This window comes from Pristiophorus japonicus, chromosome 2, assembly GCF_044704955.1.
Source record: "Pristiophorus japonicus isolate sPriJap1 chromosome 2, sPriJap1.hap1, whole genome shotgun sequence".
Taxonomy (NCBI): Eukaryota; Metazoa; Chordata; class Chondrichthyes; family Pristiophoridae; genus Pristiophorus; species Pristiophorus japonicus.
The window spans coordinates 115,424,706-115,496,794 of NC_091978.1; the positions used below are offsets into that span (position 1 = coordinate 115,424,706).

Genomic DNA, 72,089 nt, shown 5'->3' on the forward strand with positions numbered 1-72,089 from the left:
ATGTTAGCAATCTCTGCCCATACTTCTGGCAATCACATTGAATTTACACTGCCACTACTGATGCAAATCAGTGGAAGATTTTCCATAAAGTACAAGGTGTGTAGTGTTCTATGACACTAAACATTAAATATAATTTGCAAAATCTTACCTTTCTCTTCTCTCTTAGGCTGTCCCTCGGAGACGAGGATGACTTGCTTCCACATTACTACAAGTTCTCAGAATCTTACCACCTTTTCCTATCCCTAAAACCCGTGCTGCAAGGGCCCACTGCCCGTTCCCCCATCCCCCAATCAAGACTTACCTTCCAGATCGACCTCCCTGCTGCCAAGTCCCTCCAACTGGACTCTCACTTCTCGCTCCCCACTGGCCGTCTCAGCTGCTCCAACCGATCCTCGATGATCTCAACGGCGGTAAGCCATCGACCAGCTCCAAACGCATGTTTGAGCCCTAACTTCACTCCTCATCCTCACGCGAGAGCCAGCACCCTCCGGGCCTTCACTCCACCGGTGACATTCGGGTATTTCCTCCCACTGGCGACATTCGGGCCTTCCTTCCCCCTGCGGGATTAGCGAACATCTCATGACTCTTCAACTCACCCTATCCCGGAACCAGTGCGCCACAGTTATCAGTGCATATGCCCCAATACTCGATGCAACAGATGAGGCCAAAGAGGTATTCTACTCCAGCCTCGAACAATCCCTATCCCGCATCTATACAGACGACAAACTGATCCTCCTCGGCGACTTCAACGTCAGAGTCGGTAAGGACATAGACCTCTGGGGAGGCGTGATTGGCAGTGAGGGGGGTAGGGAAAACCAACTCCAGCGGTACCCTACTCCTGACAAAATGCCTAGAACATCATCTTGTTCCGCCAGAGGGACAAGTACAAGGCATCGTGGCAAGACCCTCACTCCAAGCACGGGCATATGCACTGATAACTGTGGCGCACTGGTTCTGGGATAGGGTGAGTTGAAGAGTCATGAGATGTTCGCTAATCCCGCAGGGGGAAGGAAGGCCCGAACGTCGCCAGTGGGAGGAAATACCCGAATGTCACCGGTGGAGTGAAGGCCCGGAGGGTGCTGGCTCTTGCGTGAGGGCGAGGAGTGAAGTTAGGGCTCAAACTTGTGTTTGGAGCTGGTCGATGGCTTACCGCCATTGAGATCATCGGGGATCGGTTGGAGCAGCTGAGACGGCCAGTGGGGAGCGAGAAGTGAGAGTCCAGTTGGAGGGACTTGGCAGCAGGGAGGTCGATCTGGAAGGTAAGTCTTGATTGGGGGATGGGGGAACGGGCAGTGGGCCCTTGCAGCACGGGATTTAGGGATAGGAAAAGGTGGTAAGATTCTGAGAGTCATCGTTCGAGCGAGGGATCGCAAGGATGTGCGCATCACCCATACCATGACAGAAGCCGACGACTGCTGGACGGATCACCGCCTCATCCATTCCATCATCAACATTAATATAGCCCCAAAACGACGACAGCAACAGAAGCAACGCCGCAGAAAAATCAACGCTGTGGCACTCAAAGACCCAGCTAAGAGCTCTATACAGCCAGCACTTCACTGCCAACCTGGCAACCCTCGACGACCCCGAGACGCAGAATGCCCACAGCGCTTGGTCTGCCCTCCAGGCCACCATAAGCAGTGCCTGCGAGGAGTGGCTCGGTCACTCAACAAGGAACACCAGGACTGTTTTGATGAGACTGACGAGGAGATCCAGGAGCTAATAAATCGCAAGCGCAGGGCATCTCTGAACATAAAGCAACAACCCAACTCAGGAGCAGCAAAGCAGCTCTACAGACAGCTGAAGGCTGAGGTCCAACAAAAAACCCATGACCTAAAGAATAGATGGTGGATGGAGAAAGCACAGGAGATTCAGCAGCTGGCCGACAGCCATGACATGCGAGGATTCTTCACCACAGTCAAATCCACCTATGGCCCAAGCACCCAAGGCCACACCCCATTGCAGGCCAAGAACGGGGACACACTCTTCGAGGACATCGGGGCAGTCAGAGCTGGAAGGAGCACTTCGAAGATCTCCTTAAGCGAGCCTTTGACATGAGTGTCCTCGACTCCATCCTGCAGCATGCTACTCACCACCATCTCAGCAAAAGCCCAGCCCTGCATGAGGTAGAAAAGACCATCTGTCAGCTCAAAGAACAACAAGGCATCAGGAGCAGATAGAATCCCCGCTGAAGCACTAAAGTATGGTGGAGAGGCACTATTGGCATGAATGCATGAGCTTATCTCTCTCATCTGGAAGGAGAAGTGCATGCCTGGAGATTTGAGAGATGCCGTAATCATGACCATCTTTAAAAAAAGGGGACAAGTCCGACTGCAACAACTACAGAGGAATCTCCCTGTTGTCGGCCACTGGGAAAGTCATCACTAGAATCCTCCTCAACCATCTTCTCCCTGTGGCTGAAGAGCTCCTCCCAGAGTCACAGTGCGGATTCCGTCCACAACGGATATGATTGTCATGGCATGACAACTGCAAGAGAAATGCAGGGAACAGCACCAACCCTTGAACATGGCCTTCTTTGACCTCGCAAAGGCCTTTGACACTGTTAACCGCAAGGGACAATGGAGCGTCCTCCTCGGTTTTGGATGCCACCAAAAGTTTGCCACCATTCTCCGCCTACTCCATGACGACATGCAAGCCGTGATCCTGACCAATGGATCAACCACAAACCCAATCCACGTCCGGACTGTGGTCAAGCAGGGCTGCGTCATCGCGCCAACCCTCTTCTTGATCTTGCTTACTGCAATGCTCCAGCTTACGCTCAACAAACTCCCTGCTGGAGTGGAACTAAACTATAGAACCAGTGGGAACCTGTTCAACCTTCGTCACCTCCAGGCTAGATCCAAGACCGTCCCATCCTCTGTCGTCGAAGTACAGTACACAGACGACACTTGCGCACATTCAGAGGCTGATCTCCAAGCCATCTTCACCGAGGCATACGAAAGCATAGACCTTACACTAAACATCTGTAAGACAAAGGTCCTCCACCAACCTGGTCCCGCCACACAGTACTGCCTTCTGGTCATCAAAATCCATGGCGCAGCCTTGGACAACATGGACCACTTTCCATACCTCGGGAGCCTACCATCAGCAAGGGCAGACACCAACAACAAGGTCCAACACTACCTCCGGTGCGCCAGCGCAGCCTTCCGTCACCTGAGGAAGAGAGTGTTCGAAGACCAGGCCCTCAAATCTGGCACCAAGCTTATGGTCTATGGGCTGTAGTGATACCCGCCCTCCTGCATTGCTCAGAGACATGGACCATATACAGTAGACACCTCAAATCACTGGAGAAATACCACCAAGGATGTCTCTGCAAGATCCTGCAAATCCCCTGGGAGGATAGACGCACCGTCAGTGTTCTCGATCAGGCCAACATCCCCAGCATCAAAGCACTGACCACACTCGACCAGCTCCGTTGGGTGGGCCACAATGTTCACATGCCCAACACAAGACTCCCAAAACAAGCGCTCTACTTGGAACTCCTTCACTGCAAGCAATCCCCAGGTGGGCAGAAGAAACATTTCAAGGACACCTTCAAAGCCTCCTTGATAAAGTGCAACATCCCCACTGACTCCTGGGAATCCCTGGCCAAAGACCGCCCTAAGTGGAGGAAGAGCATCTGGGAGGGCGCTGAGCACCTCGAGTCTCATCGCCAAGAGCATGCAGAAAACAAGCGCAGGCAGCTGAAGGAGTGTGCGACAAACCAGACTCCCCACCCACGACTGTCTGTCCCACCTGTGACAGAGACTGTAATTCCCATATTGGACTGTACAGTCACCTGAGAACTCACTTACTCATTTTTAGAGTGGAAGCAAGTCTTCCTCAATTTCGAGGGACTGCCTATGATGATGATGACCACCTTTTAATCCAATCTGTTTTCAAAATTACTGGAGACACTATTTCAAGTCCACATCAGGAACATTTCTACAAGTCATGACTAAATTCTTGGTAGCTAGTTGCCAGAAAAACTATGAACAAACATGTGCCAATCCTACTCAGGCCATCAGATAGCTCACCTCAATGAGAAATTTCCACATCCTCCTCTCAATGCTAAAAAATAGATTTGCTTTAGATGAATTTGAGAATTTGAATAAAATGATCACTATGATTAATATTCATTGCCTTAGCTGGCCAAGTCTGCAAGGGCCCAAAATTAGCTACCGTAAGGATCGATTTAGCTCCATTTTTTGGAGCTAACAGTTTTTTTTGGAGCTAAATAAATTTAGGCCCATTTTGCTAGTTTCGCCAGTGGTGTAACGCCATCCCTAAAAAATAAGAGCTAATTTTTTTGTGAACCATTTTTGAGATGTTACTCGGGGTCATAAGAACATAAGAACATAAGAAATAGGAGCAGGAGTAGGCCACCTGGCCCCTCAAGCCTGCTCCACCATTCAATAAGATCATGGCTGATCTGATCATGGACTCAGCTCCACTTCCCTGCCCACTCCCCATAACCCTTTATTCCCCAATCACTCAAAAATCTGTCTATCTCCAGCTTAAATATATTCAATGACCCAGCCTCCACAGCTCTCTGGGGCAGAGAATTCCACAAATTTACAACCCTCTGAGAGAAGAAATTCTTTATCTCAGTTTTAAATGGGCGGCACCTTATTCTGAGACTATGCCCCCTAGTTTTAGTTTCCCCCATGAGTGAAAATATCCTCTCTGCATCCACCTTGTCGAGCCCCCTCTTTATATGTTTTGATAAGATCACCTGTCATTCTTCTGAACTCCAAAGAGTATAGGCCCAACCTATTCAACCTATCTTCATAAGTCAAACCAAACGATAAAGCTATTTTTTGGGAGTTTTCCCAGTAAGGATATTGTGTCTGTAAGCACTCTAGTAATGATTCCACAAGATAAGGTATTGCACTTGAACTGTTGTGACCTTAATCCATTTATTGCAGCTCCTGAATGAGGGTACAGTAAGGTGAGCTGCCTTTTATACTTGGTTACCTGTAGTGTGCAGGTAACCCCTACGTCTCCACCAGTTGCACCCTCTGGTGGTACAGGCATAGTGTGTGCAGTGTGAAGATACATTCAGTGGTCTTATGTAACTGTACATTGAGTGTACAGGGTATATTCATATATTATACATACACAACATTACTCCCCCCTAAGTCTTGTGCCACTGGCCTTTGCACTCTGTGCTCTGGCCCTCGACTTGAGTGCCCAAAGCCCTTGCACCTTGTCTGTGCTTGGGAATGGCTCTTTCCCTGTAGACCCCCAAGTCCTATTGCCACGACATTGGGAAATGGTCAACAGTGGACTGTTGGAGGTTGCAGTGGGGTTTGAGTGGGTTCTGGGTGTGATCCATGTGTGTCCATGGCTACATACATCCATTTTCCTCTCCCCCCCACATACATAGACCATGTATGTGGCTCGACATCTGCATTTGCATACATGTACAGAGAAAAGAAAAAATAGGAGTAATTGCATCACTGTTTGGGTTTAGCAGTAGTGGAACAAGTACATATTTCAGGTAAGGTACATACGTGGTATTACAGTCTTGCCCCTGGGGTGTAGGTGCAGGTGGGTAAGGACGCTATTTCCAGAGTAACCAGACTGTGTCCAGATTGTCTGATGGCGGTGCTTACACATCATTTCTTCACTTACAGTCATGATACATTGGCTCCGACCACAATCACCCGACTCGAAATTGTTAGTTGTCTTTACATATTCGCATTTGGCAATTACATCTTTTCCATGTATAATACCGGCATCGCTGTTCAAAGTTACATTTAGATACTTACATTTGTTAATTACATCTTTCACATATGTATCACCAGCATTGCTGTATAAAGAGTGGAACTGTCCCTTTAATTGTGCTGGGTTGCTGGTCTCCTTTAAGAGGGCCTTGCAATCTTTACCCCAATCCGGTTCGCTGCTCGGCATCACGTGTTGCTCCCTCAATGTTGCCTCTTGTGGTCTGGTTGTGGCCATCTTGAATTCAGGTGCTTCACCTCGTGGTGCGGGCGCCATCTTCTTTCTCTCCACGAGGTAGGCTGCGGTGATCCTTTTCTCCCCAGGTTCTGCCACGGAAACAGGGAAGTTACCTTCTGCGCCAATCTTCTTCCTCTGGAGTCCTGCCACTGGAGCCCTGAAGGTGAGGTCTGGTCGTTTGGGTTGGATCATCTCGCCGTTGGGTTGTGCAGTCTGTATCGTCGCCGTGCAGTCGAGTTGGATGGTAGGATCTTCAGGTGCTGTGATGGATCCAAATTTGGGGCCGCATAGGACGTCGATCGCTGGGGCCTGGAGGCTTTCCCAGCTCCAACAGATTTGGATTTGTTTCATCCATCTTCTTCCTAGCAGCATTGGACTATCACCAGCAATGATCCACAAAGGTAGCTTGTGCATCGCGCCGCCGTGGGACACCTGGACATCCACGCTGCCAACGACTGGGATGGTGTCATTTGTGTAGGTGAGCAGCTTCACCTGGATCGGGATCATTTTAGGTCGTTCGATTGGATTGTCGCAGAGTTTCTCAAAGGTCGCCTGATTCATCAGCGATTGGCTCACCCCTGTGTCGACCTCCATCGAGACTGGAACACCGTTGATTTCAACTTCCATTTTCAATGGAGAACTCTCGGTGGAGGAGGATAACACTCCGTACATCTCTTCCTGGGGCTGAGCTGCCTCCTGGACTCTCTCTTTCTCTTCATCAGCTCTGGAGCCCGGGTGATCAGCCAACTCTTCAGCGACTCAGTGAGTAAGATTTATTTTACACATTCGCTGGAGATGGCCTTTCGCGTTACAGCCTTTGCAAGTATAGTCTTTGTAGTGGCGCTGCTGGGCCCTGTGATTTCCTCCACAGCGCCAGCATGGGGCTGGCCGGTTGGCCCCATGTGGCAGACTCAGGGTTGCGGGACTCGGGGTAGCAGTCTTGCCTCTAAAGGGAGCCAGTCGGTTCACAGTACTTGATGGGTTAGAGTCCTGGGGGTGAGTCATCATCCTCTTGGAATCGTAGGCCAAGGCCATGAATACCTGGCTGACGTTGATTGCCTTCTGCAGGGTGACTGTGGTGTCCGCAGAGAGCAGCCTGTGGAGAAGGCCCTCGTGGCCAATTCCAATAACAAAGATGTCCCTCAGTGCTTCAGTGAGGTGGTCGCCAAAATCACACGATGCAGCCAATCGTCTCAGGTCTGCAACATATTTTGCGATTTCTTGCCCTTCGGGCCGCTGGTGTGTGTAGAACCGGTGTCTGGCTGTGAAGTTGCTCTCTTTAGGTTTGAACTGTTCCTGTATCATCGTTACGAGCTCCGCATAGTTTTGGTTGTCGTCTTCTCTGGGGCTAGCAAGTCCCTGACAAGGCCATAAACGGTGGGTCCACAACTGCTGAACAGGATGGCTCTGCGCTTATCAGCCAGCGAGGTCGGTGTGTCTCCAGTCAGGTCATTCGCGATGAAGTAGTGTTCGAGCCTTTCCACAAAAGGCATCCCAATCTTCCCCATCAGCGAATTGTTGAAAGTTGCCAAGGTTAGCCATTTTGCGCGTGGAAATTCGTAATCTCGTCGCCAGTTATTGTGTCTGTAAGCACTCTAGTAATAATTCCATGAGGTAAGGTATTGTACTTGAATTGTTGTGACCTTAGTCCATTTATTGTAGCTCCTGAATGAGGGTACATTAAGGTGAGCTGCCTTTTATACTTGGTTGCCTGCAGTGTGCAGGTGACCCCTAGGTCTCCACCAGTTGCACCCTCTGGTGGTACAGACATAGTGTATACAGTGTGAAGATACATTCAGTGGTCTTATGTAACTGTACATTGAGTGTACAGGGTATATACATATATTATATATACACAACAAAGGACAGTGCTAAATACAGGTTGAACCTTCCTTATCCGGTACCCTCAGGACCTGACCTGTCCCGAACAAGGGATTTTGCTGGATGAGGGAAGGTCACATGTTTGGCTGGACTGCGCCTTTAAGTGCTGTTGCTGGAGTAAGTGTGTGTGTGTTGACTGACTTTCGGTCCGGCCAATCAGGGTCCCCAGAAGAGCCGACCGGCCCCGAAGAGTCGGTGGGCCCCAGTGGGCCCAGAAGAGTCGGCGGGCCGAGAAGAGCCAGCCCAACACCAATCCCCCACCTTGCCCCAGAAGGAGCGCTGTTGGGAGGAGCAGCCGACCCAAGGACTGTGGCTGCAGGAGTTCCAGCAGCGCAAAGAGGCAGCTGATTGTGGGGAAAGACTGTATTAGTGAGTAGGATTTTGACGGTCGCGTTCTGCGCATGCGCCACACGGCTGCCCCGGTTGAGGGGCGGTGCCGGATAAGGGAGTCCTGGATAAGAGAGGTTCAACCTGTACCACTTTTACAAAGCTTGCCTTACCTGGCAGAGTCGGATGGAAATCGGCGATTACGGAGCCATCTTGGGAAACAGAGCTATAAGTTAAAGGTTTGGGAGGGAACAAAACCTATGTTTTATACAGAAATGATAAGTACTCTCTATTCTGTATCTTCAGCTGGTTCATTTGCTATGTCAACCAAGGCAGCATTACGATATAAACCTTTGGAAACCTATAGTGATGATTTCATCCTTTGTTGAACAAGAATGGGAAAGAATGATTCTCCATTACAGAACCATAGCCAGGATTGAAGTAAAACCTCCAATTTCTCTGTCCTGTACCTGTATTTGGGCAGGATCCTATTTCTAGTCCAAGGAACCAGCGCGCCGTCCCAACCCAACATGGGAGGCAACACTGTCATGCTTGTAACCTCTATGTAACTGTAATACTGTATACACTCAAGAGATGCACACCTTGACCACAAGGGGTGAACTTGTGGGAGACACTCCTTACCTGGTCATCCAGATATATAAGAGGAGGTCCCACGCAGGGTCATCACTTCTTGGTCTTGTGAATAAAGGTTCAGGTCATAGAGTGACCTTGTCCATAGAATGTGCCTCGTGTGGTTTTGTGTTATAGAGTAAAGACATTACATTGGCGACGAGAAACGGAAATCAAAGACCCACGAGAATGGCCACCGGTAGCACAGAGGAATGGTACTGTGTTGGTGAGGACTGGGCCGATTTCATTGAGAGGCTTCAGCAAAGCTTTGTCACAAAAGAATGGCTGGGAGATGCAGCGGCCGACAAGCGAAGGGCTCATCTTCTGACCAGCTGCGGACCTAAGACTTACGCGCTCATGAAGGACCTACTAGCACCCGAAAAGCCGCCAGACAAAACCTTTGAAGAGCTCAGCAAACTAATCGGGGAGCACCTCAAACTGGCGAGCAGCATACATATGGCCCAACACAGATTCTACACCCACCGACGTCGTGAAGGACCGAGCATACCGGGCTTCATAGCGGACCTCCGGCGTTTGGCCAGCCTTTGTAAGTTCACAGACGCCTGCAGGGGGGAGATGCTAAGGGACATCTTTATTGAGGGCCGCGGGGATTTTCCAAAAGTTAATTGAGACCAAGGATTTGACCTTGGAAGTGGCGGCGTTGATGGCTCAGACTTTCATGGCGGGGGAGGAAGAGATCAAAATAATATACGCGCGCAATTCTGCCTCTAACGCGGTGATGGATCAGGGAGTCAATATCATTAACACGACACACAGCCCTGCAAGCAGGCATGGGGCAGTCTGACACACCCCAGGCAGCAATAGACCCCAGAGTAGGTTTTCAACAGAGACAATGGCAGGCTGAACGGACATTTATGCCATCACAGTGGACAATGCGGCCCGGAATGGGGCCATTGACACCCACTAACAGGGTACTTAAGAGCAGTCAAAGGGACAGTCAGTGAGGAATGCCTGGTCATAGCCCCTTTGTTCACAACAATGGAAACTTCAGCTCATGCTGGAGGTGTGGGGAAAAACACTCAGCCACATCGTGCAGATTTCAACAGTTTGTCTGCAGGAACTGTAATCTCAGTGGCCATTTAGCTCGAATGTGCAGGAAGCCTGCAACCAGACTCATTTATGAGGCGGATGGACCAGAAGAGGGTTCTGTGAGGCAGGATGACTTTTGGGGCAAATCGATCGACGCTGAAGTTCAGCGGGTCCATGTGGCAAACATTCACAGCTCATATACCAAAACGCCACCAATAATGATGAGGGTTTTATTAAATGGCATCCATGTATGCATGGAGCTGGACATGGGGGCCAGCCAGTCACTCATGGGCATTCAACAATTTGAAAAGCTATGGCCACTCAAAGCCAGTAGATCCAAACTAGAACGTATTGAGACACAATTACGGAATTACACCAAAGAAATCATTCTGGTGCTAGGCAGTGCAATGTTGGCTGTCACACACAATGTATTAGTGAACCGACTGTCGCTCCGGATTGTCCCGGGCAATGGTCCCGCACTGTTGGGGAGGAGCTGGTTAGCTGAGATGAACTGGAAATGGGGGGGTGTTCACGCAATGTCATCTGTGGAGCGAAGTTCGTGCTCACAAGTCCTACAACAATTCGAGTCACTATTTCAACCTGGCGTCGGGACTTTCAAAGGTAACAAAGTAGTGATACGCATCACCCCGGACGCCAGACCAGTGCACCACAAAGCCAGAGTGGTGCCGTATGTGATGCGGGAAAAGATCGAGAGCAAATTGGACCGATTGTTGAGAGAGGGCATCATCTCGCCCGTTGAATTCAGTGACTGGGCGATCCCCATCGTTCCCCTCCTAAAAGCGGATGGCTCTGTCAGGATCTGTGGCAACTACAAGGCCACCATTAATCGGGTGTCCCTATAAGACCAATACCCGTTCCCGAGAGCGGAGGACCTTTTCGCCATGCTGGCAGGTGGCAAGCTGTCCACCAAGTTGGACCTCACTTCAGCCTATATGACCCAAGAACTGGCCAACGAATCTAAACTACTGACGATCATCACCACGCATAAGGGACTGTCCGTTTATAACAGGTGCCTGTTTGGCATTCGGTCAGTGGCCGCGATCTTTCAACGGAACATAGAAAGCCTGCCCAAATCCATTCCTGGAATGGTCATATTTCAGGACGACATCCTCATCACGGGTCGTGACAACGAGGAACACCTCCATAACCTGGAGGAGGTGCTACGCCGACTGGATCGCGTAGACCTGCGACTCAAGAAGCCTAAATGTGTGTTTTCGGCTCCTGAGATAGAGTTTCTGGGCAGGAGGGTTGCTGCAGATGGGATTCGGCCCACTGAATCCAAAACAGAGGCGATTCGACGAGCACCCAGGCCTTGCAACACATCAGTGTCACGGTCATTTGTGGGACTATTGAACTATTTCGGGAACTTTCTGCCGAACTTAAGCACACTGTTGGAGCCGTTACACATGCTCATGCATAAGGGTCGCAATTGGTTTTGGGGGAACTGTCAGGAACGGGCTTTCGATCGGGCGCGAAACCTACTTTGTTCAAATAAGTTGTTGACCCTGTACGATCCCCGTAAGAAATTGGTTCTGACATGTAATGCATCGTCCTATGGGGTTGGGTGCGTGTTGCAGCAGGGTAACGCTGAGGGCCAACTCCAACCTGTGGCTTATGCCTCCAGGTCGTTCTCTCAAGCAGAACGGGGATATGGGATGGTTGAGAAGGAAGCGCTCGCATGTGTCTATGGTGTAAAAAAAAAATGCATCAGTACCTCTTTGGTAGGAAGTTTGAATTAGAGACGGACCACAAGCCGTTACCATCCCTGTTGTCAGACAGCAAGGCACCGGCCCGGCACTGAAAATTGTGCCGACGCGTTCAGCAGGCTTCCACTGGCCACCACTGAGGGGGCAGCGGAGCAAAGCGCTGAGATGGTCATGGCCGTTGATGCCTTTGATAGCGCAGGCTCCCCCATCACAGCCCGCCAGATCAAAATCTGGACAAACAGAGATCTCCTCCTATCTCTGATTAAGAAATGTGTCCTGAATGGGGATTTTGCGCCCGCACATGGAGCATGCCCTGAGGAGGTCAGACCGTTTCACAGATGGATGGATGAGCTCTCCATCCGAGCCGACTGCCTACTATGGGGCAGCTGGGTAGTCATGCCCCAGAAGGGCAGGGAGGCATACATCAGGGAACTCCACAGTGAGCACCCAGGCATCGTGCTGATGAAGGCCATTGCCCGGTCACATGTTTGGTGGCTGGGAATTGATTCAGACCTGGAACAGTGTGTTCGCAGGTGCACGACATGTGCCCAGCTGGGCAATGCCCCCAGGGAGGCCCCACTCAGCCCGTGGCCCTGGCCCACCAGGCCATAGTCATGTATTCATGTAGACTACGCGGACCCGTTCATGGGAAAGATGTTTCTCATTGTTGAAGATGCGTACTCGAAATGGATTGTGTGCGTTATTCTGAATTCGTGCAGGACATCCACCACTGTGGAAAGTCTACGTGTGGTCTTTGCAACCCATGGCTTGCCAGACATCCTTGTTAGTGATAATGGCCCATGTTTCACAAGCTACGAATTCCGGAAGTTTATGTCAGGCAATGGCATCAACCATGTCAGGACAGCGCCGTTCAAGCCGGCCTCCAATGGTCAGGCAGAACGTGCGGTCCAAATCATCAAACAAGGTATGCTCAGGATTCAAGGACCCTCCCTACAATGCCGCCTATCGTGCCTCCTGCTGGCCTATAGATCCCGACCGCACTCGCTCATGGGGGTCCCTCCCGCAGAGCTACTAATGAAACAGACACTCAAAATTCGGTTGCCCCTCATTCACCCAGTCCTGATCGACATAGTTGAGGGCAAGCGCCAGTCGCAAAACGAGTACCATGACTGTAATTCGAGGGGGTGGTGTATAGAAATAAGTGACCCTGTATTCGTCCTCAATCACGCCATGGGGCCCAAATGGCTTGAGGGTACCGTAATCAACAAAGGGGGGAATAGGGTCATTGTGGTAAAACTCAACAATGGTCAAGTATGCCGTAAGCATCTGAACCAAGTTTAAAAAAAAAGGTTCAGCATGGACACTGAGAAACCTGAAGAAGACCATGAGATGGAAATCACACCACCGCCAGTGAACGAGCAACAAGAACAATCAGAAGAATGCACAGTCCTTGTGGTCAACCTGGACAGACTGGAATCACCACAGGTGACAGACACTCATGCTAAGGTCCAACAACCAGAGACCCAACTGCAATGCTCGACAAGGGAGCGTAGACCACCTGAAAGACTTAACCTATAATCCTAACAAGACTTTGGGGGGGAGGTGATGTCATGTATGTAACCTCTATGTAACACCACTGTAATACTGTATACACTCAAGAGATGCACACCTTGACCACAAGGGGTGAACTTGTGGGAGACACTCCTTACCTGGTCATCCAGGTATATAAGGGGAGGTCCCACGCAGGGTCATCACTTCTTGGTCCTGTGAATAAAGGTTCAAGTCATAGAGTGATCTTGTCCACAGAATGTGCCTTGTGTGGTATTGTGTTATAGAGTAAGGACATTACACACCACCCCTGGCAGCAGGGAGATAAAGTGCAGCAGCCCAAGGACATGAAACTACATGGAGATTTCAGTCTCATTTCCAACCAAGACAGACTTGTTAAAGGGGCTTAGGGGCTGTGGTTACAAGAGAGAGAGGAGGGAGAATAAAACGAGACGGAGAGAGAGAAAGCGAGAGAATGGAGAATGCCAGAAAGAATGAAATGAGACAGAGAGAGATTGAACTCAAAACTCTGTGGTCAGGCCGAGTTTATTTTATGGGATTGGGGGTAACATATTAGCATGGATAGAGGATTGGCTGACTAACAGAAAACAAAGTCGGGATAAATGGTTCATTCTCGCGTTGGCAATCAGTAACTAGTGGGGTGCCGCAGGGATCAGGGCTGGGACCCCAACTATTTACAATCTATATTAACGACTTGGAAGAAGGGACCGAGTATAACGTAGCCAAGTTTGCTGATAATACAAAGATGGGAGGAAAAGCAATATGTGAGGAGGATAGAAAAAATCTGTAAAAGGACATAGACAGGCTAAGTGAGTGGACAAAAATTTGACAGATGGTGTATAATGTTGGAAAGTGTGAACTTTGGCAGAAAAAATCAAAGATATTTAAATGAGAAAGATTGTAAAGTGCTGCAGTACAGCGGGGCCTGGGGGTACTTGTGCATGAAAAACAAAAGGATAGTATGCAGGGACAGCAAGTGATTAGGAAGGCCAATGAAATCTTGGCCTTTATTGCAAAGGGGATGAAGTATAAATGCAGGGAAGTCTTTCTACAGTTATACAGGGTATTGGTGAGGCCACACCTGGAATGGAGGATATTCTTGCTTTGGAGGCAATTCAGAGAAGGTTCATTAGGTTGATTCCGAAGATGAGGGGGTTGACTTATGAGGAAAGGCTGAGTAGGTTGGGCTTCTACTCATTGGAATTCAGAAGAATGAGAGGTGATCTTATCGAAACATAAAAGATTATGAGGGGACTTGACAAGGTGGATACGGATGTTTCCACTGATGGGGGAGACGAGAACTAGAGGGCACAATCCTAGAATAAGGGGCCGCCCATTTAAAACAGAGATGAGGAGAAATTTCTTCTCTCAGAGGGTTGTAAATCTGTGGAATTCACTGCCTCAGAGAGCTGTGGAAGCTGGGACATTGAATAAATTTAAGACAGAAATAGACAGTTTCTTAAACGATAAGGGGCTATGGGGAGCGGGCAGGGAAGTGGAGCTGAGTCCATGATTGGATGAGCCAGGATCGTATTAAATGGCGGAGCAGGCTCGAGGGGCCGTATGGTCTACTCCTGCTCCTATTTCTTATGTTCTTATGTTAAAGGCGCTGTATAAATGCAAGTTGTTGTTGATCAAATCTCCTCATAATTTTGAACATCTCTATCAAATTATAACAAGTTTCACTAAAAGATGCCTAAATATCCATTCACCAGCATCAAAGTAGAGAGTAAGGAATTTTTCGGTCAGAGTAATCTCCCCACCTGCATGTTAACTTTAGAGCCTCAAGTACATGCTGTGTTGGGCATGCGCAGAACAGGCATTATTTTTAAGATGAAAAAATTTAGCTCCATCCTTAAAAAGGTATTTTAAGGCTACGCCAAAATTTTAAAAACTTTTGGCGAAACTTAGCCCTTATTTTTTGAGTGCTATTTCGGCATAAAAAATTGCCCGTTAATCGGAAATAACGCCAAAAAAATATTTTTTAATGTGGAATTTTAGCTTCATTGACTGTATCTATTCTATACAATAACTATTTTTTCTACTGTAGATGGCTGTGTGGAATTCGGTAAAAGTTCATTCAAAACCTTACATGGCATCTATCCAGCTGGATAACTAGCATCTGTGTGTAGGCACTTTGATCCATTCCCAGTGGGCTTTGACAGCAGCAGGCTGTGAGCGCCCTAAGTGGAGGAAGAACATTTGGGAGGGCGCTGAGCACCTCGTGTCTCGTCGCCGAGACCATGCAAAAAACAAGTGCAGGCAGCGGAATGAGTGTGCGGCCACCCACCCACCCTTTCCTTCAGCGACTGTCTGACCCACCTGTGACAGAGACTGTAATTCTCATATTGGACCGTTGAGTCATCTAAGAACTCACTTTTAGAGTGGAAGCAAGTCTTTCTCGATTTCGAGGGACTGCCTATGATGATGATGAGCGGTTAAAAAAACATATATTTGTAATCTATTTTTGATGTACTTTCTTGGACAAATTAGAGATGGTAATGCAGTTTTCGAGATTGGAAATTATAAGAATTATCAGCTGACAAATTTATAAGTGAGAAGTAACTGGTATTTCTACAAGAAAATTTGATCACCAACTTAAATTCAATTTATGACCCACCCATCAGTCTAGAATGGAAAAGTTTATAGCAGCTAGGGATGAGAATTTAGATTTATTTAGATTCTGTGATTGCCTGAACCCATTAATGCATAACTGTGGTATATTCCATTCAATAATAACATAAGAACATAAGAATTAGGAACAAGAGTAGGCCATCTAGCCCCTCGCCATTCAAAAAGATCATGGCTGATCTGACCGTGGACTCAGCTCCACTTACCCGCCTGCTCCCTGTAACCCTTAATTCCCTTATTGGTTAAAAATCTATCTATCTGTGATTTGAATACATTCAATGAGCTAGCCTCAACTGCTTCCTTGGGAAGAGAATTCCACAGATTCACAACCCTCTGGGCAAAGAAATTTCTTCTCATCTCGGTTTTAAATTGACTCCCCCATATTTTGAGGCTGTGCTCCCTAGTTCTAGTCTCCCCGACCAGTGGAAACAATCTCTCTGCCTCTATCTTGTCTATCCCTTTCATTATTTTAAATGTTTCTATAAGATCACCCCTCATCCTTCTGAACTCCAACAAGTAAAGACCCAGTCTACTCAATCTATCATCATAAGGTAACCCCCTCATCTCCGGAATCAGCCTAGTGAATCATCTCTGTACCCCCTCCAAAGCTAGTATATCCTTCCTTAAGTAAGGTGACCAAAACTGCACGCAGTACTCTAGGTGCGGCCTCACCAATACCCTATACAGTTGCAGCAGGACCTCCCTGCTTTTGTACTCCATCCCTCTCGCAATGAAGGCCAACATTCCATTCGCCTTCCTGATTACTTGCTGCACCTGCAAACTAATTTTTTGGGATTCATGCACAAGGACCCCCAGGTCCCTCTGCACCACAACATGTTGTAATTTCTCCCCATTCAAATAATATTCCCTTTTACTGTTTTTTTTTTCCAAGGTGGATGACCTCACATTTTCCGACATTGTATTCCATCTGCCAAACCTTAGCCCAATCACTTAACCTATCTAAATCTCTTTGCAGCCTCTCTGTGTCCTCTACACAACCCGCTTTCCCACTAATCTTTGTGTCATCTGCAAATTTTGTTACACTACATTCTGTCACCTGTTCCAGGTCATCTATGTATATTGTAAACAGTTATGGTCCCAGCACCGATCCCTGTGGCACACCACTAACCACCGATTTCCAACCCGAAAAGGACCCATTTATTCTGACTCTCTGCTTTCTGTTAACCAGCCAATTCTTGATCCATGCTAATACATTTCCTCTGACTCCGCGTACCGTTATCTTCTGCAGTAACCTTTTGTGTGGCACCTTATCGAATGCCTTTTGGAAATCTAAATACGCCACATCCATCGGTACACCTCTATCCACCATGCTCGTTATATCTTCAAAGAATTCCAGTAAATTAGTTGAACATAATTTCCCCTTCATGAATCCATGTTGCATCTGCTTGATTGCACTATTCCTATCTAGATGTCCCGCTATTTCGTCCTTAATGATAGCTTCAAGCATTTTCCCCACTACAAATGTTAAACTAACCGGCCTATAGTTACCTGCCTTTTGTCTGCCCCCTTTTTTAAACATTAGCTGCTTTCCAATCTGATGGTACCTCCCCAGAGTCCAGAGAATTTTGGTAGATTATAACAAATGCATCTGCTATAACTTCCGCCATCTCTTTTAATACCCTGGGATGCATTTCATCAGGACCAGGGGACTTGTCTACCTTGAGTCCCATTATCCTGTCCAGCACTACCCCCCAAGAGATAATGATTATCTCAAGGTCCTCCCTTCCCACATTCCCGTGACCAGCAATTTTAGGCAAAGTTTTTGTGTATTCCACTGTGAAGACCGAAGCAAAATAATTGTTTAAGGTCTCAGCCATTTCCACATTTCTCATTATTAAATCCCCCTTCTCATCTTCTAAGGGACCAACATTTACTTTAGTCACTTTTTTCCGTTTTATATATCGGTAAAAACTTTTACTATCTGTTTTTATGTTTTGCGCAAGTTTACTTTCGTAATCTATCTTTCCTTTCTTTATTGCTTTCTTAGTCATTCTTTGCTGTCGTTTAAAATTTTCCCAATCTTCTAGTTTCCCACTAACCTTGGCCACCTTATACGCATTGGTTTTTAATTTGATACTCTCCTTTATTTCCTTGATTATCCACGGCTGGTTATCCCTTCTCTTACCGCCCTACTTTTTCACTGGAATATATTTTTGTGGAGCACTATGAAAGAGCTCCTTAAAAGTCCTTCACTGTTCCTCAATTGTGCCACCGTTTAGTCTGTGTTCCCAGTCTACTTTAGCCAACTCTGCCCTCATCCCACTGTAGTCCCCTTTGTTTAAGCATAGTATGCTCGTTTGAGACACTACTTCCTCACCCTCAATCTGTATTACAAATTCAACCATACTGTGATCACTTATTCCAAGAGGATTTTTTATTAGGAGATCGTTTATTTTTCCTGTCTCATTACACAGGACCAGATCTAAGATAGCTTGCTCCCTTGTAGGTTCTGTAACATACTGTTCTAAGAAACAATCCCGTATGCATTCTTTGAATTTCTCCTCAAGGCTACCCCGTGCGATTTGATTTGACCAATCGATATGTAGGTTAAAATCCCCCTTGATTACTGCCGTTCCTTTTTCACATGCCTCCATTATTCCCTTGATTATTGTCCGCCCCACCGTGAAGTTATTATTTGGGGGCCTATAAACTACGCCCACCAGTGACTTTTTCCCCTTATTATCTCTAATCTCCACCCACAATGATTCAACATTTTGTTCATTAGTGCCAATATCGTCTCTCACAACTGCCCTGATATCATCCTTTATTAACAGAGCTACCCCACCTCCCTTCCCTTCTTGTCTATTTTTCTGAATTGTCAGATATCCCTGTATGTTTAATTCCCAGTCTTGGCCACCCTGCAACCACGTTTCTGTAATGGCCACCAAATCATACCCATTTGTAATGATTTGTGCCGTCAATTTATTTACTTTATTTCGAATGCTGCGTGCGTTTATGTAGAGTGTTTTAATACTAGTTTTTAAACCATGATTTTTAGTTTTGACCCCTCCTGCAGCCCCTTTATATTCATACATATTGTCCCTTCCTATCACATTGTGGTTTACACTTACCCCAGTGCTACTCTGCTCTGTTGCCTCCTACCTTTTGCCTTCTTTCTTGGGGTCCTGTTCATCTGAGCTCTCACCCACTCTAACTAGCTCAGAGCCCTCTCCTGTGTTCCGAATACTCCTCGCATTGAGGCACAGAGCTTTCAGGCTTGCCTTTTTATTACACTTTGACCCTTTAGAATTTTGCTGTACAGTGGCCCTTTTTGTTTTTTGCCTTGGGTTTCTCTGCCCTCTGCTTTTATTCATCTCCTTTCTGTCTTTTGCTTCTGTCTCCATTTTGTTTCCCTCTTTCTCCCTTCATTGGTTCCCACCCCCCTGCCATATTAGTTTAACTCCTCCCCAACAGCACTAGCAAACACTCCCCCTTGGACATTGGTTCCGGTCCTGCCTAGGTGCAGACCGTCTAGTTTGTATTGGTCCCACCTCCCCCAGAACCGGTTCCAATGCCCCAGGAATTTGAATCCCTCCCTGCTGCACCACTGCTCAAGCCACGTATTCATCTGAGCTATCCTGCGATTCCTACTCTGACTAGCACGTGGCACTGGTAGCAATCCCGAGATTACTACTTTTGAGGTCCTACTTTTTAATTTATCTCCTAGCTCCTTAAATTCGTCTTGTAGGACCTCATCCCTTTTTTTACCTATATCGTTGGTACCAATGTGCACCACGACAACTGGCTGTTCACCCTCCCTTTTCAGAATGTCCTGCACCCGCTCCGAGACATCCTTGACCCTTGCACCAGAGAGGCAACACACCATCCTGGAGTCTCGGTTGCGGCTGCAGAAATGCCTATCTATCTCCTTACAATTGAATCCCCTATCACTATCGCTCTCGCACTCTTTTTCCTGCCCTCCTGTGCAGCAGAGCCAGCCACGGTGCCATGAACTTGGCTGCTGTTGTCCTCCCCTGATGAGTCATCCCCCTCAACAGTACTCAAAGCGGTGTATCTGTTTTGCAGGGGGATGACCGCAGGGGACCCCTGCACTTCCTTCCTTGCACTGCTCTTCCTGCTGGTCTTCCATTCCCTATCTGGCTATGGACCCTTCACCTGCGGTAAGACCAACTCGCTACACGTGCTACTCACGTCATTCTCAGCATCTTGGATGCTCCAGAGTGAATCCACCCTCAGCTCCAATTCCGCAACGCGGTCTGTCAGAAGCTGGAGGGTGGATTCAGTCAGCCCGCCTTCCACCTGATGGAAGAGGTCATTTAAATATCAACCCCTATGACTATTAGGGGTTTCCAGCAGGAAATTCAGGTTGTATGCCACAGTTTGCCATCTCCCATGTCCACTGAATACAAATTTGTGAATGGCTAACATACTATTTGTGTAAAAAAAAAATTTCATGGGTGGATCAGCAAGGATATTGCATACTAGTATCTTGATGTCAGCCAACATTAATCAACATATTGGATGACAAAAAACTAAATATAAATATAACCCCCTTTGTTGTAGGCAATATTTCTGCCTTCTTTACAGCATAGGCCTTGGACTGCAAGAACTTTGCACTTTATGGCAAATTGTGTGCTACCACCAGTTTCCAACGAGAGTGGGGGTGTAATGTTGTTTTCAGAGCTATATCATTTCTAACATTACAATTTTGATAAAACTGATAAAAAAGTATCATTTGATCAACTGATAAAAACGGTTCATCGATGTAAAGACACAAAATATCACTTCAGTCTAAAATAGGCTAAGACCACATCCTCCTCTAAATGCTGCAAGAGCTGCTCTTGAACTAAACTTCTGCATTTGGACAAAATGATCAGCATGCTTCAGGTGGCGTTCGTTGTTTCAGTACTCAGTGTCTTAGCTGACCAGGGCTGTAAGTATATGATAAACTGGGTTTGTCACTTCACTGAAATGAGTGCTCTTTGTGATAATTATGTTTTTTCCTTTTAAAGATGACTGCATGGAAATCATTGGGGGTCGTAATGTTAAACCTTATTCAAGACCTTACATGGTGTCGATCCAATCTAACAACAAGCATGTATGTGGAGGAACTTTGATCCAATCCAAATGGGTTCTGACTGCAGCAAACTGTCAAAAGTAAGATATTTTGTTCATTCTAATCTCTTTTGACGTACTTTCCTGGAAAAATGAGCAGGAATGACCCAATTTTTCAGGCTGTAAGTTAGCAGTGTAATTCCAGTGTGCCGTTAAACTGGGTTTACAAGTTTAATGGCCAAGACTAGAACTTTGCACACGTGCATAAAGATGCTTGTTCAGAGCTCTCATTTGGATCTGATAGTCCAAATCACTCCCAGGAATGTGAACAAGGTACAACCAGTTGTGAATGGATATTGGAGCTTCTAATCTGGTCATAGTATAACTGCACCTTCCGATAACATGGGTTTCTCTTTTTTATGTCAGGTCATCTTTAAGTAGCATTTCCATTCTCTTATCTGCTTATATTCAAGTTTTTCAGATCCTATGCATAAAAGGATTTCACTGTTATTGTAATTATAACCATGCCATTTATGTTTGCAATTTCTGAATATACAGTAATTCTATTTTGTTTCTAAAAAAATGTAGCCTAAAAATTGGCCTCCTTTTCGCCTCCCATTATCACCTCTGGGGAGGGTGATAATGGGGCGCTAATGACTTACCGACCAGGCACGGTGAAAGAAACGACTTCCCCTAAATTCCCTGTGAGGTTTTAACATTGAAAGACGTTTCCAGTTGGTTACTGTAAAACTGGTCTTTATAATGGGAAATGTGCAGCTGGTACTTTAAAACAGGCTGATTAAAATGAAAGCAGCAGCGAGTGGAAGAATGACAGGGCAGTCGTTTTGGAAGGTGACAATCATGGGATTTGTCGTGGGAAGTCATGGTGTGACAAATTGCTCACCCTATTAATTGTGTCGTTTAAACTAATAAAGGGGAGAAGGGCTCAGACAGAAATAGTAACAGTGAACATAGCTTAAAAGTAAGAAAAAGGGATGAGAGCAAAGTCCAGATCCTAACCAATGGTAAAGATAATATAAATTCTTCCGGTTCAGAAAACAATATAGAAAATAACAAAGAAATAACTGATAAAATTCAACAGGAGTGATGAAAAACAAGAAGTGTGATCAGTTTAAAAAGTGTGAGGGGAAAAAACAACATCAGGGCAAAAGGGTCTGTTGCCCAATTAAGAGTTCGATACACAAATGCACGTAGCATAAGGAATAAACCAAGTGAATTAAAAGCGCAAATTCAGCTTGCAGGATACAACGTAGTGGCCATCACTCAGACTTTGCTTCAAACTCTGCATGATTGAGAGATAATTATTCCATGTTATAAGGTCTTTACAAAGGACAGGGAAATTAGAAAAGGAGGAGGAGTAACAGTATTGATAAAATACATTTTACAGCATTATAAAGAAGGGATATCAGTGAGGGTGAGCAGGCTGTCGAAACTCTCTTGGTAAAATTGGGGAACAGAAAAAAGATGTTGATGGGAATTGTCTACAGACCTCCTGATAGCAATGATGAAGTAGCAGGATGTATAAATACAGAGATCAGAGATGTTTGTTGCAAAAGCAGAGTGGTAATAATGGGAGACTTTAATTTTTACACATACTGGGAGAAGCTGAACAGCTTGAGTCCCAAAGGCAGAGAATTATTTGAGTGTATTCAAGACCATTTTCATGAACATGATGGGATGGAAATTTAGTCTTCTGCTGCCCCTCTTAGCGCCCTGGAGGGGTGACAATGGTGGCGGAAAGCACTTGTTTCCGGGCGGCCAGCTTCCAGCGCCCCGCTGATACATTCAGTGCTGGTATCGACAAGGCCAGAGCATTACTGCCCGGAAGTGGCAAGCAGTATGCATCACCTGACCCTTAGCGCTCCGTAGCGCACCCTGGTGGGAACACCTGTGAAAGCCGGCGTTCCAAGCAGTAGTGGCCACTGTGAGGTAAATAATGCTGACCTCAGGTACGTGTGATGGTTTTAAAAAAAAAATGAATTTGCAATTTATGTTGTGGTGGTGCGAGCTAGGTATTGGGAATGCTTTTGGTCGTTTTTTTCAGGATTTTTTGCCCCCCAGGTCTCTGTTGTGGAGCTCCAAGACCAGCCATTTAGCTCAGGATTTTCCCTTGCTCAGCCGGCCTGGCACCCTAAAAGAGACGTGCAATGACTCCCTTAGCGACCCGCTCTAAACTCCAGGCCAAGCTGATGAATTTTGCGGTGGCAGATGCAAACCAGGACACCGCCCCAACTGAATTTCTCCCCCCTTTGTTCTTGAACAAACCAGAGGACAGACCATACTAGATTGTGTGATGAGTAATGAGCCAGAATTAGTCAACAGTCTAACGGTAAGGAAACACGTAGCTGATAGTGAGCATAACATGGTTGAATTCGTTATTAAGTTTGAGAGGGAGAAAGGTGAGTCACAAACCAAAGTAAGGCTGACTATGAAGGGATGAGGCAGAAACTGATCACAATAAACTGGGAGGAACTGTTAATGAGTAAAATTACAGATGAACAGTGGGAAATGTGCAAAGAAGTATTTGTTACAACACAAGAATACAAGAACTATGCATACATCCGAAGGACAAGTGCTCTTTTATTAATTATTCGTTCACAGGATGTGGGCAATGCCGGCAAGGCTGGCATTTATTACACATCCCTAATTGCCCTTAATAAGGTGGTGGTCAACAAAAGTGGTGAGAGATAATTTAAAACTAAAAGAAAGGGCTTGCACAAATGCAAAGAATAATGGAGATCCTGTGGACTGGGAGATATATGAATATCAGAAAAGGGATACAAAGAAAGTAGTAGGAGCTGCAAAAATGAATACAAGATAAAACTGCGAGGCATATCAAGGATAACACTAAAGGTTTTTACAATAACTGTAAAAGGTTTTCAACAAGTATAGTACCTACCACTTAAAACATCTACGTTTAAAATGGGCAATTGCTTATGTCGACCAAAAAGCAAAATCCATTAACCATACACATTAACATCAATTTCAAAGTTGCCGGTTATAGTTTCTTAGAGTTTCTGTTTATTTTGTCTAGAAATAGCTGTGTTCACTCACCAGATCACACCACAGTCAGAAGTACCTGTAAATAGCACCGCTTTGAAGTGCCTCTAGCATAGGAACAGGAGTAGGCCATTCAGCCCCTCGAGCCAATTCCACCATTCAATGAGATAATGGCAGATCTGCAATCTAACTCTGCCTTTGGCCCATATTCTTCAATACCTTTGGTTAACAAAAAGCTATCAAACTCAAATTTAAAATTAACAATTGATCTAGCATCAATTGCCGTTTGCAGAAGAGAGTTCCAAACTTCTACCACCCTTTGTGTGTAGAAGTGTTTCCTAATTTCACTCCTGAAAGATCTGGATCTAATTTTTAGATGATGCCCCCAGTCCTAAAATCCCTAACCAGCAGAAATAGATTCGCTCTATCTACCCTATCTGTTCCCCTTAATATCTTGAAAACTTTGATCAAATCACCTCGAACCTTCTAAATTCTAGGGAATACAACCCTAATTAGTGTAATCTCTCCTCGTAACTTAACCCCTGAAGTCGAGGTATCATTCTGGTAAACCTACTCTGCGCGCCCTCCAAGGCCAATATATCCTTCTTAAGATGTGCTGCCCAGAACTGCTCACAGTGCTCCAGGTGTGGACTAACCAAGGGTTTGTTTAGCTGCAGCATAACTTCTACCCCCTTGTATTTTAGACCTCTAGATATAAATGCCAGCATTCCATTAGCCTTTTTGATTAATTTCTGTACCTGTTCATGATATTTTAATGATCTATGTACCTGACCTATTAGTCAAAAATCAGTTGTGATGAAGTTACTAGAATCTGTTATTAGGTACAGAGTGACAGAGCACTTGGATAAATATGTACTGATCAGAGAGGACCAGTCATATCTAATGAACCTAGTTGAATTTTTGAGAAGGTCACTAATGTGGTAGATCAAGACTGTTAAAAGATTAAGTGAATGGGCAAAACTTTGGCAAATGGAGTTCAGTGTGGGGGGAGTGTGAGGTTTACACTTTGGACCTAAGAAAGATAGATCAGAGTATTTTCTAAATGGTGAGAAGTTAGGAACTGTGGAGGAGCAAAGAGAATTTCGGCTCCAAGTACAGAAATTAATAACTGGTGGATAGGATCAAAAAAATAATAATAACTAATGGAATGTTAGACTTTAGCTCAAGGTGGTGGGGATACAATGGGATGGAAGTTTGCTACGGTTGGATAAAGCTCTGGTCAGACTGTATTCAGTTCTGGGCACTGCTCCTCAGGAAAGATATATTAGCATTGAAAAAGCTGCAGCGCAGATTCACCAGAATTATACCAGGCTAAAAGTGTTACATTATGAGGACAGGTTGCATAGACTAGGCATATATTCCTTTGAGTATCGAAGATTAAGGGGTGATCTAATTGAGATGTTTAAGATGATTAATAAATTTGAAAGGTGAGATAGAGAGAAACTATTTCCTCTGGTAGGAGAGTCCAGAACAGGGGGGCATAACCTTAAAATTCGAGCTAGCCCGTTTAGGGGTGATGTCATGGAGGAACTTCTTCCCACAAAGGTTAGTGAAAATCTGGAATTCTCTCCCCAAAAAGCTTTTGAGGCTAGGTCAATTAAAAATTTCAAAACTGAGATTGATAGACTTTTGTTAGGCAAAGGTTTTAAGGATTATGGAACCAAGGTGGGTAGATGGAGTTGAGATACAGATCGGCCATGATTAATTGAATGGCGGAACAGATTCAAGGAGTTGAATGGCCTACTATTGTTCCTATGTTCTGGAACATGACATTTTCATTGAAATACAACCAATCAAATTATTGTTTCTAGTTTGCTCCAATCTTCTCCTGAAGGTGCTTATACTCGCTGGAGTACAGTTCCTCAGGACATTAGTACCTGGACCAAGTGTCCATTCTTCATGTATGATAGTTATTGCAGTTGAGCTATTTTACCTTGGAGGACACCTTTTAGTTCTTCCACAAGTGCATTACATCCTTTCCTTTCTTTCTCTACGACACCTCCTTGGATGTTGTTCAACATTAAAAGTGCTATTTAAATGCAAGTTGTTGTTGATTTACCAAGTGATGTTTCACTTTTCAAAATCTGCAGGTTTATCGACAAAAAGAAATCTACAGTGATTCTTGGAGATCACTCACTCCAAAAGAAGGATCAGTTAGAACAGAAAATTCTTGTTAGAAGTTTTTTTCCATACCCTGAATTCAAGAATACAGTAGAGAATGACATCATGCTTCTTGAGGTGATTATTGTTCAAGAAAATATCTGTAAATATCTTCAATGTGTGGGAACTGGTAACCTACTACACTTAAAAAGAAAGGGGTAGCATTTCTGTGGGGTTGTCCCACTGTAACTTTGGCAGACGATTGGTGGAAAATCCAAGTGAAAACAAAGGGCTGGATTTTCAGTTGCTTATAGCCTCAGTTAGTGCCCAGAGGGGGCGGTAATGCGAGCGTTAGAGCTTAATGACCGCGTGCGCAGCTTTTAGCGCCCGTCCGGAAAATTCATTAGAGGTTTAGAGGAGGTGCAATCCGCTAGCGCCTGGTTGCTGATGATCACTCCGATCATGACATCATCCTGGTGCAATGCCCACACTTGTGCCCAGCTCGCTAAATTATGTGCGGCCGCCTCATTTAGTGTCCGCCAATAACAACGTCTAGAAAAACAGTCGGTGCAGGCTTGCAGAATCGTTAACTGGTGCTAACTTAAAGGGATAAGGAAGCGCTTCCCTCGGAGGTCACAGTCAGTATAATGTTTACACAGCCTCCAAGTGTGCAGTGGCAGACAGACATAACAGTTTAGCTTGAGAAAAAGTATTTTGGAAAACTTTAATGGGGCATCATTGTTCGCCAGCATCACATTCTACATGCTCTAGCAAGGCGACATCAAGTGAGAAGGATTGTTGGCCATGTTGGCATCCAAAGGAGGAGAGCACCTAGACATTGGGGCAGGAGGGCTTACCTCCGCCGTGGCTTTACCGAAGGCAACGCTCATACCCTGACCTGTCCGAGGAGTAGTGTGTCAGAAGGCTGCGCTTCTGAAGGAGTTGGTTGCAGAGATATGCCATCTCCTCCAGGCAGACCTGCAGCCTTACATCGGAACCAGGACTGCGCTGCCCATCGCAATGAAGGTCAAAGGGGCACTCACATCCTATGCCTCCAGCTCCATCCATCTTGCACCAGGGGACATAGGCAGCATCTCACAATTCGCAGCACATCACTGCATCCATGATGTCTCACAGGCTCTCTACACCTGTAGAATGGACTTCATTACTTTCCCGATGACCAGGGAGAAACAGCATGAGCATGCTTGTGGGTTTGCCAGGATAGTGGGCTTCCTCAGAGTGCAAAGAGCAATTGATTGCACGCAAGTTGCCTTGCGAGCACCATTCGAGATTGCAGAGGTCTTCAGAAACAAAAAGGGATTTCACTCCCTAAATGTGCAGCTGGTGTGCAACCACACGCAGCGAGTCCTTGCAGTCAATGCTCATTATCCTGGAAGCGCACATGATGTGTTTATCCTCCGGGAGAGCAGTGTGTATGACTGTTTCAGCCACCACGGGAAGGCCGAGGCTGGCTGCTCGGGGAGAAGGGATATGGCCTGGCCACCTGGCTAATCAACCCCCTCAGCAACCCCACCACAGAGCCGGAAGAATGCTACAATGAAAGCCATGCCGTCACCCGCAACATCATAGAGCAGACAATAGGAGTGCTGAAGAAGTGATTCCGATACCTAGACTGTTCTGGAGACAGCCTTCAATACTCCCCTCAACAGGTCTCATTGTGGTGTACTGCATGCTGCACAACGTGGCTATCATAAGGGCCAGGCCATGCCAATGGGGATCGCAAGCCCACCTCAGGGGGAGGAGGATGAGGGTGAGGAGCAGGAGCCTGCCAATGTCCCGAATGACCAAAAAGATGACCAGCAGCAGCCACGGAGGAGGCGGTGGCAGAGCTATTTGGTGGTGGCTCATAAGGGATCGGAATTACTTAAATGGAGGGAGCTGAGGGATGCAGCTAATAATGACTGGGCATTGTGCCACAATAGTGCCACAGCTCCTTCACAAGTCCACAGTCATACACCAGAGGCTGAAGGGGACGGTCAAAGTAAGATTTTATCGAACACATATCGCTGGACCAACTCCAAAATTCCACAATGTCAACGAAAACAACATGGAACAACCTTCAAAGAAAACAAAAATACATCCCAGACCCTCAAATGAAACAAAATGGAGCATCCGCCCCCTTCAAATAAAACAAACAAACATGAGAGTTGATTAATTTTTTGCACATGTCCCATGGGGAGACACTTGCTCAGTGTGTCTTCCAATGGCATTTTCCACCCATGTGCCTCACCACCTCCCACCGCCCCCCCCCCCTACCCACGTCTATGCTCCTCCTCAATGTGGCCTCAGTGCCTGCAGCAAGGCTGCTTGAGGGCTGCTGTGTGTCTGAGGCACTCAGAACAGCCGACCTACGTGGATGCCCTGGAACAGCTGCGGGCAAGGAAGGCCCGGCTGCTGATTACACCACTAAAAAATGTGGCAGCAGTGTGGGATGGCTGGGTGCAGGCCATGGCGGGTGCAAAGGCGGACAGGCAGTGGCGGGGGCCGGAATGCTGTCATCGTGAGGAAGGGCAGCACCTTCCAGTTTCCTGCTGCACACTGCCACTCCTCTGGGAAGGTGCCAGAGCATCAGGAGCAATATGTGCTAATAGATTGCTGACCGGCTGCGGCACCGTCTGTTCCCTGTCCAACTATGGGGATGAGAGGATAGCGACAGGAACTGCTTGCATGGCATCACTCTGAGACTGCATAAATGCAAGGAGCGCTCAAAACACTGCAGTCTGAGAGTGCATGCCAGCAACCAGTGTCTGCATGACATCACAAAGACATTGCGTGGCTTCGGCCTGTGATGTCATGGCTTCTGCCACGTCAACCATGACACATGCTATCACCTCTGTGACCCCACTGTCGCTCGTTGAGGCCGCTTCCCAGTTTAAACATTCAAGGATGGTCTCAGTGTACTGCTGAGAGGCACGGGCAATGCTGGAAGTGGCCTCCGCCACACTCACAGCAAGTACATCCACGCTCTGTGGTACACTCCCCAATGCCCCCATAATCTCATGATGCATCTGAAGACGACTCCCTGGACATAACCTCCAAATCCAGGTCCTCGTCTGCCTGACTGTTAACAGGAAGCCCTCAAGCTTCCCCTCACGCAGCACGTTGCTGCAGGCCACCGAGGCCAGGAGCGTCAGGATCAACCAATCCCGTGAACATGCCCTCCTCCACCGAGCTGGTCTCCTCACTCACGGGCACTGAGGACGGATCCGAGTCTGTGGCCACATACGTCTCCACGACCTCCTCATTCTCCCCTCGTGTGATGATGGCGGCGGACGGGCAGGCTGTGGCTCATCATCTCTAAGCACAAAGCAACATAAATTTGGGCAGCAGTTGTGGAGGGGGCAGGAAAGAGGGGGCATCATTATTGTGGAGCTAAATGTTGCAAGGCATGTGGGCTTATGGTTCAGGGCTCTCGCAGAAAATGGACATCTCATTCACAAACAGTCAGTGTTGAGTGGGAACTCTGCCTCATTGGCCGCCACCGCCCCGACTGGTGTGCCCATTAGGGCGGACATTAGCTCCTCCCGTCTGCTCCTGCTCTTGCCTGTTGTGGGCGAATTTGGCCTGCAATGACCAAAACAAAAAGTTGTCAGTGGCTCTATAGTTACTCGTGTGCTACATGTGTCTGCAGTAAGTGACTCAATACTAATGTCACGAGGTGTGAATCTCTGCATCTCAGCCTGCCTGGCAGTGCACAGTGGATGTGTCAAAGGTGGGATTTGGGGACAAAGAGCTACGAGCAAGTATGAAGCTGAAGGACTGTGACCGCATATGAAGAGTTAAAAGGTGTTGATGGCTGTCCTTGGGCTGAGTTGGGAGCTAGAAGGGGAGAGACACTTGGATGGGCAGGGCATGTCTGGTGAGGTGATAGAGAGCTTTTAGGTTGTCTCCAGCAACAAGGAGCCTGGCCTGGAACACATAGAGAAGGGTTGGGCAGTGCAAAGCCTTTACATTGTGTAAAACAATGAACGCATTGCAAGATTAATGTAAAGGGTACTCACCCTCATGACCCTAGTGAGGTCATTGTATTTTTTGCAACATTGTGTCACTGTCCTGGCTGAGACGTTTTGGGCCACCTCACTCCACAGCCTCCTGAACACCCGTGGGGTCCTTCGTCCCCCTCCAGGATGCAGGGCATTGTTGTGCCTCTCCACAGCCTCCAACAAGACCTCAAGCGCCGTTGCTGAGAAGTGGTGCACTCTCTGCCTTCCTCCCTGTTCCTCCATTTTCCTGATCTAAGGAGGTGGCGCTGCATATGTGCTAACTTACCTTTAAGAGTTGGCTTTTCCTGGGATCACAATGGGAAATTGATGCATGCGCAATGGGTCGGTTAAATTTAGCGCCGGAATTTTCGTTTGCGCCCCCCCGTGTGTAATGGCTGATTTTGCACCACTTTCAGCTCTTCGCCCAATTCCGACAAATTTCTCGGCGGGAGGCGTAAACTTTTTCAAGGTGCTAAAATTACCGCGGCGCCTGGGTTAAGTTGCAACTGAGGCGCGGCCTAATTTCTCCCCCTTTAGTCTTGATGTCATTCATATATGTATTCATTTAGCTACATATTTAATTTTTACCTCTTGCCATGTGATGCTCCCAGCAACTGATACTTATTCTCACACATCCAAATTGACCACTTGGGCCTTGAACTACCGGGCTGCAGATACCTGTTGGAGCTACACATGAGCAACAACTTGTATCTCCTGTGCGGCCTTTCCATCTTTTGCATTTGTACTTGAATAAAACAATTGGCACAATGAATAAAGTTGGTTATTTGCGCACTTTATGGGCTTAACTGCAGCCAGTATCTATATATAGATTATATCATTGCAGGTATACTCTGATGAAGCACGTGGAGACAGTAAAACATTTTTTATTTATTACAGTTAGCACAAGCTGCAAATATTAAGAACAAGGGTATAGAAATCCTCCAACTGCCAACTTCAACAAAAGACCTTAAAGCTGGAGTAAAGTGCAGTATCGTGGGATGGGGACAAACCAGTCCCAAGGATAAAGTACTATCTGACACTTTGAAAGAGGCAGATGTAACTGTGATTGACCGGAAAACCTGCAATAGTAAAAAATATTACAACAGGAATCCAGCTATAACGGACAACATGATCTGTGCAGGTGATAAAAAGGGCAAAAAAGATTCCTGCCAGGTAAGTTACACACTATCATTTGAAGGATTTTTATAAATAGAAAATGTATTCTGCACTGAGATACAGCTGTGATATTTAACCAGTATGATGGAGACCAAGTACATCTTTGCATAAGAAAAAAGAACTAAGAACGAACATGCAAAGCACTTTACAAATGAAGTTGTTTTGAAGTGTAGTCACTATTGTAATGTAGAAAATATGGCAGCTAATTTGCACACAGCAACATCCCAAAATAGCAATGTAATAATGAGCAGATCATCCGCTTTAGTTGTGTTGTTTGAGGGACAAATATTGGCCAGGATACCCGGGTGAATTCCCCTGCTCTTCATCGATTAGTGTCATGGGATCTTTTAGGAGGGTAGATATATTTAACTTGTTCGTAAGACATGAAGCACATGGATGGGCTTAAATTGCATTTCTTATTAAAAAAAACAACCAATCAAGAGTCACTGTACTCTAATTTTCTGTTGTCCTACTCCATCTCTGGAAGTGCGTGGGTTTGTTATTTACACCCCGGCCCCTATTCACTTCCTGGGATCAGCAGCATTTAAATATTCCCGGGATGGCAGGACTGACATATGAGGAGAGACTGGATCGACTGGGCTTGTATTCACTGGAGTTTAGAAGGATGAGAGGAGATCTCATAGAAACAGATAGCATTCTGACGGGACTGGACAGATTAGATGCAGGAAGGATGTTCCCGATGTTGGGGAAGTCCAGAACCAGGGGACACAGTCTAAGGATAAGGGGTAAGCCATTTAGGACTGAGATGAGGAGAAACTTCTTCACCCAGAGAGTTGTTAACCTGTGGAATTCCCTGCCGCAGAGAGTTGTTGATGCCAGTTCATTAGATATACTCAAGAGGGAGTTAGATATGGCCCTTACGGCTAAAGGGATCAAGGGGTATGGAGAGAAAGCAGGAAAGGGGTACCGAGGTGAATAATCAGCCATGATCTTATTGAATGGTGGTGCAGGCTTGAAGGGCCCAATGGTCTACTCCTGCACCTATTTTCTATGTTTCTATGGAAGGTGCTGGCATCATTTGTGGTGCCAATAGTGGGTAAATGCAACTAGAACTATTTGATCGCATGGAGGGTAACCACTGACATGGATTGGTTGGGCTGAATGGCTTGTTTCTGCGTTGTAAACTTTTACATATTTCTAAGTAAGTAATTTATTAAAAATAGCATACAATTCTAAATTTGTCATTAACTTAGTACATTCTGTGGGTTCTTGCATAACGTTTTTTATTCTTTTGCTGCAGGGTGATGGAGGAGGTCCATTAATGTGCAAAACAAAGACCCTGAGCCGGAAGACGGTGTTTGTTGGTATTTCATCACCTGGAACGGATTGTGCAATTGCCAATCGGCCCGGCATTTATACCCGGATAACCGAGAAATATCTGTCCTGGATCAAGAAAAAAATTGGTGTTGTAATTTTTAATTAGACAAAAGAATGAATCTTACAGAACAAGGCTGTGCTTTTGTTTGTTTGATGCTATTTAAATTGCAGTTTGCTTGTAGTTTGAACAAATCAAAGGGAACCTGACATAAAATATATGTGACTGAAACAGCTTGGTCACTTAAAAAGTTAAAGAAACTCAAAATGCTTATTTTTAGTGCTACATGTGAAGAGCTACTCATTATCCTCAGGTATAATGTTGGTTTGTGCTTTTGAAAGCCCTTTTCTGTTCAATTTTTTAGCAGATTTTATAACTATTGTCCCTCTCCTACACAATTATTGCCCCGTAATTTGCAATCAGCAGCAAAGCAAAAGCTTTTTCCACTGGCCCCGAAGAAAGCTGCGATCTCTGGTGAGAAGTTTGGATTTTTTGACGTGTAGTTGAGATCAGTGCAGTGTAGTGGGAATCCCATAACTGCTGTGACATCAACAAGCTGTCTAAGCAGCCAATCACAATGCAGAATTCTCACAGACACAGTGAACTAGGAAGTGAAGGAGCTCACTTTATTTTGACTTTTTAAAAATGTTATAGAAAGCTAAACAAAGATTGGAATTCTCACATGAGGAAAAGGCAAACCTGAAATAGATATGAACAAACTTAGAAAAAATAAATTTGAAAAAAAATTCTTATAATTGTAATTTTTAATACAACGCAGCCAGTGTCGGAGCGGTGAATGACTGACTGCAACTTCAGAATTTCCACATTAGGGTGCACATGCACTAAATCCTGAAGTAGCGGTCAGTTTCAAAGGGGTAATAACAGCGAACTTTGTTCGTTCGCTGTTATTACCCACCATAAATTCTGGACAACTGTCTCTATATTATATCAATATTATTTTTATTCTGTCCAGCTTGTAGTTCAATCCATGGACATTGTTGACTTAATTTTCTCTGGTGATGTACCTCAGCTGTGCTATGAGCAGTGTGGCTTTATCAGCCATTGCTGCCAGAGACAGAGAAATTGAAAAGATTTGCTGAACAGCACTCAACATAAACTGTCATTGATGCATGTCAGATCCCATCGCTCCTGATATGTACGTGCCCAGGAAAGGGAAAATCATGCTTGAATCTTGCTAACAAAATAAGAAACATGGAGATAGAACAGGCTTTATGTTTTTGCTACTTTTATTGCAAGCTCATTCATTATTAATCCTTTTTGTGTAGCTATAGAATCTTTTTTTTTCAATTAAAAGCATTCATTTATATTTAGATATGTGACAATTTACCTGATACACAGTGTGAAAATTGACAATGATGCTGGAAATCTGTGTATCATTTTCTTTGTTTATTTGGCTACAGGGCTGAATTTACATTCTCATTATTTGGAACATACTTTAAACTGTTGCTATATCTATTTTACAGAAAAGTAACAATGTTGATTGTAAAGATTTAATTGTAATTTGCAGGAAAACTGAAACTGAACTATATAGCTTATGATGTGCTTTGATGTTTGCTGCATAATAACAGTTAAAAACATCCGCTGAATACTATTTTTGCTGTGGTTCTAATTATTAAAAGACCTCCTTGTGAAAATCTGCGAAAATTGACCATGAAGAACAAATTAGGGGCAATTTTGACTCGGTCCACCAGGTGGGAATGGGGAGGTGATGCCCCGAAAATCGATGTGCTGCTCTTATCGTGTGTTTCCTGGTCCGATCCCACCCGTCATATTTTTGCCGAAGGCTTTTCCCAGGGCCTCCCAGGCACCAACCTGGATCAGGCAGGGGCCCCATTAAATTGTTGGGTTGACTTTCCTCGGAAATTCTCCCACTTCGCCCCGTAACCTCTGCAGAAACCTATTTACACGCATGGTTTCTGCTGCACTTCCCACCAAGTTTTGATGGCGGAGCAGGAGAAGCTCCAGGGAAATTTACCAATGCAAATTAGGGTCCTATGACGTACATAGGACCCCAAATACAATTTTGAGGTGCAAATCAGTAGAGTGTGCATAGTGCACGCTCCGCCCATTTGTACTGGGCGGTGAGCGGCCTAACCAGTGGTTCTTAAACAGACCACTAGAGGACATTCACAAATATCTAAAAATAATTTGGTGTGGCTAGGCGGAACATGAGTGCTCCACAAAAAAGATTCATGCCACCCAATTCCATCCCAGGCCATTCTGGGATCAGCACCCACCCCAGGCTCTGATTGTCGACCAGCTGAATATGGGAGCTTGGCCACTTTTCCGAATTCCCAGAATCTGTAACCTGCAGCAGGGCTCCTATTTGACACCTGTAGCTCAACAGCGAGATAGACATGAGGTCTGGGCCTCTAAATGGCTCGACCCTCCCGCGGCCAAGAATAGGCAGGCGGCAAGCATGCTCCGCCCACCATCTGGCCGTTCTACGCTGGCAGTTAAAATTGCCCCTACAGGGGCGCTCAATGATTTCTGAAAGTTCTTAACCCTTTCAAAATTGTCATCGGGATGAGCTTTTTGACCATATTAGAAAAACTATCCTCAAATAATTTACTTTTTTCAACCAGGCCCTATTTCTAGCCTGTTTCTTCTTTTCAAATCTTATGCCCAGCTCTCCCATTCGTCCTTATTTGAATTATGCTAATCTGGTTTCTAATCTATTAATAGCACTGAGGCTGTCCTGGTGAGTGTCACCAATAACATTTTGTATGATTGCAACTATGGTTTGTAATCCTTCTTGGTCTTGCATGTCCCAACTCACACCATCCCACTTACCCATCTCTCCTTTGCTCGCTGACCTACATTGACTCCCGGTTAAGCAATGCCTCAATTTTAAAATTCTCATCTTTATTTTCAAATTCCTCCATGGCCTCGCCCCTCCCTATCTCTGTCATCTCCTCCAGCCCCACAACTCTCCGAGGTAGCTGGGCTCCTCCAATTCTGGCATCTTGAGCATCCCCGATTTTAATCACTTCACCATTTGTGGTCATGCCTTAAGCTGCCTAGGCCTTAAATGGCTCTCATTGCGAGAGGGATGGAGTACAAAAGCAGGGAGGTCCTGCTGCAACTGTATAGGGTATTGGTGAGGCCGCACCTGGAGTACTGCGTGCAGTTTTGGTCACCTTACTTAAGGAAGGATATACTGGCTTTGGAGGGGGTACAGAGACGATTCACTAGGCTGATTCCGGAGATGAGGGGGTTACCTTATGATGATAGATTGAGTAGACTGGGTCTTTACTCGTTGGAGTTCAGAAGGATGAGGGGTGATCTTATAGAAACATTTAAAATAATGAAAGGGATAGACAAGATAGAGGCGGAGAGGTTGTTTCCACTGGTCGGGGAGACTAGAACTAGGGGGCACAGCCTCAAAATATGGGGGAGCCAATTTAAAACTGAATTGAGAAGGAATTTCTTCTCCCAGAGGGTTGTGAATCTGTGGAATTCTCTGCCCAAGGAAGCAGTTGAGGCTAGCTCATTGAATGTATTCAAGTCACAGATAGATAGATTTTTAACCAATAAGGGAATTAAGGGTTACGGGGAGTGGGCGGGTAAGTGGAGCTGAGTCCACGGCCAAATCAGCCATGATCTTATTGAATGGCGGAGCAGGCTCGAGGGGCTAGATGGCCTACTCCTGTTCCTAATTCTTATGTTCTTATGTTCTTAGACTCTGGAATTCCCTCCCTAAATCTGTCTGCCTCTCTACCTCTTTCCTCCTTTAAGACACTCTTTAAAATCTACCTCTTTCTTCCCTAATATCTCCTTATGTAGTTTGGTGTCAAATTTTGTTTGATAACGCTCCTGTGAAGGGCTATACTATGTTAAAGTCGCTATATAAATACAAAAGCAGAATGCTGGAAATTTGAAATAAAAATTGAAAATGCTGGAAATACTCAGATCAGGCAGCACCTGTGGAGAGAGAAACAGAGTTAACGTTTCAGGTCAATGGCTTTTTGTCAGATATCATAAATGCAAGTTGTTGCTGTTGTTGCAAGACTTCTCGTTTGCTTCTGACAATTTTGGCCGTTAAGCTCTTTTCCACTGTCTTTCCTTCATGGTCCAACTCCATGAAACCACACTGTGCTGGTTCTCTCTAAATGCAACCATCTTCTCAAGTGTTCTTTCCTCCCATATCTGCTCAGGCTCCATCCTTGGCTATCCCTATTTTATCATCTGAACCTTGCTGACACATTCTGCAAACCCAAAATGACCTTTCACATGTGTGCTGGTGACACCCCACCCCCACCCCGTCTATTCCTCTGATGCTGGAATCTTCCTCTCCCTTGGTCCCAATATAGGTGCCTTCATCCATATATGCCCATATTCGCCCTATTTAAATCCTTCATAATTAAAATAAAATAAACCCTGTTAAATCTTATAGTCTGCTCCACTCAAGGGGAAATAACCTCAGTACCTCAAATCTCTCCTTATACCTATGATTTCCCATCACTGGCACCATGCTAGTGGCTGAATGCTGTACGCTCTTTATGACTTCATATTCTTCCTAAATTGCACGCAGTACTGTGACTGAGGCCTAACCATTGCCATATAAAAAATTATCATTATGCTTGTACTCGATGTTCCTATTATTAAACTCAAAATACTAATAGACTTCTATGGCTTTATCTACCTAACTTAAATGCATTACTGTACAATGTATCAATACAGTAAAGCTCAAGTTGAGTGTTTTACTCTTGTTGGGGGAGATGGCTCACCAGGGGAAGGCAGCAGCAGCCAAGTTCATGGCACCATGGGTGGCTCTGCTGCACAGGAGGGCAGGAAAAAGAGTGGAAGAGCGATAGTGATAGGGGATTCTATTGTAAGGGGGATAGATAGGTGTTTCTGCGGTCGCAACCGAGACTCCAGGATGGTATGTTGCCTTCCTGGTGCAAGGGTCAAGGATGTCTCGGAGTGGCTGCAGGGCATTCTAGGGGGGGAGGGGGAACAGCCAATTGTCGTGGTGCATATAGGTACCAACGATACAGATAAAAAGTGGGATGAGGTCCTACAAGCTGAATTTAGGGAGCTAGGAGTTAAATTAAAAAGTAGGACCTCAAATGTAGTAATCTCAGGATTGTTACCAGTGCCACGTGCTAGTCAGAGTAGAAATAGTAGGGTAGCTAAGATGAATACGTGGCTTGAGGAGTGGTGCAAGATGGAGGGATTCAAATTCCTGGGACATTGGAACCGGTTCTGGGGGAGGTGGGACCAGTACAAACCGGACGGTCTACACCTAGGCAGGACCCGGAACCAATGTCCGAGGGGGAGTGTTTGCTACTGCTGTTGGGGAGGGTTTAAACTAACACGGCAGGGGGATGGGAACCTATGCAGGGAGACAGAGGAAAATAAAATGTGGGCAGAAGCAAAAGATAGAAAGGAGAATAGTAAAAGTGGAGGGCAGAGAAACCCAAGGCAAAAATCAAAAAGGGCCACATTACAGCAAAATTCTAAAGGGACAAAGAGTGTTAAAAAGACAAGCCTGAGGGCTCTGTGCCTCAATGCGAGAACTATTTGTAATAAGGTGGATGACTTAACTGCGCAGGCAGCTATTAACGATTATAATATAATTGGGATTACGAAGACATGGCTCCAGGGTGACCAAAGCTGAGAACTCAACATCCAGGGGTATTCAACATTCAGGAAGGATAGACAGAAAGGAAAAGGAGGTGGGGTAACGTTGCTGGTTAAAGAGGAAATTGACGCAATAGTAAGAAAGGACATTAGCTTGGATGATGTAGAATCTGTATGGGTAGAGCTGCGGAATACCAAAGGGCAGAAAAGGCTAGTGGGAGTTGTGTACAGACCACCAAACAGTAGTAGTGAGGTTGGGCATGGCATCAAACAAGAAATTAGGGATGCATGCAATAAAGGTACAGCAGTTATCATGGGCGACTTTAATCTACATATAGATTGGGTTAACCAAGTTGGTAGCAATGCGGTGGAGGAGGATTTCCTGAAGTGTATTAGGGATGGCTTTCTAGACCAATATATCAAGGAACCAACTAGGGAGCTGGCCATCCTAGACTGGGTGTTGTGTAATGAGAGAGGACTAATTAGCAATCTTGCTGTGCGAAGCCCCCTGGGGAAACATAGAAACATAGAAAATAGGTGCAGGAGCAGGCCATTCAGCCCTTCTACCCTGCACCGCCATTCAATGAGTTCCTGGCTGAACATGAAACTTCAGTACCCCCTTCCTGCTTTCCCGCCATACCCCTTGATCCCCCGAGTAGTAAGGACTTCATCTAACTCCCTTTTGAATATATTTAGTGAATTGGCCTCAACTACTTTCTGTGGTAGAGAATTCCACAGGTTCAGCACTCTCTGGGTGAAGAAGTTTCTCCTCATCTTGGTCCTAAATGGCTTACCCCTTATCCTAAGACTGTGACCCCTGGTTCTGGACTTCCCCAACATTGGGAACATTCTTCCTGCATCTAACCTGTCCAAACCCGTCAGAATTTTAAACGTTTCTATGAGGTCCCCTCTCATTCTTCTGAACTCCAGTGAATACAAGCCCAGTTGATCCAGTCTTTCTTGATAGGTCAGTCCCACCATCCCGGGAATCAGTCTGGTGAATCTTCGCTGCACTCCCTCAATAGCAAGAATGTCCTTCCTCAAGTTAGGAGACCAAAACTGTACACAATACTCCAGGTGTGGCCTCACCAAGGCCCTGTACAACTGTAGCAACACCTCCCTGTCCCTGTACTCAAATCCCCTCGCTATGAAGGCCAACATGCCATTTTCTTTCTTAACCGCCTGCTGTACCTGCATGCCAACCTTCAATGACTGATGTACCATGACACCTAGGTCTCGTTGCACCTTCCCTTTTCCTAATCTGTCACCATTCAGATAATAGTCTGTCTCTCTGTTTTTACCACCAAAGTGGATAACCTCACATTTATCCACATTATACTTCATCTGCCATTCATTTGCCCACTCACCTAACCTATCCAAGTCACTCTGCAGCCTCATAGCATCCTCCTCGCAGCTCACACTGCCACCCAACTTAGTGTCATCCGCAAATTTGGAGATACTACATTTAATCCCCTTGTCTAAATCATTAATGTACAATGTAAACAGCTGGGGCCCCAGCACAGAACCTAGTCACTGCCTGCCATTCTGAAAAGTACCCATTTATTCCTACTCTTTGCTTCCTGTCTGACAACCAGTTCTCAATCCACGTCAGCACACTACCCCCAATCCCATGTGCTTTAACTTTGCACATTAATCTCTTGTGTGGGACCTTGTCGAAAGCCTTCTGAAAGTCCAAATATACCACATCAATTGGTTCTCCTTTGTCCACTTTACTGGAAACATCCTCAAAAAATTCCAGAAGATTTGTCAAGCATGATTTCCCTTTCACAAATCCATGCTGACTTGGACCTATCATGCCACCATTTTCCAAATGCGCTGCTATGACATCCTTAATAATTGATTCCATCATTTTACCCACTACTGAGGTCAGGCTGACCGGTCTATAATTCCCTGTTTTCTCTCTCCCTCCTTTTTTAAAAAGTTGGGTTACATTGGCTACCCTCCACTCGATAGGAACTGATCCAGAGTCAATGGAATGTTGGAAAATGACTGTCAATGCATCCGCTATTTCCAAGGCCACCTCCTTAAGTACTCTGGGATGCAGTCCATTAGGCCCTGGGGATTTATCGGCCTTCAATCCCATCAATTTCCCCAACACAATTTCCCGACTAATAAAGATTTCCCTCAGTTCCTCCTTCTTACTAGACCCTCTGACCCCTTTTATATCCGGAAGGTTGTTTGTGTCCTCCTTAATGAATACCGAACCAAAGTACTTGTTCAATTGGTCTGCCATTTCTTTGTTCCCCGTTATGACTTTCCCTGATTCTGACTGCAGGGGACCGACATTTGTCTTTATTAACCTTTTTCTCTTTACATACCTATAGAAACTTTTGCAATCCGCCTTAATGTTCCCTGCAAGCTTCTTCTCGTACTCCATTTTCCCTGCCCTAATCAAACCCTTTGTCCTCCTCTGCTGAGTTCTAAATTTCTCCCAGTCCCCGGGTTCGCTGCTATTTCTGACCAATTTGTATGCCACTTCTTTGGCTTTAATACTATCCCTGATTTCCCTTGATAGCCACGGTTGAGCCACCTTCCCTTTTTTATTTTTACGCCAGACAGGAATGTACAATTGTTGTAATTCATCCATGCGGTCTCTAAATGTCTGCCATTGCCCATCCACAGTCAACCCCTTAAGTATCATTCGCCAATCTATCCTAGCCAATTCACGCCTCATACCTTCAAAGTTACCCTTCTTTAATTTCTGGACCATGGTCTCTGAATTAACTGTTTCATTCTCCATCCTAATGCAGAATTCCACCATATTATGGTCACTCTTCCCCAAGGGGCCTCGCACAACGAGATTGCTAATTAATCCTCTCTCATTACACAATACCCAGTCTAAGATGGCCTCCCCCCTAGTTGGTTCCTCGACATATTGGTCTAGAAAACCATCCCTTATGCACTCCAGGAAATCTTCCTCCACCGTATTGCTTCCAGTTTGGCTAGCCCAATCTATGTGCATATTAAAGTCACCCATTATAACTGCCGCACCTTTATTGCATGCACCCCTAATTTCCTGTTTGATGCCCTCCCCAACATCACTACTACTGTTTGGAGGTCTGTACACAACTCCCACGAATGTTTTTTGCCCTTTGGTGTTCTGCAGCTTCCACATCATCCAAGCTAATGTCTTTCCTAACTATTGAATTAATCTATCTTTAACCAGCAATGCTACCCCACCTCCTTTTCCTTTTATTCTATCCTTCCTGAATGTTGAATACCCCTGGATGTTGAGTTCCCAGCCCTGATCATCCTGGAGCCATGTCTCCGTAATCCCAATCACATCATATTTGTTAACATCTATTTGCACATTTAATTCATCCACCTTATTGCGGATACTCCTTGCATTAAGACACAAAGCCTTCAGGCTTGTTTTTTTAACACCCTTTGTGACCATAATATGGTAGAATTCTTTATTAAGATGGAGAGTGACAGTGTTAATTCAGAGACTAGGGTCCTGAACTTAAGGAAAGATAACTTCGATGGTATGAGACGTGAATTGGCTCGGATAGACTGGCAAATGATACTTAAAGGGTTGACAGTGGATAAGCAATGGCAGATATTTATAGATTACATGGATGAACTTCAACGATTGTACATCCCTGTCTGGAGTAAAAATAAAACGGGGAAGGTAGCTCAACCATGGCTAACAAGGTAAATTAGGGATAGTGTTAAATCCAAGGAAGAGGCATATAAATTGGCGAGAAAAAGCAGCAAACCTGAGGACTGGGAGAAATTTAGAATTCAGCAGAGGAGGACAAAGGGTCTAATTAGGAGGGGAAAAATAAAGTATGAGAGGAAGCTTGCAGGGAACATAAAAACTGACTGCAGAAGCTTTTATAGATATGTGAAGAGAAAAAGATTAGTGAAAACTAACGTAGGTCCTTTGCAGACAGAATCAGGTGAATTTATAATGGAGAACAAATAAATGGCAGAACAATTGAACAAATACTTTAGATCTGTCTTCACTAAGGAAGAAACAAATTACCTTCCGGAAATACTAGGGCTTCGAGGGTGCAGCGAAAAGGAGGAACTGAAGGAAATTCTTATTAGTCAGGAAATTATGTTAGAGAAATTGATGGGTTTGAAAGCCAATAAATCCCCAGGGCCTGATAGGCTGCATCCCAGAGTACTTAAGGGAGTGGTTCGAGAAATAGTGGATGCATTGGTGATCATTTTCCAACATTCTATCGACTCTGGATCAGTTCCTATGGACTGGAGGGTAGCTAATGTAACACCACTTTTTAAAAAAGGAGGGAGAGAGAAAACGGATAATTATAGACCGGTTAGCCTGACATCGGTGGAGAGGAAAATGTTGGAATCAATTAGTAAAGATGAAATAGCAGCACATTTGGAAAGCAGTGACAGGATCGGTCCAAGTCAGCATGGATTTATGAAAGGGAAATCATGCTTGACAAATCTTCTAGAATTTTTTGAGGATGTAACTAGTAGAGTAGACAAGGGAGAACCAGTGGATGTGGTGAATTTGGACTTTCAAAAGGCTTTTGACAGGGTCCCACACAAGAGATTGGTATGCAAAATTAAAGCACATGGTATTGGGGGTAATGTATTGACGTGGATAGAGAACTGGTTGGCAGACAGGAAGCAGAGAGTCGGAATAAATGGGTCCTTTTCAGAATAGCAGGCAGTGATCAGTGGGGTGCCGCAGGGTTCAGTGCTGGGACCCCAGCTATTTACAATATACATCAATGATTTAGATGAGGGAATTGAATGTAATATCTTCAAGTTTGCAGATGACACTAAACTAGGTGGTGTTGTGAGCAGTGAGGAGGTTGCTAAAAGGCTGCAGGTTGACTTGGATAGGTTAGGTGACTGGGCAAATGAATGGCAGATACAGTATAATGTGGATAAATGTGAGGTTATCCACTTTGGTGGCAAAAACAGGAAAACAGAATATCATCTGAATGGTGACAGATTAGGAAAAGGCGAGGTGCAACGGGACCTGGGTGTGATGGTACATCAGTCATTGAAGGTTGGCATGCAGGTACAGCAGGCGGTGAAGAAGACAAATGCCATGTTGGCCTTCATAGCTAGAGGATTTGAGTATAGGAGCAGGGAGGTCTTACTGCAGTTGTACAGAGCTTTGGTGAGGCCACACCTCGAATATTGTGTTCAGTTTTGGTCTCCTAATCTGAGGAAGGACGTTCTTGCTATTGAGGGAGCACAGCGAAGGTTCACCAGACTGATTCCCGGGATGGCAGGACTGACATATGAGGAGAGACTGGATCAACTGGGCTTTTATCCACTGGAGTTTAGAAGAATGAGAGAGGATCTCATAGAAACATATAAAATTCTGACGGGATTGGACAGGTTAGAGGCAGGAAGAATGTTCCCATTTCTGGGGAGTTCCAGAATCAGGGGTGACAGTCTAAGAATAAGGGGTAAGCCATTTAGGACCGAGATGAGGAAAAACTTCTTCACTCAGAGAGTTGTTAACCTATGGAATTCCCTACCGCAGAGAGTTGTTGATGCCAGTTCATTGGATATATTCAAGAGGGTGTTAGATATGGCCCTTACGGCTAAAGGGATCAAGGGGTATGGAGAGAAAGCAGGAAAGGGGTACTGAGGGAATGATCAGTCATGATCTTATTGAATGGTGGTGCAGGCTCGAAGGGCCGAATGGCATACTCCTGCACCTAATTTCTATGTTTCTATATTTCTACTGGTTACAACTGTTGCTGGCAAATCCTTTTATCCACCAACAAAACAGATCAGAAACGCTTCCTTAATGGGAAAAATAAGGCGAATGACTATGATACTGACGAGGTATGATGGGAAGTGCTTCAATTCATATAATCCTTACCATCTCCTTCATATATCCTAAAATCCTTTATAGCCAATGGCTTATGTTTGAAGTAGTCATTGTTATGTAAACCGATTTACATACAGCAAAGTCCCACAAAAGTAAATGAATGAATGACCAGGAAGGTGGTGTTATTCGAGGGAGCAAATGTTGGCCAGGACAAATCCCTGCTGTTCTTTCAATAGTGCCATAGGAACTTTTACAGGCAGAGGGGGCCTTGGCCTAGCACCTCATCCAAAATCTGGCATTTCTGAGAATGCAGCATTTCCTCTGATTTGCTAACCTGAACACAAATCTTCTGACTTTCAGTGGAACTAACTGAGCCATGTTGACAGTCAGTGAAGCTGCTACTGGTGATTGAAATTTTGCCAGGCTGAATTTTTCTTTTGTGCTTTGCTGAATAGCTAGAATTGGTGGTTGGTATTTCAATGTTTGTTATTCTTAACCTTACAAATAAAGAAAAATGTAATGGAATTATTCTGTGTGATTAAAATATTCAAATACAATGTAGCATAGCTCTTTTTGCAGCCAAAATATATTCCTTCCTTACTTCAGCATGGTACTTGGAAACCAAACATTTTTGCACAATGTAATAGTTATATTCTCTTCACAGCATGGCTGTAATTTTGAACTTTACAGGTTATAGCAATATGAGTTGTGACAAAGTTGTTAAAAAATTAAGGTCTTACCAGCGTGTTGCCATCATTTTCATACTTCAGTCTATAACTTGTTAATACCACATCCTCCCGTAACTACTATAAAAGAAAGCAGTTTCTACACAGTTGTGTAAAATGAGCAGAATGCTTCCAGTTGCATTCATTGTTTCAATAATCTATGCCTTAGCAGGTCAAGGCTGTAAGTATATAAATAACTTGGATTTAGCTTCATAGAAAATTGAATTTGTAATAATAATAATGTTACTTTTTTACTGTAGGTATCGGTGTGGAAATCATTGGAGGTCATGATGTTAAACCTGGTTCAGGGTCTTACATGGCATCCATCCAAAGTGCAAATAAGCACGAGTGTGGAGGAACTTTAATCCATGCCCAGTGGGTCCTGACATCAGCAGACTGTACAGTGTGAGTATTGAAATATTTGTTGTTTATTAATATCTTTCTTATTTTGAAATCATAAAACCAGAAATGTACAGTGCAGAAAGTGACTATATGGCCCACTCACCTATACTGGCCCTTTATGTAAGGTATCCTGCCTAATCCTATTTCCCTTCCGTTTCCCTGTATCCTTTTATTGTTCCTTTTCAAAATGATTGATTTTAATGTTAAACCTTAAAAAATATGCAATTCTGTCTTTTCTATGCAGTATTTTTTAAACTGTTCTTAAAAGAATTTTCAGAATTATACTTGAATGATTGACACCTTTTAACCTTTGGGATCTGGGTTTGAATCCAGTATAGGCTGATAGGCTTAAATCTCTTGCGTGCAATAGCTCTTGGGGGTTACACCATACATTATTTGAGCCTCTTTCATCCAGAATCAAGTTGATTGCAATACATAACAGAAAACCGATCACATTTCAGCATGAATTAGTAGACAACTTTACTCAGATCATAAGGACAATTTGGAAAATTGAAGTAGCTTGTTATGAGGTAGGTTTTGTCCAAGGCAGTGTAAAAGCATCCATACTCTGAAAATACAACAGATCCATCAACATCTGTAAAGGGAAATATAACGTGCTGTGTATTTCGAGCATTTTCTGATTTTATCTCAGATTTCCAGCACTTGCAATTTTTTCTTTCTTTTTGAGAATATGAATATGACAAAAAATGGTTTGTCTTTGCTATACTTTTGGGGTGAGTTCTGTGCTATTCAAGGTGTGTAACAACAATCCGAGAAACTGCACATTTTCCATATTTTTTCCACTGATAGCTTCAAAACAAATTTCTAGCTGTGATTTTGTTCATGTTCCCAGGAAAGTTAGTGCCAGAAATATGCAACCAATTTAAAGCAAGAATGTTTTTAATCTCAAGATATTATTATGTTAATTAAATATGTCATAAAGTTATTTTAGTAAAGGGAGAAAAAGCACAGTGGTTCTTGGAGCCCACTCCTTGCAGAAAAAAAAGAAAGCGCAGGAATTTAAGGTGCTCTTGGCTAAACAACATCCTAAATACGACAGCAAGACAGAATGGAACAACTTGGCATTACTCAAGGTAATAAGTGCTAAATGTGTGAATGTGTATACATGTCACAATCTGAGAGATTGCTTAAGAAGAAGAGAAGAATGTATGGATTAGGTAAAAAGTCTATTGTTTAATCATTAAAATTAAATAGAATGATTGGCCCAAAGGTTTGTATTTGGGTTTTATCATACAAACACTTGAGAGATGAAATTGCTCACGCCGCTAATCATAGGAGAATTGTAGATATTTGTTGAAAATGAGGCTGTTGTAGATCATAGGAACATAGCATGATACAGCACAAAAGGAGGCCATTCGGCCCATTATGTCTGTGTCGGTTCTTTGGTAGAACTATCCAATTAGTCCCTCATCATCATCATAGGCAGTCCCTCGGAATCGAGGAAGACTTGCTTCCACTCATGAAGTGAGTTCTTTGGTGGCTGAACAGTCCAATACGAGAGCCACAAACCCTGTCACAGGTGGGACAGACATTCGTCGAGGGAAGAGGTGGGTGGGACTGGTTTGCCGCATGCTCCTTCTGCTGCCTGCGCTTGACCTCTTCACGCACTCAGCGTTGAGATTCGAAGAGCTCAACGCCCTCCCGGATGCACTTTCTCCACTTAGGGCGGTCTTCGGCCAGGGACTCCCAGGTGTCAGTAGGGATGTCGAACTTTATCAGGGAGGCTTTGAGGCTGTCCTTGTATCGTTTCTGCTGCCCACCTTTGGCTCGTTTGCCATGAAGGAGCTCCGCATAGAGCATTTGCTTAGGGAGTCTCATGTCTGGCATGCGAACTGTGTGGCCTGCCCAGTGAAGTTGATCGAGTATGGTCAGTGCTTCAATACTGGGGATGTTAGCCTGAACGAGGATACTGATGTTGGTGCGCCTGTCCTCCCAGGGGATTTGAAGGATCTTGCAGAGACATCATTGGTGATATATCTCCAGCGACTTGAGGTGTCTTCTATACATCGTCCATGCCTCTGATCCATACAGGAGGGCTGGTATTACTACAGCCCTGTAGACCATGAGCTTGGTGGTAGATTTGAGGGTCTGGTCTTCGAACACTCTTTTCCTCAGGTGGCTGAAGGCTGCTCTGGCGCACTGGAGGTGATGTTGAATCTCTGCATCAATATCTGCTTTTGTTGAAAGAGGTTCTCGAGTTATGGGAAATGGTCCACATTGTCGAGGGCTTGATGACTGGGGGACAGTGCTGTGCGGCGAGGACAGGATGGTGGAGGACCTTTATTTTACGGATGTTAAGCGTAAGGCCCATGCTTTCATATGCCTCACTGAATACATCGACTATATCCTGGAATTCAGCCTCAGAATGTGCGCAGACGCAGGTGTCGTCCGCGTACTGTAGCTCAACGACAGAGGTTGGGATGATCTTGGACCTGGCCTGAAGGTGGCGTAGGTTAAATCACTTCCCACTGGTTCTGTAGTTTAGTTCCACTCCAGCGGGGAACTTGTTAACTGTGAGGTGGAGCGAGGAAGATTGAGAAAAGAGTTGGAGTGATGACGCAGCCCTGTTTGAGCCCGGTCCGGATGTGGATTGGGTCGTAGTGGATCTGTTGGTAAGGATCACGGCCTGCATGCACGGCCAGAAGAAACTTTTTAAACATCCCTCGGAACCCTAGCGGACAGCTGATCTTCCTAATGACTGCCCCCCCCCCCCCAACCAAGCCTTGGGCCACTTACCATCAATGGCGCTACTCGGCGCCGAGCTTGTGGCCAACACTTCGCCGTAGGCAATTAGGTTTATACAGCAGTGTCTGGTCTCCAGTCGTCTTGGACCCACTTACCACTGGACCAAGACCTTGCTCAGCTAAGCCCGTGTGGTTGCTAATGTGTAGCGGCCACCCCACATTAAAAGAACTCACGCACATGCATCTTCCACTTCGTTAATATGAAGTTCGGGACCTAGAATGTCAGGACCCTCATGGACAACTAACAACAGCAACAGGCCGGAACACCGCACCACCATTGTTGCCCGGGAACTCAGACGTTTTGACACCGACATCGCCGCCTTAAGCGAGACCACCATGTTCCTTGAGCGGGCAGGGAAGGCTAGCTCAAGGAACATGGAGGAGGTTACACCTTTTTCTGGAAAGGAAAACCAGAGGAAGAACGCTGCCTTCATGGAGTCGGCTTCGCCATCAAAAATGAGCTGGTCGACCGCCTCAGAGACGCCCCTTGTGGGGTTAACGAATGCCTCATGACTCTTCGTCTTACCCTATCCCGGAACTAATGCGCCACAGTCATCAGTGCGTACGCCCCAACACTCAATGCACCAGATGAGGCTAAAGAGGGTTTTTATTCCAACCTCCAGACATCCCTGTCCCACTGACGACTGCTGGACGGACCACGGCCTAATCCGATCCATCATCGACATTAACATAGCCCCAAAGCAGAGGGGACAGCAGAAGCAGTGCGGCAAAAAAGTTAATGCTGGGGCATTTAAAGACCCAGCTAAGAGAGCCATATACAGCCAGCGCCTCACAGCTAATCTGGCATGCCTTGATGACCCTGTGATGCTGAATGCCCACAACGCTTGGCCCACCCTCCAGGCCTCTATAACCAGTGCCTGTGAAGAGACACTTGGTCAGTCAACTAGAAAACACCAAGACTGGTTTGATAAAAATGATCAGGAGATCCAAGAACTAATAGATCGCGAGCACAGAGCATTTCTGAGCCTCAAGCAACAACCCAATTCGGGAGCAGCAAAGCAACGTTACAGACGGTTCAAAGCTGAGGTCCAACAAAAAAGCCAGGACCTAAAGAACAGGTGGTGGATGGAGAAAGCACAGGAGATTAGTCCTACTTCTTTGCTCATTCCTCAAAGTCCTGTAATTTTTTTCACTTCAAGGATTCATCCAATTATCTTTTGAATGTTTTGAATTGAATCTGCTTTCACCACCCTTTTCGGCAGTGCATTCCAGATCACAATAACTCGCTGTATAAAAAAATGTTTCCTTATGTCATTTCCGTTTCATTTGCCAATCATCTTAAATCTGTGTCCTCTGGTTACCGAGCCTGCTGCCACTAGAAACAGTTTCTCCTTAATTACTCTATCAAAACCATTCATGATTTTCAATACCTCTATCAAATCTCCTCTTAACCTTCTCTGCTCAAAGGAAAATAACCCCAGCTTCTCCAGTCTCTCCACATAACTGCAGTGCCTCATCCCTGATACCATTCTAGTAAAACTCTTCTGCACCCTCTCCAAGGCCTTGGACTATAATGTCGGAAAGTGTGAGGTCATGCACTTTAGCAGAAAAAATCAAAGAGCAAGTTATTATTTAAATGGAGAAAGATTGCAAAGTGCTGCAGTACAGCAGGACCTGGGGGTACTTATGCATGAAACACAAAAGGATAGTATACAGGCACTGCAAGTGATCAGGAAGGCCAATAGTATCTTGGCCTTTATTGCAAAGGGGATGGAGCATAAAAGCAGGAAAGTCTTGCTACAGTTATATAGGGTATTGGTGAAGCCACACCTGGAATACTACATGAAGTTTTGGTTTCCATATTTACGAAAGGATATACTTGCTTTGGAGGCAGTTCAGAGAAGGTTCACTCGGTTGATTCCGGGGATGAGGGGGTTGACTTATGAGGAAAGGTTGAGTAGGTTGGGCCTCTACTCATTGGAATTCAGAAGAATGAGAGGTGATCTTATCGAAACGTATAAGATTATGAGGGGGCTTGACAAGGTGGGTGCAGAGAGGATGTTTCCACTGATGGGGGAGACTAGAACGAGAGGCCATGATCTTAGAATAAGGCGCTGCACATTTAAAACAGAGATGAGGAGAAATTTCTTCTCTTAGAGGGTTATAAATCTATGTAATTCGCTGCCTCAGAGAGCTGTGAAAGCTGGGACATTGAATAAATTTTAGACAGAAATAGACAGTTTCTGAAACGATAAGGGGATAAGGGGTTATGGGGAGCGGGCGGGGAAGTGGAGCTGAGTCCATGATCCGATCAGCCATGATCTTATTGAATGGCGGAGCAGGCTCGAGGGGCCGTATGGCATACTCCTGTTCCTATTTTTATGTTCTTATGTTTTTATGACATCCTTCCTAAATTGTGGTGTCTAGAATTGAACACAATACTCCAGCTGAGGCCTAACCAGTGTTTTATAAAGGTTTAGCATAGCTTCCTTGCTTTTATACTCTATTGCTCTATTAATAAAGCCAAGGATCCCATATATTTTTTTAATAGCCTTCTCAACTTGTTCTGCCATTTTCAAAGATTTGTATACATGCACCCCCAGGTCTCTCTGTTCCTTTATTATACAATGTAATAAATACATTAAAAAAATAAATTTATTTCAAAACTTGCACATAAATATGAAAAATATGCACGTAGAGGGTAAAAACTTTGGGAATTCTATCTAAGCAACCTTCCAGTTTACATAAGTTCTTGGCTCAAAAATCTGTCACTTAGAACTAACTTTTCTTCTCTGTGCTACAGTTGGATCGAGCTGCAAAACTGAGTACGTTTGTAAAGGTCCTCCCACTGCCAAAATCAACAAAGGATATCAAATGTGGAACAAAATGCAATATTCTAGGATGGGGACAAAGCACTGCTGATGATGACGATCCATCTGACACTTTGAAAGAAATAAGTGTAACTGTCATAAACCGGCAGATCTGCAACGGTAAAAATTATTACAACCATGATCCAGTCATAACTAATGATATGATATGTGCTGGTGATGAAAAGCATAGAGCTAAAGCGTGCAAGGTAAGTTACAAATTTCACAAGCTCCATTAACGTGCAGAATAGATATAACAAAGTAAAATAATGAATTAGTGCTCACACTTCCTTTATTTTATTTTTTCCCAGCTGTAGGTCCCAATATTTCAAGTAGAATGGGGAATGGTGTACTAGGTCCTGGTGATAGATCCAGCGATTTGTTCAGTAATCTTGTTTTTTGGCGAAAAAGGCAATAGTGAATCAGCAGCCCGTTTCACACCATGCCCAATTTTCTTTTCCATTGACTTTTGCCAAAGACCAACTTAATTCCACCCTGTCAGGAAGCAAACAATAGTGACAGGTGATTTTTTAATTTTTGCTTGCTGGAGCCTTCCTTGTAAGAAAGCTTGGAATGAGAAAAGTCCTGTCAGCCTATTAGGCCTAGTCCTTCCACAGATTCTGCACAATCTGCCCTATAGAATCATAGAATGGTCTTCTTCCGTGCTGTAACCATTCGGCCCATCGAGTCTGTGCCGGCCCTCTGTAAGTACACCTCAGCTCGTCCCATTCCACTGCCCTTTCCCTGCAATTTTTTTCTTTCAGATACTTATCCAACTCCCTTTTGAAAGTTGCGATTGAGTCTGCCTCCACCATCCTTTCAAGCAGTGCATTCCAGATCCTAACCACTCGCTGTGTAAAATAGTTTTTTCTTATGTTGTCAATCATCTTAAATCTGTGTCTTCTGGTTCTTGACCCTTCTGCCAATGGGAACAGTTTCTCTCTATCTACTGTGCCCAGACCCCTCATGATTTTGAACACCTTTATCAAATCTCCTCTCAATCTTCTCTGCTCTAAGGAGAACAACCCCAGCTTCACTCTGTGATCATTTTAAATTGATGACACCTTGCCACTGATTCCTCAACCAGCAAAAAGGTTTTTCAAAATGTACTCTATCAAAACCTTTCATAATTTTAAAACAATTGTTCAATCTGCTCTTAATCTTCTCTGCTCCAGTGCAAATACCCTCAGTTTCTCAAATCTCTCCTTCATAACTAAATAACCCCAGCATTATTGAAAGAACAACAGGTTCTCCTGATGTCCTGGCCAATATTCTTCCCTCAACCAATAGCCACCAAAAACAGATTAACTGGTCATTCATTCCATTCGCTGTTTGTGGGATCTGGTTTTGTGAAAATTGGCTGTTGCAGTTGCTTACATAGCGAAATAGGAACATTTGAATTCATTGGACCGGAATTAACCAATGCCAGATTCCATAGTGGTTGCCAGCATATCAGAGGTTTGATAGTCCTGTGACAATAACTCCCCTTATGCTTCACGCACAAGTGCTTTTTTTATAACAAGATTTATTTCAGTGACGGATTTGGTCTTCAATTTATATTAAATGACATACAAACAATACAACCTGGGTCCCAGCCACGGCTGCCTCAAGAACACTCTCTGATATCACGAGAACACAAGTCCTGGAGCGACCAGCTCCCGCCCTCCAGACCCTCTGCATCGCTTCTGACCCTCAGGAATGCTTTGCCTTAAATGGGACCTGGTTCTATTCTTATACTATACTATAACCTTGGCCTGTGCTTACATAATGTGTAAGTATGAATACGGAGTTTACACGTTTAGCTGAGGCTGCATTTTTAGGTGTTTACCCAGTTTTATCTTTCAACCTTTGCCTCTGCTACAAGCTATAGTGTAGACTATAGTGTAAACGTGTAGACTAAATCATATCTCTTTCTGTGGTATGTGCTGTCTGTTGTTCATATACAGAGACAAGATTAAGATTTCCCTTTATCCCATATTGCTATAATAATACAAACCTAAGAGAAAGGATACTTGATTAGCATGAGTAACTAAATCATCTTAAATCATTCGAGCACCATCTCTCATACGACGCAATCATTTTCTGCTAAATATCAAGTCAGTTCCCTCCTGTATTAGCTGAGGTGTTCCCCTCCACTGCCTCTCTAGGCAATCTGTTTATTGCTTTCACCAGTTATTTCATAAAGTAATTACATTTAAATTTATCTTCACCTTACCTCTTCTGAGCTTGAGTCTGTGACCATGGAGACACTGAAGTTGAAATTTGGCAGGGATCCACCAGTTCCCGCCGCAACTCCGCTGAGACACTGGTGGAAACTCCAGGAAAATTACAGAGATGTCCGTTTATGCCATTTCCTGACGGTCCGCTGGAGCTACAGTGGAAAGTCCGGGTGAACCCCATTGAATTTCAGCCCCATTATGATTAGGTCAAAATTATTAGAGTTCTAGTTATTTATACCCATTAGAACATTGAATAACTCCATATTTTTCCTGGGTCTTGCTCTCTGTAGAATGAACTTTCCCAATTTCCTTACATAGAAACATAGAAAATAGGTGCAGGAGTGGGCCATTCGGCCCTTCGAGCCTGCACTGCCATTCAATGAGTTCATGGCTGAACATGCAACTTCAGTACCCCATTCCTGCTTTCTCACCATACCTCTTGATTCCCCTAGTAGTAAGGACTACATCTAACTTCTTTTGAATATATTTAGTGAATTGGCCTCAACAACTTCCTGTGGTAGAGAATTCCACAGGTTCACCACTCTCTGGGTGAAGAAGTTTCTCCTCATCTCGGTCCTAAATGGCTTACCCCTTATCCTTAGACTGTGACCCCTGGTTCTGGACTTCCCCAACATTGGGAAAAATTTTCCTGCATCTAACCTGTCTAAAACCGTCAGAATTTTAAACGTTTCTATGAGATCCCCTCTCATTCTTCTGAACTTCAGTGAATATAAGCCCAGTTGATCCAGTCTTTCTTGATATGTCAGTCCCACCATCCCGGGAATCAGTCTGGTGAACCTTCGCTGCACTCCCTCAACAGCAAGAATGTCCTTCCTCAAGTTAGGAGACCAAAACTGTACACAATACTCCAGGTGTGGCCTCACCAAGGCCCTGTACAACTGTAGTAACATCTCCCTGCCCCTGTATTCAAATCCCCTCGCTATGAAGGCCAACATGCCATTTGCTTTCTTAACCGCCTGCTGTACCTGCATGCCAACCTTCAATGACTGATGTACCATGACACCCAGGTCTTGTTGCATCTCCCCTTTTCCTAATCTGTCACCATTCAGATAATAGTCTGTCTCTCTGTTTTTACCACCAAAGTGGATGACCTCACATTTACCCACATTATACTTCATCTGCCATGCATTTGCCCACTCACCTAACCTATCCAAGTCACTCTGCAGCCTCATAGCATCCTCCTCGCAGCTCACACTGCCACCCAACTTAGTGTCATCCGCAAATTTGGAGATACTACATTTAATCCCCTCGTCTAAATCATTAATGTACAATGTAAACAGCTGGGGTCCCAGCACAGAACCTTGCAGTACCCCACTAGTCACTGCCTGCCATTCTGAAAAGTACTCATTTACTCCTACTCTTTGCTTCCTGTCTGCCAACCAGTTCTCAATCCACGTCTCAGTCCTCCAATCCCAGGTGGATTAACTTTGCACATTAATCTCGTGTGTGGGACCTTGTCGAAAGCCTTCTGAAAGTCCAAATACACCACATCAACTGGTTCTTCCTTGTCCACTCTACTGGAAACATCCTCAAAAAATTCCAGAAGATTTGTCAAGCATGATTTCCCTTTCACAAATCCATGCTGACTTGGACCTATCATGTCACCTCTTTCCAAATGCGCTGCTATGACATCCTTAATAATTGATTCCATCATTTTACCCACTACCGATGTCAGACTGACCGGTCTATAATTCCCTGTTTTCTCTCTCCCTCCTTTTTTAAAAAGTGGGGTTACATTGGCTACCCTCCACTCCATAGGAACTGATCCAGAGTCTATGGAATGTTGGAAAATGACTGTCAATGCATCCGCTATTTCCAAGGCTACCTCCTTAAGTACTCTGGGATGCAGTCCATCAGGCCCTGGGGATTTATCGGCCTTCAATCCCATCAATTTCCCCAACACAATTTCCCGACTAATTAGGATTTCCCTCAGTTCCTCCTTCTTACTGGACCCTCTGACCTCTTTTATATCCAAAAGGTTGTTTGTGTCCTCCTTAATGAATAGCAAACCAAAGTACTTGTTCAATTGGTCTGCCATTTCTTTGTTCCCCGTTATGACTTCCCCTGATTCTGACTGCAGGGGACCTACATTTGTCTTTACTAACCTTTTTCTCTTTACATATCTATAGAAGCTTTTGTAGTCCGCCTTAATGTTCCCTGCAAGCTTCCTCTCGTAATCTATTTTCCCTGCCCTAATCAAACCATTTGTCCTCCTCTGCTGAGTTCTAAATTTCTCCCAGTCCCCGTGTTCGCTGCTATTTCTGGCCAATTTGTATGCCACTTCCTTAGCTTTAATACTATCCCTGATTTCCCTTGATAGCCACGGTTGAGCCACCTTCCCTTTTTTATTTTTACACCAGACAGGGCTGTACAATTGTTGTAGTTCATCCATGCGGTCTCTAAATGTCTGCCATTGCCCATCCACTGTCAACCCCTTAAGTATCATTCGCCAATCTATCCTAGCCAATTCACGCCTCATAGCTTCAAAGTTACCCTTCTTTAAGTTCTGGACCATGGTCTCTGAATTAACTGTTTCATTCTCCATCCTAATGTAGAATTCCACCATATTATGGTCACTCTTCCCCAAGGGGCCTCACACAACGAGATTGCTAATTAATCCTCTCTCATTACACAACACCCAGTCTAAGATGGCCTTCCCCCTAGTTGGTTCCTCAACATATTGGTCTAGAAAACCATCCCTTATGCACTCCAGGAAATCCTCCTCCACTGTATTGTTTCCAGTTTGGTTAGCCCATTCTATATGCATATTAAAGTCACCCATGATAACTGCTGAACCTTTATTGTATGCACTCCTAATTTCCTGTTTGATCCCCTCCCCAACATCACTACTCTCTGTAAAGTCCTGTCCCTGCAGTACAGACTCACACGAGGCACATGTTGGAGTCAAGGTCACTCAGGACCTGCACCTTTATTACACAGCACTCGAATGCCACACTTGCCTGAGACCTGTCTTTATATACCTGTGTGGGACAGGTATCCAGTGTCTCCTGCAAGTGCACCCCTGGTGGTAAGGTATGCTGGTGGTTATAGGTCATATCTAGTTACAGTCATGTATAGCATGGTAAGATACAGTTGTGTGCAGTAGTGTGAGATACATGACATGCTCTTGTAGCTTAATTCAATGTTCCAATTTATTTGCCATTTGAAGTACGCTCTTGATCATCATGATATCCCCACTGTTGTACAATAGCCAGAACTGTAAACAGTATCCGTACGGACCATTGTTTTTAATAAACTCAGCATAGGCTAGAAAAAAAGTTGCTCCACTGAGGTATTTGTAATAATATTACCTTTTGCAACAATATTGTTATATATCATATATAGGGTCTAATATACAGTATTTATCTATTTTGTCACAGGGAGATGCAGGTGGACCATTAATATGTAAAAGTAAATTTCTGAAAAAGAAGCAGTTAATTGGTATTGCTGCATTTTCATGGGGTTGTGAAGTTATGAACAAACCTGGCATTTATACACGTTTATCCAATAATCACCTCAAGTGGATAAAGACAACAATCAAAGGCTAAACCAACGTCATCACAATTGAGCAAAATTGATAACAAGCAATGGGCCACTTGGTTGGAAAAGTAAATGTTTGCATTTTAATTATTAATTTTTGAAAATTTAACATAAGAAGTTGGCCAGAGACCACATGTTAAACGTCTTAAAATGTCCCTTCAGTTGCAATAAGATATAGGCTTTTATATTTGACCTCGCATTGCCCGGTTTTCAGGCACTAACCGGCCTACTAAGCCCCCAGTATGCTGTCTGGGAAAAGAAAGCTCATTAATATCAAATTTAACTCTGTAGCATTCCAAAGAATTGGGATTCTGCTGCTTTTTAGTCAAATACATTGTAGTAATATTTTTTTACACAGGGTTTCTCTCCATTACTGAGGAAAGAGACTCAGTAGGACTGTGTGTTATTTTTGTCAAATTGTTATCAATCACAAGCAACATGATGGTATTTTTTCAATGTAATGATGCATTTTGATGTAATTCAATATGTCTGCAAAGAAATAAAAAAGATTTGCCATTCATTTTTACACAAAGTCAAATCTTATTAAATGACCATCTGCTGTTGGAGCCTTCACAACCTTACCCTGCTGAATGTTGAACACATTAGAAATAAAGGACTACAGATGCATCTTTTGACATGCTGTGTAATGTGGGCACATTTTATTATATTTGATACCCTCTTCATAACCTGCATCATTTTCTTCACGTTCTTAGAGACCTTTCTATGTCGCATTGTGGAATCTTTAAACAATGACAGCTAAGTGCCGTACTTTAAACTCTGTACCCTGTCCCGCCCCACCTTATCCTCTTCCACTGCTCCATGGATTCGAACTAAAGCATGGATGAGATCAAGATAAAACAATGTGGTAAATCACAAGTATAAATCAACATTTACCAACTTTAGTGCAACATATTATACCACTGTACAAAATTGCCTTTTAAGTCAGTATTTGAAATAGTAAATACAACAAACTAACTTAACACACTGCCTTTATCTATTTTGCCTTTATCTATTTTGACTACACTTCAAAAGTAATGACTTGTTTGTGAAGAACATAAGAACAGAAGAATTAGGAACAGGAGTAGGCCATCTAGCCCCTCGAGCCTGCTCCGCCATTCAACAAGATCATGGCTGATCTGGCCGTGGACTCAGCTTCACTTACCCGCCCGCTCCCCATAACCCTTCATTCCCTTATTGGTTAAAAATCTATCTATCTGTGACTTGAATACATTCAATGAGCTAGCCTCAACTGCTTCCTTGGGCAGAGAATTCCACAGATTCACAACCCTCTGGGAGAAGAAATTCCTTCTCAACTCGGTTTTAAATTGGCTCCCCCGTATTTTGAGACTGTGCCCCCTAGTTCTAGTCTCCCCGACCAGTGGAAACAACCTCTCTGCCTCTATGCTGTCTATCCCTTTCATTATTTTAAATGTTTCTATAAGATCACCCCTCATCCTTCTGAACTCCGACGAGTAAAGACCCAGTCTGCTCAATCTATCATCATAAGGTAACCCTCTCATCTCCGGAATCAGCCTAGTGAATCGTCTCTGTACCCCCTCCAAAGCTAGTATATTCTTCCTTAAGTAAGGTGACCAAAACTGCACGCAGTACTCCAGGTGCGGCCTCACCAATACCTGTACAGTTGCAGCAGGACCTCCCTGCTTTTGTACTCCATCCCTCTCGCAATGAAGCCAACATTCCATTCGCCTTCCTGATTACCTGCTGCACCTGCAAACTAACTTTTTGGGATTCATGCACAAGGACCCCCAGGTCCCTCTGCACCACAGCATGTTGTAATTTCTCCCCATTCAAATAATATTCCCTTTTACTGTTTTTCTTCCCAAGGTGGATGACCTCACATTTTCCGACATTGTATTCCATCTGCCAAACCTTAGCACATTCGCTTAACCTATTTAAATCTCTTTGCAGCCTCTCTGTGTCCTCTACACAACCCGCTTTCCCACTAATCTTTGTGTCATCTGCAAATTTTGTTACACTACACTCTGTCCCCTCTTCTAGGTCATCTATGTATATTGTAAACAGTTGTGGCCTCTGCCTTTAGATTCTGGTTTGGACACACGATGCCTCTGGGGCAGCCTTGCCTGCCTGGCATCACTCAATCACTTCCCCTTCTTCCTCCAAAAAGTTAGTTGGGGCGGGTGGAACACCCAGAGGAACAATGACTACGACATCATTAAACAGTGGGGGGATGGGGTGGGGGGCGCAATTGAAAAGCAGCAAATTCAAAATTGTTACAAAGGCTTCGACTACATAAATGTCAATAGCAGACAAACCCTAAGAAAAAGAGTTGATATATGGTCTGAAGATTATGCAAATAATTTCCTTACAGAACTCGATAAATTATCCTTCATACAGCTGAATCCACATCAACCTGGGCAGGCAGAGTCAATCTTAGGCACCACTAATGTTGGGAAATTGAATAGTTGTCTAAATGATATTGAGATGTAATTAAAATATTCGAATCAAGTTCCTACTGTCTAAGTAAAGCTTCCTGTGCCCATTAAATCCCACCCCTGAATGGACTACATGCACAAAATGAGCATCCCTGAGCAGAAAATCTCCCATCATGTGACGTATACATTCAATGCATGTGAAATCAGGTTTAGAAAGTGCTCACTTGGATTGCTTTTTAATAAAAAGTGGACGATCATGCCTGCACTCTAAAGATATTAAACATTTTCATGCCAGCGAGTGGGGGTCCACAGATATGTGTTAACAGTTCTCTGCCCTGTTAGCGGGGTCTTGCCAGCTGCACTTTGTTCTGCGAAGCTGTCAGTCTTTTACAGTGGAATAAAATTGCAGCCTTAAGGGATTGCAATTAGGCCTATGGACAGGGGGATTATTTTCACTTTCACCGCCTGACCAGTAAACCGGAGGAGCGGATCACCCAACCGTTATAAAACCCACCCAATTTTCATTTTTACTGACTCTTGTCAGTTTACTGCCCAAATGGAGAAGGTGAAAGTTACCCTCATAGAATATCATCTCCTTTAAAGTTAGAGTATTAACTTTTGAGGATTCACTTATTAAATTGAAATATGCACAGAGGCATTGAAATGGAGAAAAAAATGCTATCTTTGGAGAGAGTCTTGATGACACCAGTGAACTGATTTTAACATTTGGCGTGAAACAGGTGATCAGCAGCTCCTGGGCTTCATTTGCACAGACCCGGTAAGCTGTGCGCACCAAACTGGTGCTCCAATGGAGCTTGCCTGTTGGCGAGGATGGAGAATGGGTCTACTCCTGTACGGAAACAGCTGACAGTCATGTACTGGAGAGGTGAAGAAGGTGATCTCAGCAAGGCCAGGCATGGGCCTGCAGTGGCCTGAAGTAATTATGTGGAACTAGGCAAAGCATAAAAGATGAAAAAGGTTTGGGGCTTTTTTCTGATCGGCATCCAGTGGTCCATTTAAGAACCATTGGCTAAGCTGCTCAATGCCAGGTCAACTAGGCAGAGTGTGCGCAGTGTACCCTATGTCCATTTGTACTTCAAAATTGCAATCGCGGTCCTATGTCGGCAGAGGACACCTATATGCATATTAAAAATGCCCACTTGGCTGAAAAAGGTGAAAGCTCTGTCAGCCCATTTCATCATCATCATCATAGGCAGTCCCTCGGAACCGAGGAGGACTTGCTTCCGCTCCCAAAGTGAGTTCTTTGATGGCTGAACAGTCCGATACGAGAGCCACAGACCCTGTTACAGGTGGGACAGACATTCGTCGAGGCAAGGGGTTGGTAGGTCTGGTTTGCCGCGCGCTCCTTCCGCTGCCTGCGCCTGGCCTCTTCATGCTCCTTGCGTCGAGCCTCAAAGAGCTCAACGCCCTCCCGGATGGACTTTCTCCACCTCGGGCGGTCTGCGGCCAGGGTCTCCCAGGTGTCAGTGGTGATGTCGCACTTTACCAGGGAGGCTTTGAGGGTGTCCTTATAACGTTTCCGCTGTCCTCCTTTGGCTCATTTATCATGAAGGAGCTCCGCATAAAGCATTTGCTTAGGGAGTCTCATATCTGGCATGTGTACTATGTGGCCTGCCCAGCGAAGCTGATCGAGTGTGGTCAGTGCTTCAATATTGGGGATGTTAGCCTGGTCAAGGACACTGATGTTGGTGCGCCTGTCCTGCCAGGAGATTTGCAGGATCTTGCGGTGATATATCTCCAGCGACTTGAGGTGCCTTCTGTACATTGTCCATGCCTCAGACCCATACAGGAGGGCAGGTGTTACTACAGCCCTGTAGGCCATGAGTTTGGTGGTAGATTTGAGGGCCTGGTCTTCAAACACTCTTTTCTGCAGGCAGCCGAAGGCTGCGCTGACGCACTGGAGGTGATGCTGAATCTCCGCATCAGTGTCTGCCTTTGTTGATAAGAGGCTCCCGAGATATGGGAAATGGTCCACGTTGTCCAGGGCCGCACTGTGGATCTTGATGATTGGAGAGCAGTGCTGAGCAGCGGTGACAGGCTGGTGGAGGACCTTTGTCTTACGGATGTTAAGCGTAAGGCCATGCTTTCATATGCCTCAGTGAATACATTGACTATATCCCATTTAAAGGCGTAAACAGATGTCATTGTTGGATGCGGTAGACTGCACCCAAGCAGAACAATACATAGAGGTAGTTTCTGCTCAGGTGCGTTGGTTTTTTTGGCGCAATCGCATGAGATCAGCATAAAAGATTGCGGAATTTTAAGTGCAAATTAAATTTAGTCCAAATCAAATTTCAGTGATCTTTTGCGCTGGTTTAAAAAACATTGGGCTTGACTTTCCATTTTGCATCGCTGGGCTAGTGCCCATATAGCGCCCAAAAAGGACTGATATCGCCCAAAAATGGAAAGTTGGGACACATCGCTGAGCTTATCGCTGACACATTGCCCGATGGAACTTTCGGCTCACATCGCCAAGGTGTCCTATGCCGATATAGGATCGCGATTGCAATTTTGAAGTACAAATGGACATAGGGTACACTGCGCACACTCTGCCTAGTTGACCTGGCATTGAGCAGCTTAGCCAGTGGTTCTTAAACGGACCACTGGATGCCGATCAGAAAAAAGCCCCAAACCTTTTTCATCTTTTATGCTCTGCCTAGTTCCACATAATTACTTCAGGCCACTGCAGGCCCATGCCTGGCCTTGCTGAGATCACCTCCTTCACCTCTCCAGTACATGACTGTCAGCTGTTTCCGTACAGGAGTAGGCCCATTCTCCACCCTCGTCAACAGGCAAGCTCCATTGGAGCACCAGTTTGGTGCGCACAGCTTGCCGGGTCTGTGCAAATGAAGCCCAGGAGCTGCTGATCACCTGTTTCACGCCAAATGTTAAAATCAGTTCATTGGTGTCATCAAGACTCTCTCCAAAGATAGCATTTTTTTCTCCATTTCAATGTCTCTGTGCATATTTCAATTTAATAAGTGAATCCTCAAAAGTTAATACTTTAATTTTAAAGGAGATGTTATTCTATGAGGGTAACTTTCACCTTCTCCATTTGGGCAGTAAGCTGACAAGTGTCAGTAAAAATGAAAATTGGGTGGGTTCTATAACGGTAAGATGATCTGCTCCTCCGACTTACTGGTCAGGCGGTGAGTTGATCACCCGACATCGCCCAGCCCAACTTTCGGCACATCGCCGAGCTGATCGCTCGCTGCGAACATCGCTGGAGAATAGTTGCTATTGCCTGGCCTTCCTCATAGAACAGGGCACTACGGACGCCATTTTGAAAGTCGGAGGAAGACAGGAAGCCTCTTAAACAGGGGTTTAGATAGTTTGTGAATTATTTAAGGGCCTTTTAAAGATAGATACACACAATTAGATGTTTTCGTATATTTATATGAATAAGTGACGTTTCATACTTACTTGGTCTGGCCTGGACACTGTTTAACAACAGTTGCACTAATATTCTATTTTAGCTTATGTTATTAGAAGACACTGAACAACAATTGTAAAGTGAAATAAAATGGTTTTAATAAAATGACAACATAATTTTTCAATTACAAACACCAAAATACCCTCCCACCCCCCCCCCCACCCCAACCACCCCCCTCCCCCACCACCCAACAGTGAAACGACAACACCAACAATAAATGTGAACAATAGGAACAATATTAAAAAGAGTTCCCCCCGTCCCTACCTGCGGCCACGTTTCCCTCCAGATCCTGCACCCCCGACCCCCCCACCCCCGTGTCGTTGCCTCATCCATCCGTTTTGGTCCCGGGTACTGCAGTGGGCGATGGCAAGACTTCCTGCCATGGGGGGGGGGGGACATGCTGGGACGATCGCCTGTTGGGGGGCTGTTGGCTGGGAAGACAAACCAGGGGGATCGCCTCCCGAGTCAGGAGGTGGTGCATCCTCCTGACCCGTCTGTGTGCTGGTGCTTGTGGTCACGGGAGCTCGGGGTGCAGCGCTGTGTACCGCCAAGAACGCATGCCGCATGGCATGGTTGCAGGTGGAGATTCCACGCAACTTCAGGATCATCTGCTGCGTTGTCTCCACTTGGCGAGCAGATGCCCAGGAGAATTCCTTCATGGACCCCACAAACACCTGGAGCTGCTCGCGCTGGATCGCAACAGACTCCTCGTACAGTCATGCCAGGCGCTCCACGCGATGGTCCAGGTAGGCTTTTGCTCAAGCCGCTGACCCGGCCTCCATGGGGTCTGCGGTAGCATCAATGTGCTCCTTGGCATCGCCAACTGCATGCCGCTTGGTTCCGTTACCTCCTCAGTTGGGATTCCCATCGTAGCCGCAGGTTCCTCAGACAGAGGGATGCAAGGGGCATCCTCCTCTGTCTCCAGGTATTCCTCCTCCTCCTCGGGCTCGGTGGTCTCCTCCTCCTCACCACCCGTGGTGAATGACACATGCAGTGGGTCAGGTCCATGTGAGCATCTGTCCTCCCGTTGCGCCTCTGGAGCTGGTAAAGCTGCAAAACACAATTGAGATTATTAGAGCAGAAAGCATTGTTGCGCCGTGCTGGCATACGTAGGAGGAACAGCACTAATCCCATAAATGTGACAGAGAAACATTACATATTAATGCATCATACGGTGGTATCTATGGCAGTACATCTATGTGGAAATCACTGCGCCAGAGAGCTGTGGAGGCTGGATCAGTCGCAGATAGACCGAATGATAAGGGAGCGAGGACAGAGAAGGGGACAGATGGCAAGATGGACTGCTCTTATTGTTATATATGCAAACTATAGATATACTCTCTGTGTAGTCACTGTATAGTTGCATAAGATAGAGACTTGTTACCTGATGTACGCTCAATAAGGTTTACACTGTGTATATACTATGCTGGCACCACTAGAGGGAGCAACTGGTGGAGACCGGGGTTTCCTGCCCCTGTGGCAGAGGCTGTCCACTAGAGGGCACTGCGTTGGGAGACCTGAGGGTCACTTGCATATGTGTGCAGGGCCCAGTATAAAAGGCTACCTACCATGCTTGTGCCTCACTCTGGAGTTACAAATGAAGGACCAAGGTCACTACAGTTTGTGTACAACACATTGCCTCATGGAGTCATTCATAAGTGCATCACAGACATAACACTTATATTCTTATGTTGTCGACCTGAGTGTGGCAGAGAGTTGCACAGAGGCTGCATGCATAACATGACATCTTTCGTCTATGGTATGAGAATGAAATGATGTCACATAGCTCTTACACTACTTGACACATTACTCACGTGGCGCATGTGATGGGCCGGCAACACCACGGGCGGTGACAGTTAGACTGTGGGCTCCCGCTAGTGCTGCAGCACATTCCTCCAGGTTGGTGAGGGTCTGTATTACAGCAGGGCCTCCCTCAGTGCACCTCTGCTAAGCCCGATTATGAGATATCTTCCTCTGTGAACATGAATTGAGCATGGCATAAGCGACTTGACTAGGTTATGTTATTTATACACAACAATTTCAAACTTTATATGCTAATAGGGGTTGTGTCCACAATTCAATTACAGTAGCTGATGTCCAAAAGTGTCCCATGCCAGACAGTGAGCAAAGGCAGCTCTCCCCAGTCCATGCTGGGTCCCTGTGTAAGTGACAGCAGCCAGAGAGACTTAAAACGGACACCGGTTCATGGCCCTGTCCAGTTCTTAGCGGGGATAATATATGTTATATAAGTTAGAATAACAAGCTTACATTCAATCCAGGAGAATTACCATTAGAATGATTATTATACTTAGAATGTGCATCATTAAAATATAAAGTCATACTTACTCTTGCTGAAACAACGAGGCTGTTCCAGTGTTTGCGGCACTGGTCGGAGCCCCTGGGCTTGTGGGACGCAGACGAGACGACCTCGGCTATCTCGCCCCATAACCTGCGGTACGCTCGTGGTGCTGGTTTCCCACCATGCTCCCCCCTGGTCAATTGGGCCCAGCGGGAGTGCACCTCCGCCACGAGGGCCTCGTTGGCCTCCTCGGAGAAGGGTTTGGCCCTCTTCCTCCCCGTCTCCTCATCTCTCCCATTTTCATCACTGTCAGACATATTTCTCTGTCTTTCTTTCTCTCTCTCTCTCTCTCTCTCTCTCTCTCTCTCTCTCTTTTCTATCACCTCTCTCTGCCTTCCTCCTCTCTCTCTCTCTCCTCTCTCGATCTCTCTCACCCTTCTGTGCATGTGTGGATGACCCCTGACCTCCCGAAATGCAGGAACACATAGCCAATCAAAAAAAAAATGTAAAAATTGCGTACCCTTCACCATCGCTGGGCTATCACTGGGCGATGTGACATCACTGGGCTATCGATGGGCGATGTGACATCACTGGGCTATCGCTGGGCGATGTGACATCACTGGGCTATCGCTGGGCGATGTGACATCACTGGGCTATCGCTGGGCTATGTGACATCACTGGGCTATCGCTGGGCGATGTGACATCACTGGGCTATCGCTGGGCGATGTGACATCACTGGGCTATCGCTGGGCTATGTGACATCACTGGGCTATCGCTGGGCTATGTGACATCACTGGGCTATCAATGGGCTATGTGACATCACTGGGCTATCGCTGGGCGATGTGACATCACTGGGCTATCACTGGGCGATGTGACATCACTGGGCTATCGCTGGGCGATGTGACATCACTGGGCTATCGCTGGGCTATGTGACATCACTGGGCTATCGCTGGGCTATGTGACATCACTGGGCTATCGCTGGGCCATGTGACATCACTGGGCTATCAATGGGCTATGTGACATCACTGGGCTATCACTGGGCGATGTGACATCACTGGGCTATCGCTGGGCGATGTGACATCACTGGGCTATCGCTGGGCTATGTGACATCGCTGGGCTATCGCTGGGCGATGTGACATCACTGGGCTATCACTGGGCTATGTGACATCACTGGGCTATCGCTGGGCTATGTGACATCACTGGGCTATCACTTCGCCCATTTCACATTGCTGGGCTATCGCCGAGCCGAAAATCGCAATCCAAAAAATGGGCGATGGTCCAGTGATCATGAAGGCCGCAACATCGCCCATTTTTTGGGCCCTAGCGAACAAAGTGGAAAGTCTAGCCCATTGTGCTAGAAGCCGGCCGCACCACAAAACTGGTCACGCCCCCGGGATGAATTAATCACCATTGGGAGTTTCCCTAATTGCCCCCATTTGTGGGCCTTCGAGGAGATGCTTCAAATTAAGCTGGTCCTTTTGGGCACAACGACACTAATAGGCATGGTTTTAAAGTGTTTGAATGTAATTTTTCTCAATTTACTAAGAAACGGACTACTGTACCTTAATATAACGAGGAAATGGTTCTGTATTTTAAAGTCATTTTCAGTAATGTAAAATCGGTTACACACACTGTGATTAAAAATGCTTATTTTATGTGATAACATTTTCAGTTGTATTAATTAAATTGCCACTTAAATACATCAGTGAATATTTTTAAAAGCAATTATTTTTCAAAAATTATGATTTAAAATGCTGCCCAATTGTGTTAGTTCATGGCAGATTTTGCATTCAATGATATAGAAACATAGAAACATAGAAAATAGGTGCAGGAGTAGGCCATTCGGCCCTTCTAGCCTGCACCGCCATTCAATGAGTTCATAGCTGAATATGCAACTTCAGTACCCCATTCCTGCTTTCTCACCATACCCCTTGATCCCCCTAGTAGTAAGAACTTTATCAAACTCCTTTTTGAATATATTTAGTGAATTGGCCTCAACAACTTTCTGTGGTAGAGAATTCCACAGGTTCACCACTCTCTGGGTGAAGAAATTCCTCCTCATCTCGGTCCTAAATGGCTTACCCCTTATCCTTAGACTGTGTCCCCTGGTTCTGGACGTCCCCAACATTGGGAACATTCTTCCTGCATCTAACCTGTCTAAAACCGTCAGAATTTTAAACGTTTCTATGAGGTCCCCTCTCATTCTTCTGAACTCCAGTGAATACAAGCCCAGTTGATCCCGTCTTTCTTGATAGGTCAGTCCCGCCATCCCAGGAATCAGTCTGGTGAATCTTCGCTGCACTCCCTCAATAGCAAGAATGTCCTTCCTCAGGTTAGGAGACCAAAACTGTACACAATACTCCAGGTGTGGCCTCACCAAGGCCCTGTACAACTGTAGCAACATCTCCCTGCCCCTGTACTCAAATCCCCTTGCTATGAAGGCCAACATGCCATTTGCTTTCTTAACCGCCTGCTGTACCTGCATGCCAACCTTCAATGACTGATGTACCATGACACCCAGGTCTCGTTGCACCTCCCCTTTTCCTAATCTGTCACCATTCAGATAATAGTCTGTCTCTCTGTTTTTACCACCAAAGTGGATAACCTCACATGTATCCACATTATACTTCATCTGCCATGCATTTGCCCACTCACCTAACCTATCCAAGTCGCTCTGCAGCCTCATAGCATCCTCCTCGCAGCTCACACTGCCACCCAACTTAGTGTCATCCGCAAATTTGGAGATACTACATTTAATCCCCTCGTCTACATCATTAATGTACAGTGTAAACAACTGGGGCCCCAGCACAGAACCTTGCGGTACCCCACTAGTCACTGCCTGCCATTCTGAAAAGTCCCCATTTACTCTTACTCTTTGCTTCCTGTCTGACAACCAGTTCTCAATCCATGTCAGCACACTACCCCCAATCCCATGTGCTTTAACTTTGCACATTAGTCTCTTGTGTGGGACCTTGTCGAAAGCCTTCTGAAAGTCCAAATATAGCACATCAACTGGTTCTCCCTTGTCCACTCTACTGGAAACATCCTCAAAAAATTCCAGAAGATTTGTCAAGCATGATTTCCCTTTCACAAATCCATGCTGACTTGGACCTATCATATCACCTCTTTCCAATGCACTGCTATGACATCCTTAATAATTGATTCCATCATTTTACCCACTACCGATGTCAGGCTGACCGGTCTATAATTCCCTGTTTTCTGTCTCCCTCCTTTTTTAAAAAGTGGGGTTACATTGGCTACCCTCCACTCCATAGGAACTGATCCAGAGTCAATGGAATGTTGGAAAATGACTGTCAATGCATCCACTATTTCCAAGGCCACCTCCTTAAGTACTCTGGGATGCAGTCCATCAGGCCCTGGGGATTTATCGACCTTCAATCCCATCAATTTCACCAACACAATTTCCCGACTAATAAGGATTTCCCTCAGTTCCTCCTTCTTACTAGACCCTCCGACCCCTTTTATATCCGGAAGGTTGTTTGTGTCCTCCTTAGTGAATACCGAACCAAAGTACTTGTTCCCCGTTATGACTTCCCCTGATTCTGACTGCAGGGGACCTACATTTGTCTTTACTAACCTTTTTCTCTTTACATATCTATAGAAACTTTTGCAATCCGTCTTAATGTTCCCTGCAAGCTTCTTCTCGTTCTCTATTTTCCCTGCCCTAATCAAACCCTTTGTCCTCCTCTGCTGAGTTCTAAATTTCTCCCAGTCCCCGGGTTCGCTGCTATTTCTGGCCAATTTGTATGCCACTTCCTTAGCTTTAAAACTATCCCTGATTTCCCTTGATAGCCACGGTTGAGCCACCTTCCCTTTTTTATTTTTACGCCAGACAGGGATGTACAATTGTTGTAGTTCATCCATGCAGTCTCTAAATGTCTGCCATTGCCCATCCACTGTCAACCCCTTAAGGATCATTCGCCAATCTATCCTAGCCAATTCACGCCTCATACCTTCAAAGTTACCCTTCTTTAAGTTCTGGACCATGGTCTCTGAATTAACTGTTTCATTCTCCATCCTAATGTAGAATTCCACCATATTATGGTCACTCTTCCCCAAGGGGCCTCACACAACGAGATTGCTAATGAATCCTCTCTCATTACACAACACCCAGTCTAAGATGGCCTTCCCCCTAGTTGGTTCCTCGACATATTGATCTAGAAAACCATCCCTTATGCACTCCAGGAAATCCTCCTCCACCGCATTGCTTCCAGTTTGGTTAGCCCAATCTATGTGCATATTAAAGTCACCCATTATAACTGCTGCACCTTTATTGCACGCACCCCTAATTTCATATGCAAATTAGTTTGAGTGGAAACTGGAAGAAAAAACCCTTCTCCAAACCAGCGCAATTTTGGGCGCAATATGTGCTCGGATCGCCAATTGTAGCCAAAGTGGAAGCTCTACCGCTTACTGTCAATCAACTGGATATGTTGCATCAATCATAAGGTATTCTGTTGTCCTAAGTTGGAGGCAGTCTGCTGCACCCTTATTGCTAATTCATGCAGAGAGTGACTAGCATGTTTTTAAAGTGATGCACACTTAGATTACTCTGGATTACTCCCAGTGCCCAGTGCTAGTGAGAATAGAAATAAGAGAATATGGCAAGTTAATGTGTGGCTACAGACATGGTGTAGGAGGGAGGTCTTCAGAATCCTGGGATATTTGGACCAGTTCCATGGTACAAGGGACCTGTTCAAGATGGATGAGTTGCATATAAATAGAGCTGGGACCAATATCCTCAGGGGCGGCCTTTGAGGAGGAGATGGTTCGGGTACAGTCTAGGTGCATTCCCACAAGGAGAAAAGGGAGAATAACCAAAGCAAGAGCTTCCTGGATGGCGAAGAAGTTAGAGGTTAGGATGAAGCAGGAAAAGAGGGTGTAGGACAGATGTCAGCTTGATAATGCATGGGTGTATCAGGCTTAATATAAAAAGTACAGAGAAGAAAAAAAGATTACATTGGAAAAAAAATTCCCAAATGGGAGTCTTCAGCTCTTAAAGCTGAATTTCCTTCTGCACCTCAAAAAATGGGAAAAGTGCTTCAGCACTAACACAAATGGCTTAGCAAGCCAGGGAAGGGACACCCAGAGTCTCTCACGCAGCACTCCAGCTTTGTGCAGAGCGTCAATACTGCAAGGGAGGTCCTCTACCTACAGGAACCAGGAGGCCCTCCAGAAATAATGATGTGGCACCAGATCACTGAGACCATCACTGCCAGCAGCTTTGCCCCCATCACCTGTCTCCAGTGCCCAAAGAAGCTTCATGACCTCAGACCACTGGCCAAGATCAGTGAATGCATCTTCAAAAGCCGTCTCCTACAAAATGCATCACGAACCTCACACACTGCTCAATCCATGACTCCGCATTACCCCCCACCCCCACCAATCACTCACCTACCAACAATCTGTACCAATCGTGGGAATGCATCTAAACTGTATCCGAACCATCTCCTCCTCAAAGGCCTCCCTGAGGATATTGGTCCCAGCTCTATTTATGTGCAACTCATCCATCTTGAACAGGTCCCTTGTGCCATGGAACTGGTCCAAATATCCCAGGATTCTGAAGACCTCCCTCCTGCACCATGTCTCTAGCCACGCATTAACCTCCCATTCCTAACTTCACCTCACCCCCTTGGTGGTGCTAGTCATTCTTGGCAGGGTCATGGCTGAGCCCTTGGTCAATGGTGGGGTTGAAAGGATACAAGATATCCTTACAAGATATAGATTATCCTCCTTCTCGCATGCATGTCTAGCTTTCCTGCCCTCCCCTAACCGCAACTCCACCCTTGTGCCTTCCTCATTTCACACAGCCAAGAAATGTAGCCTGTCCAAACAGTGGTTGACCAAGAAGGAGAGGAAAGTGAAGAAAAAAAGGAAGACAGAAGTACTTCTTTTTTGAAGTGTAGTCACTGTGGCAGCCAGCCAATTTGCACACAGCAAGCTCCCACAAACAGCAATGAGATAATGCCAAAATAATCTGTTTTACTGATGTTGATTGAGGGATAAATATTGGTCAGCGCACCAGGGAGAACTCCCCTGCTCTTCTTCAAAATAATCTCTTTGGATTTTTTATCTTAGTGAGCAGAGGGCCTTGGTTTAATGTCTCATCTGAAAGACAGCACCTCCAACAGTGCATCATCATCATCATAGGCGGTCCCTCGAACGAGGATGACATGCTTCACAGATGTTTCAATGAAGGACCCGATGTTTGAGTCCTGAACTCCAATTGAGGGGGTAGAAGATGCCTGTGTGTGGATTTTTTTAACATGTGGTGACCGTTGCACATCAGCCACCACAAGGGCTCGACAGAGCTAGGCCTTTATCCAGTGGCAAGGGTTAAATCAGGACGACTGGAGACCTGCTCTTACAAATGGGTATGATCTGATAGCCATCACAGAGATGTGGTTGCAAGGTGACCAGGACTGGGAATTAAATATTCAGGGATATTTGACAATCTGGAAGGACAGACAGAAAGAAAAAGGAGGTGGGGTAGCTCTACTGATAAAGGATGGAATCACTGCAATAGTGAGAAACGATATTGGCTCAAATGATCAGGATGTTGAAAGAGTTTGGGTGGAGATATGGAATAATAAGGAGAAAAAGTCACTGATGGGTATAGACTATAGGCCCCCTAACAGTAGCAACTCTGTTGGTCGGAGTATAAACCAGGAAATAGTGATGGCTTGCAAAAAGGGAACAGCAATCATCATGGGTGATTTTAACCTCCATATTGATTGGACAAAACAAATTGGTCAGGGTAGCCTTGAGGAAGAGTTCATAGAGTACATAAGGGACAGGTTCCTTGAGCAGTATGTAATGGAGCCAACCAGGGGCAGGTGATCTTGGATCTGATCCTGTGTAATGAGACAGAATTAATAAACAATCTCCTAGTAAAGGATCCCCTTGGAATGAGCGATCATAGCATGGTTGAATTTCAAATTCAGATGGAGGGTGAGAAAGTTTGATCTCAAACCAGTGTATTAAGTTTAAATAAAGGAGACTATGAAGATATAAGGGCAGAGTTGGCTAAAGTGGACAAGGAAGAAAGATTAAAGTGTTGGACAGTTGATGAACAGTGGTGTACATTTCAGGAGATATTTAACAACTCTCAAGAAAAATATATGCCAGTGAGGAGGAAAGGGTGTAAGAGAAAAGATAGCCACCCATGACTAACTAAAGAAATAAAGGACGGTATCCAATTAAAAACAAGGGTATACAAAGTGGCCAAAACTAGTGGGAGGACAGAAGATTGGGAAGCTTTTAAAAGCCAGCAAAGAATGACTAAAAAAATGATTAAGAAAGGGAAGGTAGACTATGAAAGTAAACTAGCACGAAATATAAAAACAGATAGCAAGAGTTTCCATAGGTATATAAAAAGGAAAAGAGTGGCTAAAGTAAATGTTGGTCCCTTAGAGGACAAGACCGGGTTATTAGTAATGGGGAACATGGAGATGGCAGAAACTCTGAACAAATATTTTGTATCAGTCTTTACGGTAGAGGACACAAACAATATCCCAAAAGTGGATAGTCAAGGGGCTATAGGGGGGGAGGAACTTAACACAATC

At 45.1% G+C, this 72,089-nt stretch overlaps 1 protein-coding gene across 1 annotated transcript; it reads left to right on the forward strand.

Annotated features, from left to right (window-relative positions):
* The first annotated feature begins 20,433 nt into the window (after positions 1 to 20,433).
* LOC139240281 (transmembrane protease serine 9-like) lies at positions 20,434 to 56,862 on the forward strand. Its single transcript, XM_070868754.1, has 9 exons — positions 20,434 to 20,655; positions 20,735 to 20,879; positions 25,910 to 26,057; positions 30,821 to 31,096; positions 32,361 to 32,523; positions 44,822 to 44,966; positions 45,907 to 46,057; positions 50,493 to 50,765; positions 56,177 to 56,862. Exons 1-9 carry the CDS (start codon positions 20,592 to 20,594, stop codon positions 56,342 to 56,344), a joined length of 1,533 nt encoding a protein of 510 aa, XP_070724855.1. The 5' UTR covers positions 20,434 to 20,591; the 3' UTR covers positions 56,345 to 56,862.
* Positions 56,863 to 72,089: the final 15,227 nt, after the last annotated feature.

Coding starts and splice junctions, on each gene's coding strand:
- LOC139240281 (XM_070868754.1), top strand. CDS start 20,592: ATGATCAGCATGCTTCAGGTGGCGTTCGTTGTTTCAGTACTCAGTGTC. Junction 31,097..32,360: donor GCAAAAAAGATTCCTGCCAG/GTAAGTTACACA, acceptor CTTTTGCTGCAG/GGTGATGGAGGAGGTCCATT. Junction 44,967..45,906: donor ACATCAGCAGACTGTACAGT/GTGAGTATTGAA, acceptor TATGTCATAAAG/TTATTTTAGTAAAGGGAGAA.